The 71,323-nt window shown below is 44.7% G+C and overlaps 4 protein-coding genes across 8 annotated transcripts; 1 reads left to right on the forward strand and 3 right to left on the reverse strand.

The window, feature by feature from the left end:
• Nucleotides 1–21,971: 21,971 nt before the first annotated feature.
• On the reverse strand, nt 21,972–24,059 carry LOC127779374 (uncharacterized). The gene is made up of 3 exons (XM_052306107.1): nt 23,716–24,059; nt 22,239–22,316; nt 21,972–22,143 (listed from the first exon to the last, which is right to left on the reverse strand). Exons 1-3 carry the CDS (start codon nt 24,057–24,059, stop codon nt 21,972–21,974), a joined length of 594 nt encoding a protein of 197 aa, XP_052162067.1.
• Nucleotides 24,060–31,415: 7,356 nt separating this feature from the next.
• LOC127779039 (calreticulin) lies at nt 31,416–35,498 on the forward strand. Of its 2 annotated transcripts, XM_052305716.1 has the most exons (14): nt 31,418–31,600; nt 32,640–32,747; nt 32,822–33,014; nt 33,100–33,358; nt 33,438–33,494; nt 33,718–33,765; nt 33,857–33,943; nt 34,029–34,086; nt 34,176–34,243; nt 34,349–34,444; nt 34,527–34,574; nt 34,941–34,979; nt 35,065–35,151; nt 35,256–35,498. In XM_052305716.1, the coding sequence occupies exons 1-14, from the start codon at nt 31,486–31,488 to the stop codon at nt 35,265–35,267; spliced, it is 1,275 nt and encodes a 424-aa protein (XP_052161676.1). In that variant the 5' UTR covers nt 31,418–31,485; the 3' UTR covers nt 35,268–35,498. The 2 variants fall into 2 exon arrangements, with proteins under 2 accessions (XP_052161675.1, XP_052161676.1); XM_052305715.1 differs by lacking the exon at nt 35,256–35,498 and having other exon boundaries at nt 31,416–31,600; nt 35,065–35,193.
• A 2,456-nt stretch (nt 35,499–37,954) lies between these two features.
• LOC127779040 (protein transport protein SEC13 homolog B-like) lies at nt 37,955–40,313 on the reverse strand. Its single transcript, XM_052305717.1, has 2 exons — nt 40,169–40,313; nt 37,955–39,235 (listed from the first exon to the last, which is right to left on the reverse strand). Exon 2 carries the CDS (start codon nt 39,188–39,190, stop codon nt 38,246–38,248), a length of 945 nt encoding a protein of 314 aa, XP_052161677.1. The 5' UTR covers nt 39,191–39,235; nt 40,169–40,313; the 3' UTR covers nt 37,955–38,245.
• Nucleotides 40,314–65,793: 25,480 nt separating this feature from the next.
• On the reverse strand, nt 65,794–70,216 carry LOC127780681 (uncharacterized). Of its 4 annotated transcripts, XM_052307624.1 has the most exons (7): nt 69,658–70,216; nt 68,666–68,880; nt 67,304–67,505; nt 67,135–67,220; nt 66,492–66,589; nt 66,102–66,365; nt 65,794–66,009 (listed from the first exon to the last, which is right to left on the reverse strand). In XM_052307624.1, the coding sequence occupies exons 1-6, from the start codon at nt 70,165–70,167 to the stop codon at nt 66,106–66,108; spliced, it is 1,371 nt and encodes a 456-aa protein (XP_052163584.1). In that variant the 5' UTR covers nt 70,168–70,216; the 3' UTR covers nt 65,794–66,009; nt 66,102–66,105. The 4 variants fall into 4 exon arrangements, with proteins under 4 accessions (XP_052163584.1, XP_052163586.1, XP_052163585.1 ...); XM_052307626.1 differs by having other exon boundaries at nt 65,794–66,365; nt 67,304–67,460; XM_052307625.1 differs by having other exon boundaries at nt 65,794–66,365; nt 67,304–67,463.
• Nucleotides 70,217–71,323: the final 1,107 nt, after the last annotated feature.

Here is a 71,323-nt window from a genome sequence, read left to right on the forward strand (position 1 = left end):
TACTCTAGTGCTGATCAAACACTAAAGCAATCACTATAAATAAATGGACTATAGTGAACAATGATCCCGTATGTTAATTAGGAACTAACCAAGAAGTAATTCTCACTAAGCAAATCTTAATTACTCAAAATGATATTTCTATTAAAGCAGAGTAATTAACAAGATACAAAAGTATGAGGAGATTACCGACAACTCCGAGATTCCTCCAATTCCTTCTACCTTACTCTCTCACTATTCTAATATACAATAAAGTACACTAGAGCCTCTTGTAATCCAGCTCATGCTTTGGTGTGTGTGAATGAGGGAGAGGAGAGGGGTATTTACAGTGTGGAGGTGACTTGAGAGAGTGGAGATCCTCCAAGCATCCAATGAGCATCTTCATCCTCCTAGTGCCATGTGTCCAGCTGATGACAGTTATTCAGGAAAAGTCGGTAGAAATCGTCATAGCAAGTCGGTAACTGCCGGCCTGTGAAGTTTGGGGCCGAACGGCGCAGCTAGGGGTTCGGCCGAACCAAGTGGTTCGGCCAAACCCTTGCTGGCCCGATTTGCTCCGAATTTTCTCGTGGGCTTTGGTGGAGAACCCCTCAGCCCAAATGTACTTGCAATTGGCCCATTTGAATGTGTTTTATTATGTTTGTGGGTCCAAAACTCCATAGGCTTGAATATGGAAGTTTAATTCACCTCCTCCTCTATGTATCTTTTGTCTCAACTTTGGTGGTTATTGATGGCGTTAATTTGGTATTTAACAGCCGTCAACAAAGAGGAACCAATTTTGTGGACCATTCGATGCGTACGTCGTGCACGTGCGCCGCCTGCCTCCGAGGCGAGGCGAGCGAGCGTGCGCGTGTGTTCCCCCTCTTCTCTCCACCACACATGCTTCAAGTGGTTAGGAGGGCATCCTCCCTTTTAAAGAGGTCCCCCTCTCCTAGAATAAGCAAGGTGCTACTAAACTCCCCATGCATGCCATCCCATGAGGTAGGCTTTTGTGATTTTCCAAAGAATTAATCTTTGAGTGGGCTAAGGCTCATCTATTAATTCCAACATGTGTAAAATATGTTTACCGGTTGGTGAATTGTAGTTTGCACATTGAAAGTGTTTGGTTCAGCCCCAAAACTTTCCCCTTTCCTTCAGTTCTTCCCATTGATCTTGTGCAGCACGTCGATGTGTAGCCATGGTGCAGCATGGCTGCCGAAGCTACGAACAATGCGGCGGCGCGGCGCGACAGCCGGCTCTACGGTCAGCCCAATAGTTACAGCGCATGGTGTGGATGCACATGGCACAGTGCCCAAGACTGCAGCCGACGCTTCAGCTAGCGCGTGTAGCACGGTGGGACATTCAATGTGGCGGCTCGCCATGGTGGTCTTGTAGCTTCTCGGTAGCTTGTGGCATGCAGCCTCATCAGCCATTACTTCTATTGGCCACACATCATCCTTCTCCGCCCTCGCCGCCAAGGCATCGGCCACCACACCCACACCCACTTGCCATCGCCGTTCATCGGGATCGAGTCGAATCAAATAGCCGAGGAGCCCAATTTCATGTTTGGTTAGAATAAAGGGCAAATTTGTCTTATTAAGCCTCTAATCATGGCTAAACAATTGAACTTTGATGAAAAATTTGATGGGAGTGCTACGAATCTAGAAAAAAAAACAAGTGGCATGTGCTTCTAATCAAAATGTAAAAATGTTATACAATTTTTGGTACTATTTTCCTCTGTTATAGATCGAAATTTCTCGTGTGTGGATTACCACGCTCAAGTTCGTTCTACTATAGTGCCAACCCTTTTTGCGAGGTACATTAATTTAATGAGAGATAATTAAAATGTTAAAAGATATACATCAATAAAAAAATTGTACAATATTAGTCCCTCAATTTTATAATATAAGGCAAAAGTTGTTTCATAATATATGGCATACATGCATGTATGCCATTAACTAACACCTCTTCTCCACTAAAATATTATTATTTAAATTCTCCACTATCAAGATCTCTAATTTTATTAGATGCATACATTACATTTATTAGGTTAATCCAAACTATGTGATGATAATAATTATTTCTTGATCTTTGGGTTAAGAGTGGTTATCTCACATCCTAAAAATCCTAAAAATATAAATTGTTGTTTAATTGGAATTATTAGAATTGATTTTAAAAGCCTAGAAGAGAAGATCTAATTTAAATAATAAATTCCAATATAAAATGGGGCCAGATAAAATTTCATTAAATACTTTGCTTAATTCTATAATTCCTAGATTTTTCTGGGATTTATTTGAGCTAAGGAAGTATTTTTAATAAATGGAATTGCAATTCATGAATAATTTAAATTGAAAAAGGTTTTTTAAAGGCTCTTTTGGCTTTGGGCCGAAAGTCGGCCCAAAACCCTCTCTCTCTCTCTCTCCGGCCCAAGCCGGCCCAGTTCGCAGCCGAGCCACCGCTCGCGCGCGCGTCCGCCCGCTGACAGGTGGGGCCCACCTGTCAGTCTTCGTCTTCCTCGCGCCGCTGCCGCCGCCTGAACCCTAGCGCCGCGCCACCGCCGTCTCCTTCCAAATTCGGCCGCGTCTTTCCTTCTCCGGTGAAATCAATTGAGGGGAAATGATCCTCGGGATCTCCTCTACCTTTTCCCTTTTGGAAACTTCACCTAAATCGTTTGGAAAGCGGAGGATTCGATCTCGAATCGGATTCGTCTCTCTCTCCCGAATCCTAACCTTTCCTTCGCGTCGCCGGTCGCCGTGGGCCTTCGCCGCCGCCTCCTTGCCCCTTTAAAAGGATCCCCGGTGTCTCCGCTACCCGTCGCCACCCTCGCCTTCGTCTCTCATCGTCGGTAGAGCCCTAGCACCATGTAGCTTAGCGCCGCCGTCGCCGCCGTCGCTCCAGCCGTGCGCCGCCGTTGCTCTGGTCGTCGCCGTCGCTCGGGGAGGCCACCGTCGTGATCGCCAAGCCGTCGCCGACCTCGTCCGCCCCTCCATCGTCGCCGTAGACCGCCAGAACACCGTCGCCGTCGTCAAGCCGAAGGTCGCCGCCGCTTCTTCCTCGTCATCGTCGCCGTCCGTTGATCTTCCGCCGCCGTTTTGGTCACCGGTGAGTTCGCCGTGCCGTCCGCTACCCGTAGGTGCTCTCCATTCGCGCCGCCGTGCCGTCGTTCATCGGCGAGCATGCGCGCCCGAGCCGCCGCCGGTGGTGACGTCACCGCTGACGTCATCGGTGCCGACCGCCGTGGTCTGGCTGTGGACCGATCTATCTCGGCCGTCCATTTTGGATGGATCGATCTCGGCCGTCCAATCTTGTGAACCGTCGCCGTGCGCCCGGTCCACCGCAACCCTAGCCGCTGACGCAATAAACCCCTTTTTCTCTTCAAAAATAATTCATTATTGCGTCATAATTCAATTAAAATCCATATAAGTGTTTTAATCCGATTTAATCTTTAAAAATTCATAACTAATTCATCTTAGCTCGGATTTAGTTGGTTCAAGTCTCTAAATTTTTCTAAAATTGAGATCTACATGTTAAAAATATCCACATGTACTGTTCATGCTTGTTTATGTGCTTTTGCTGTTTTCTATTTAGATTCCGACGTTTCCGGAGAGTTCGTTTTCGCAGGAGAAGAATTTGAAGAGTTCCAAGGCCAGCAAGGCAAGTCACATAAATCCCAAACAACCCTTTGAGCATGTTGATCCCGTTTAAAGCTATTGTTTCTATTCAACTATTGCATTTATTTTCGAATGTCATTGGGTGGAATTAACCTATTGTTTGTTATAGCCCTTTTGTTCTTGATTACTTTATTCCTTGATACCTTGGGTTATTATAAATTGACTAGTTGAGCTTTATATAATGGTTCAGCTGGATATTAGATGTAATTGCTTAGCCATGCTTAGAAACTTCAGCACATTATTGGGATAACTTTTGACTCACTATTATTTAATGATGGCTTACTGATAGCTCATGATGGTTATTTATGATTGGTTAATTAATTAATTTGCCAACTAAAACCTGATAATGGTGGGTTGTGAGCACATGGTTTTGATGGTCGTGCTCATGACAATTAAGGACCGGTTCACGAGTTTCGGTTGTGAAACATTAACCGTGCCAACCACAAGCCAGCGTGGGCAACGACTTTACCTTTTGTATAGCATGGTTCATTGCGGGGCACCAGACTGAGAAGTGGCGGAGATAAGTCCACGGGGGTCGCTGGGGAGTCCATGCCTTGTTTATAAGGGGGTGATTATGATCTAGGAATGGTGCGCTGTGGTGGATTGTGTTGTGCGAGGGGTACTGTCACAGCTCCTTTCCGAGGTACCATGGTGGTATCAAGGCGCATGGTGACATGTCGTGGGGCTGTGTCTTGTGGGTATAGTGGTACACCTCTGGCCAGAGTAAAACTATTCGAATAGCCGTGCCCGCGGTTATGGGCGGGTCTAACAATGTCTTTCGTGATTAGTTTCATACCTCTCATCATAATGAAAGATGCTATAACTGGTAATAATTTGATTAGCTCCTAGTTTGGAATGGTATATTCCTGGTTTGGAAATAGAACTGTGCAGCCGGGATTGGTTGTTCAGAATGGTTGGGCCTATGCAACAGGGTATGTTGTATAGCGTTGGATTAATATTGTTTAATTCTTACTTAACCGTTTTATTAAATTCTAAAACGTTTATTAAATGCTGTTTATGCAAATGAAACCCTACTATGCCATCCTTTGTTATCCTGTGCACTTGCATATTTGTTGCGTGGCTTGCTGAGTATGTCATGTACTCACCTTGCAATCATTCATCAGAGGAGGAGCTCTACAGTGAAGCTGATGGTGTGGAGGATTAGGTGTAGTCCTGGTCAAGCTGCTTGTGGGGTGGAGTCGTCTGCGTCGTTTATTTTTTTTCCGCTGCTTAGGTCTTTATTGATTGAGAGGAACTATCTACCTCTGTAATGACATTTTATTCGCTTATCAATTAGAGTAATAATTGTACTCTATTATCAATTTGTTATTGTGTGCCTCGGCTGATTCCTGGACGAGGGTTCACACACATGTAAGCGTTTGGAATTTTGGATAGAAATTTCGGGCGTGACAGGTTATGCCTTATATTTTTTAATGTAGGAAGTACATGTTGTCAGGGTTACGGGTTAGGCATACCCTTTACCCTTCGATATACGTTACATATCGATATGGCATACCCACGCGCATGCGGATATTTCCTGTATATTCTAAGGAAACCTTTCACGAAATCTACAGATGCGAAGAATCCTACTCGGGCAGAATTGGGTCATTGGCGTATCGTATAGGGTCTGATACCTCCGAGTTCTATGTGGAGACCTCTAAATCTGCGATATAAAAGGGACCCCCCGGGGAGGGTTTTGGACATTGAATCTCAGAGCCAACACAACCTACACAGCCTACGAAGCCGGAGCCTACGAGGAGCCAAGTCGTCGAGGGCTAGTCGAAACAACTCGACTACAATCTCGCCGGATCCGACAAGTTCCCTTGTTCCCTTTGTAACCTGTGTTTTCTACCGTATAATCCCACATCAACTGGATTAGGGTTATTACCTATCAAGGGGCCTGAACCAGTATAATTCTTGTCTTTTGTTTGCTTGATGTCGTACTACGTAGATCCTTATACCAACGTACCCCAATACCCTCTATATATGGTCTACGGGTATCACCCGTCGACAGTGGCGCGCCAGGTAGGGGGCCTTGGTACTCAAGGTTCTACTACTATGTCATCCAGCTTCGTCGATAACTACGTCAGCACCAGCCTCAGCCAAGTACTCCCTGCTTCAACAATGCTGGTATGGACTCAAGTTGGCGAAATCGTCTTCCCGGTTTACACCACGACGCCGATCTCAACCGGTCCTCCAATGACCGGAGACGAGAACGCAGTGGCTACGAACCAAGGCGATTCCATGTCGAAAAATCCTCCCGTCGAGACGGAGAACGGAATATCGACGACATCCAATCTCGAGAAGGATTCTGATACGGCCAAACCTTGTCCTTCTGACATGAACCACGAGCCGATAAAGATGACTTCCGAAGCCACAAGGTCTTGGTGTCCTATCCACAAAACCAAGAAACACACTCTGCAAGATTGCTGGGTTTTCCTCAACGTCTGTGCTAAAATTCGCGCCTGCAAAGAACGTGGAATTCAGCGTACTTCTCCAACTCGGGATGTCTATTGTCCTATTCACAAGACAAAGAATCACGACCTCTCAAGCTGCAAAGTCTTTCTCGGCGCCATGAAAGCTCCGTCTCCTAAGTCATATGTCCCCATCAGGGATAACGGCAAGGAACAAGGAGCGACTCCATCTTCAGATCGATTCGTTGGGGTAATCGATATCGATCCTCACAAACCATCGGTCTTACATCTCCTCGAGGACTATGGGTCATCGACAACGAGCGCGCCGCGAGAGGCATTGGCTATCAATGACGTTGGCACGTCAGCGCACGCCAACGCAGAAGCGGGGAATCAATCGACTACTCCAGCCCAGCACATCAGGGCCGTTCAAGCGATACTGAGGGAAACTCCTTACGATCCCGTTCTGAACATTGACCTCGAGCGTTGGACAGAACGACTACGGGAATCGGTGACTAACCTCCGCAACGCGTTTGAAGAAGCCGCTACCGCAGCACACCATGGTGCCCCATACACAAGACAGATAGACATTCTCTAGAAGATTGCCTTGTTTTCAAAAAGTCGCTCGAGAAGCACATGGCATTTGAAAAAGGCAAGCGAGTACGCGTTGTCGAGACGAGCGAAGAGACGGCTCCTCACGAACCGGACTCAGCGTATCCAGACTCCGACCTCCACGTCTCACACATCTTCGGCGGTTCCACAACGTACTCCTCCAAGCGAGAATACAAGAAAGTGGAATGTGAAGTCTGCTCGACATGGCAAGGGGCTGCACCCAAGATGAAGTGGTCTGAGCAGAAGATAGAGTTCTCAGAAGAAGACCACCCCAAGACCGTCGTTATCCTAGGACAATATCCGATTGTGGTCGAACCCACTATTCGGAACATCAAGGTAGCGCGAGTTCTCATTGACGGTGGCAGCTCAATCAATCTTCTTTTCGCCAGCACTTTGGACGTGATGGGAATTCCGCAAAACGAGTTGACACCAACTGATCAACCCTTACATGGAATTACTCCCCAATCATCGTCCAGACCTTTGGGCAAGATTACGTTGCCCGTGACTTTTGGCCAAGCCAACAACTTCCGAACAGAACAGATCACCTATGATGTTGCTGAATTCAATACAGCTTACAATGCCATCATCGGGAGAACTGCACTTGCGAAGTTCATGGCCGCATCTCACTACGCATATCAAGTGCTTAAGATGCCGGGACCGAAGGGAACAATCACCATTCAGGGGAACGCAAAGCTGGCGGTGCAATGCAACAAGCGGAGCCTCGACATGGTCGAGCAAACGCCCAGCCCACCCGCCACGACTGAGCCACCCAAGAAAGTGACCAAGACAAACAAGACGCCGAAACTAGACGGCGCCATCAAGATTGTTCCACTCTCCAGTGTCAACCCCGACAAGACCGTCAAGATCGGGGCGACACTAAATGAGAAATAGGAACTCGCGCTCATCACCTTCCTCCGCGACAATGCCGACGTGTTCGCTTGGCAGCCGTTCGACATGCCGGGGGTCCCCAAGGAGGTGATTGAGCACAAACTCATGGTGCAACCCGATGTCAAGCCAGTAAAACAAAGACTGCGGAGATTTGCACCAGACCGAAAACAAGCCATACGAGAAGAGCTCGACAAACTTCTCAAAGCTGGCTTCATCAGAGAAGTACTTCATCCAGAGTGGCTAGCTAATCCAGCCATGGTGCGGAAGGCCAACGGAAAATGGAGAATGTGTGTCGACTTCACCGACCTCAACAAGGCGTGCCCCAAGGATCACTTTCCACTCCCTCGAATAGACCAACTGGTGGATTCAACAGCCGGTTGTGAGCTATTGAGCTTCCTCGATGCTTACTCTGGCTACCACCAAATCAGCATGGCAAAAGAGGACGAAGAGAAGACAGCATTCATCACGCCGTTCGGGGTATTTTGCTATGTTAAGATGCCGTTCGGACTGATAACAGCTGGGAATACTTTCCAGCGCACGGTCCAGGCGCACTTAGCAACCAGCTTGGCAACAATGTCGAGGCTTACGTCGACGACATCGTTGTCAAAACCAAGACAGGCGACTCATTGATTGACGATCTGCGGGAAACGTTCGACAACCTCCGACGATATCGCCTCATGCTCAATCCTGAGAAGTGCACGTTCGGAGTACCGTCGGGCAAGCTGCTCGGATTCCTTGTCTCTGGCAGAGGAATAGAAGCAAACCCTGAGAAGATCAAGGCAATCGAGAACATGAAGTCGCCTACAAGACTCAAGGAGGTAGAAAAGCTAATCGGATGCATGGTAGCACTAAGCAGATTCGTCGCTAGGATGGGAGAACGAGGACAACCTTTCTTCGCTCTGTTGAAGAAACAAGACAAATTTGTATGGACACAGGAAGCCGAGGAGGCATTCATTGTACTCGAGCGCTACCTATCTAACCCCCTGTACTTGTTGCTCCCCAACCTAATGAAGAATTATTCCTCTATATTGCCGCCACGCCATATTCCGTTAGCACTGTCATTGTTGTCGAGAGAGAGAAAGTACAGCGACCAGCTTATTACGTCAGCGAAGCTCTCCACGACGCAAAGACAAGATACCCACAGATCCAAAAGCTGCTTTACGCAGTCATCATGACATCAAGGAAGCTAAGCCACTACTTTCAAGCCCACAGAGTCACAGTTGTCTCCTCTTTCCCTCTTGGCGAAGTTGTGAGAAACAAAGACGTTGTCGGCCGCATTGCGAAATGGGTAGTCGAGCTGAGCCAGTTTGATATCCACTTTGTGCCATGAACAGCCATCAAGTCCTAGGTACTCGCCGACTTCGTTGCCGATTGGACTATGCCAGATAACAAATCAGACAACCAAGGCGACAATGAAACATGGACAATGTCATTCGATGGCGCACTCAATAGCCAAGGAGCAGGGGCAGGATTTATCTTGATGTCTCCCTCCGGAGACCAATTCAAGCACGCAATCCACCTCAACTTCAGGGCGACCAATAACACTGCAGAATACGAAGGACTACTCGCCGGGATACGAGCTGCAGTTACACTTGGGGCCAAGCGACTAATCGTCAAAGGGGACTCCGAGCTAGTCGCGAACCAGGTGCACAAAGATTATAAATGCTCTATCTCCGAGTTATCCAAGTATCTCGCAGAAGTCAGGAAGCTAGAGAAAATGTTCGATGGGATCGAGGTCCGACACATCTACCGCAAGGACAACGTCGAGCCAGACAACCTAGAACGACGTGCGTCCAGACGAGAATCGCTCGAGCCCAGCACTTTTCTCGACATCCTGACGAAGCCATCGGTGAAAGAGGTTAGCGGCGAAGTCAGCCCGAACACCCCCGACATTAGCTCGGAGGTCACCGAGGCAGAACGCGCCGTTGCCGACATCGAAACCACAGACGACTGGCGCATCCCACTAATCAAATTCATCAGCAGCGAGGAGTTGCCCGAGGATGATACAGAGGCCGAGAAAATAACCCGTAAAGCAAAGATCTACTGTATGGTCGGCAACGATCTATACAAGAAAGCGCCAAACGGGGTACTTCTCAAATGCGTCTCGACCGATGACGACAGAAACCTCCTCCTTGACATACATGAAGGCATATGTGGGTCACACGCCGCTGGTCGGATATTGGTCGGCAAAGCTTTTCGACAAGGCTTTTTCTGGCCAACCGCCCTTAAAGATGCATGCGACATGGTCCAGCGATGTGAAGCCTGTCAATTCCATAGTAAACACACAAAGCTACCCGCGCAGGCGCTCCAGAATATCCCTCTGACTTGGCCATTCTTGTGCTGGGGGCTAGATATACTTGGGCCATTCCCACGAGGACAGGGCGGCTACAGATTCCTATTCATGGTGATCGACAAATTCACCAAATGGATCGAAGCAGTACCCACGGGGGAAATCAAGGCCGACAACGCCATCAAATTCATCAAAGGGATATTTTGCAGATACGGACTACCACACCGCATCATAACTGATAACGGCTCCCAGTTCATCAGCGCCGATTTCCAGGACTACTGCATCGGGCTGGGGGTCAAAATATGCTTCGCCTCAGTCTCTCACCCTCAAAGCAACGGACAAGTCGAGAGGGCAAACGGCATAGTACTACAAGGGATGAAAACCCGCGTCTACGACACGCTCATGTCACATGACAAAAGGTGGGTTGAAGAACTCCCATCAGTACTATGGGCCGTACGCACCACACCAACAACGTCTAATAAGGAAACACCCTTCTTCCTCGTGTACGGCTCTGAGGCCATGCTCCCAGGCGAGCTACAACATCAGAGTACACGAGTACAGAAGTACTCCGACGAGAACCAGGAGGAGCAGCGAGATATCGATGTAAATCTTCTCGAGGAGCATCGGGAACGAGTTGCCGTCCGAGCAGCCAGCTATTAACAGACCCTCCGCCGTTATCACGAGAAGCGCATCCGTGCACGCATACTTTCGATCGGCGACTATGTCCTCCAACGAGTTCAAAGCCAAGCAGCGCGAGACAAACTCTCACCTAAATGGGAAGGACCTTACACGATCACACAAGTCTTGCGGCGACGGTCGTGAATTAGCAAATTCTTGGAACATCGACCAACTATGTAAATTCTATGTATGAGTCAATACCATCCATACCTGTAAGCACCCTTACAGTATCAATAAAGCCTATTTCTAGGCCCATATCACAATCAACGTGTTTCGCCCGATGATCCCTCACTCTGATGACACCTAGCGTTGCAACCTGTCCTTATGTCCCTTTACGCCGTCTCGACAAGGCCTCCGAGGAACCTAAGGGATCTTCGGCTGGGGACGCCCAGAGCCGATAAGGCCTTGTCAGATCCTGTAGAGACGAAAGACCATGTAAGATCTGGTCGTGTAAGAGTTCTCGCCGTGCGTATTAACCAAGCCATGAAATCGAAAATCAACTTTCCAACTTTACGGCTGGGGGCTAGGATCAGAGCTTATTCAACCAAGGCAGGTCAAAGGTCCAAGAGCCTTATCCTCCGAGAAAATTCCTCCGACGACAAGGCTGGGGGCTAGGGAGAGTGTACGACTCAAACGGCTGATTAAAGTCGTTAACTGAGAACACTTTCTAAGATATTTGTCAAAGATAGATTTCTTTATTCACAAAATACTCCTTACAGTTTTTTCACAAATCTTTCGCTACATTACATCTTTTCCTAAGATATTTGTCACAGGGTACGAGTACTACCAAGAAGGCCAACGCCAGTCCATAGACTAGAAGATTTTCTCGGCCAACGGCGACATTGACCTTGCCAGATGGTCTATCTCCGCCGGAGTCCTCCGAGAACGAGCAAAACCCTCACGAAGATATTCGAGGTCCAGGCGCAGGCGATGATCTCGTAGGCAAGCCAATACGTGCCCCCCGGCATATCGGCTCGATCGACGACACTCCTGCTTCAAGGCCTCATCGATACATTTGCCGATTCCATCAAGTTGGGCACAGGCCCCATTAAGCCACGAGATGTACCCGGCCGCCGACTCCTCGGGATCTCCGCGGACTACTCGAAGCTCCCTGCATACTCTGGCCATGGATGTGCAGCAACTCTTCAAGTACGAGTTAAACTACACCTCACGACCTCGGAGCGTTTCCACAGCCTGCTCTTTCTTCACGGCCAGCATGGTTCTCTAGAGCTCCGCCACTTCAAACTTCGTCTTCCAGTATTGGATATGACGATCTTGGCTAGCAAGGGCACCCTCGAGATTTGCTAAACGTGATAACCACTAAGTCAAGTTATACATCTCTTTCGGGAACATGGCTGACCTAGTCAGGAGGGCATTAAGGGGTGAAGGGACTACTAACCTGAGGAAGTCGTCGCCATCCTTCCCTCTATATCAAGGGGTTGATCCACATGGTCAGGCGAGACGTGTGGTTCAAACTCGAGTACCGGAATTACTGCCAGTGACTTGGGCTGCCCGCGCTGCTGGACATCCTCATCATTAGTATCTCTACAGAGGACAAAAGTTCCCGAGGTCAGCATACCAAAGTAAGCCGGGATAGTAATCGCACGCACGAAGGCGGTCAGAGTTCGAGTTTTACACATTATCTAGGAAATACAAGAAGTCCTACTCTTCAAAAAGGGGGAGAACAGACTCCCCCAGATCACCGACTTCTTCCATCACCTCCTTACGCGTGTCGCTGGCCGCCCCCTGGTCCAAGATCTCGCGCAGATCGAGTTCAGGACGCGACAGCCTTACACACGCGAGGACATGACACGCCCCGGTGTAGATCCCGTTTGACGTCTCCTCCGCAATCCTGGCCGCATGCTTGGAGGGGATCTCCCCCATCGCCGTCGCCAACTCCGTGAGAGAGGAGGTCAGCGAAAACTCATCGGGATTCACCGGGATCGTGGACGTGACGCCGCATTCCCCGGCGAGCTGGTGAAGGCCAGTGTAGGTGACCCTCAACGAGCCCCGGATCTCGGATAGGTTGTTCCTGAGTTCCGACATTCGGTCCTCGAGCCCCTTCCGTTGTCGCTCGTTGCCGGCCGCCAACTCCCTCATCTTCATGAGGTCTTCACGGGCTTCAGCCAACTCGCGCACCAGTCTGTCAGCACGCGCGTTCGCCATCACCGCTTCCGACCTCGCCTCCGCAATCTCGCGGCCGATGCCGCGAGCACCAGCTTCGAGGAGGCACCCCATCTCGACTTGGAGCTCTTCCCAGGTGAGGACAGTAGCTGGCAGATCACGACCTGCCGCGGGGTCGCTGACTGGGCCACTGGGCGTCTCCTCCCAGCTCCCGGCTGCGGGCACGACATCTGTCGAGGCCACGACGGGCGACGCACTGGAAGCTCCTCCGGACTTGGCTCGCGCAGCCTTTGCCCGCGCCTCCCTACAGGACGACCACGAGTCAGATAACAATCGAATAAGAAGCGCGGGGATTCAAGAATTCATCTACTTACTTCTCGCCGATCGTCACAATGCATTGTCGTCGTGGAGGTGGGGGAGACGCGTCCGAGGCCTAAAAGACAATCAACGCAAAGTAAGGAAAAATCCTTCTTGCTGCATGATTTAACGACAAAATAAATTACCGAGGGGGTCAACGCCTTGCGACGATGTCCGCTTACAGACGAGAATTTCCTCGGCTTTGTCGGAATATTGCCACCGCTAATGGTGGCAGCATCACACCTCCTTGACGACCTTCACTTTTAGAGATGACGCCACCTGATGGTCCGCAAGCGGTCCGATGATATCAGTCAAAGGAAGGGCCTACGCTCAATCAAATCATAAAGTGATTTCGAAAGGAGAATGCGGGATGCTTATCGAATATACTTACGTTGATGGCTTCATCACGTTCCGCCGCCCCCTTTTCACAAAGGGGCACAGGGATGTCACTCGCCGTGGTCGGGCCACTGATCATCACTTGGCCGACTCGGCGCTCCACGATTTCGCCGCTCAGACCTATTAATCGAGAACCAACCTTCAATAAGTCAAGAGGAATGCGAACACAAGCATGTCAAGATAAATGCGAGAAAGATACCCCGAGGAGAAACCCGGGTCGCGTCCTCTGGCCCGGAATAGTTATAAGCTGGATGGGCCGAGCCTGAAGCGGCTGGATCCGTCTACCAACGAAGTCTGCAACGACTTCATATCCCGACAAACCCCGTGCTCGGAAATCGTCGATGATGTCGATAAACGACTGAAGAGAGGGGGTCAAGGGGGGCTTTGCGGTCCAACACAGAATCTTGTCCGGTTGATCTTCGGGAACCACGAAGACAGGGTTCGAGTCCTTGATCTCAAGATAAAACCACCTATTCCGCCACTTGCTGCGAGATGAAGGGCACTGGAAGGGAATGTAACGTGACTTCAGGCTATCCCGAAGTCGGAACCCGACGCAACCAGATACCCTGTTGGATTCCATCCAACGCAGTTCGTAGTAAAAGCGAAAAAGATCAAGAAAAGGCTCTACCCCGATGTAGGCCTCGCAAAGATGCACAAAGATGCTAAGGAAGGCGATGGAATTGGGGTTCAAATGGAGAAGAGAAAGACCATAGAAATTCAAAACCAGGAGAAGAAATTCGGAAGGTGGAGGGAGAAAACCGCAGAGAACATAATCTTCGATCGCAACCATGAGACCCAAGATGGGCTGAGGATTAGTACCTCCTGCTTCCCTCTGCATGGTTCCACGACCAGGAAGAGCGCCATCCTCCTGGAGTTTCTTCAACGTTGCACTGGTGGAAGCCGATTTGCCGAGGTCCATTGCTGATCGAAGGTCGCCGGAAAACGAGCCTAGGTTGATGAACTAGGGTTTCTTGCGGCGGCGGAGAAGGCAAAGAGTGCATGCAGGTGGTGTGTGTTTAACAGGTTTGGCGGACTTCAAAATGGACTCCCAAAATTCCCTTTAAATAGGCGCACTACCGACGGTGCGAATTCCAGGGAACAGAGAGAGATGCCCGCCGGAAATTTCTGGTCCCATTACGCGCGGCGGTTTTCTGGACTTCAGTTTAAAATTCGCTCGTGACCATTGGCCTTCAAATGGCGTGCTCGACTACGGTCTATCTCCGCGGTCCTCGCACTGGGAATGACAACAGTCTCGACACCCGAAGTCGCAAATGGTTGCACGAGTTCATTTTAAGCAGAAGTCGGGGCTACTGTCAGGGTTACGGGTTAGGCATACCCTTTACCCTTCGATATACGTTACATATCGATATGGCATACCCACGCGCATGCGGATATTTCCTGTATATTCTAAGGAAACCTTTCACAGAATCTACAGTCGGGAAGAATCCTACTCGGGTAGAACTGGGTCGTTGGCGTATCGTATAGGGTCTGATACCTCCGAGTTCTACGTGGAGACCTCTAGATATGCGATATAAAAGGGACCCCCCGGGGAGGGTTTAGGACATCGAATCTCAGAGCCAACATAACCTACACAGCCTACGAAGCCGGAGCCTACGAGGAGCCAAGTCGTCGAGGGCTAGTCGAAACAACTCGACTACAATCTCGCCGGATCCGACAAGTTCCCTTGTTCCCTTTGTAACCTGTGTTTTCTACCGTATAATCCCACATCAACTGGATTAGGGTTATTACCTATCAAGGGGCAAGAACTAGTATAATTCTTGTCTTTTGTTTGCTTGATATCGTACTACGTAGGTCCTTGTACCAACGTACCCCAATACCCTCTATATCCGGTCTACGGGTATCACCCGTCGACACATGTGAGCTCATAAAATAGCGATTAAATTTATCATGTTTGTAGGTGGATATATATCATAATATGGGACAGACGGACGGATACAACTCTTCCCATATCCTAACCCATATTTTTTTGCGAATTTGGATCCGAACTCGGATATTACCAGATATATCACATTCTCTCTCGCATACTCTTCCTGGGCTGCGAGCCTCAAGTCGGTGTCGAAACATTGCGAACCACTAGGTCCAGTACCAGGGGATACTGCCCCGGGTGGACCATTCGGTCAGGATGGTCCGAGCGGTCGAACTTGATTGTTGTCTCTGACCACCGAAGGTATTGAGGCCTGCCGGGCTAGACGGCGTTGATCTCCATGTCAGTCAGCTTTTGCTTCCTTTTTGACTCATAAGCTTGCGGCCCACCAAAGATATGATTGAGCTCTTTGCGAGAATCTTGAAAACCAGTCGGACCGTCATCTTCATCATCCTTCTTCTTTGAGGTGCTCTGATCTCCATCTGTAGCCTTCTTTGTTTGCTTTGCGTATTGCTCCGCAAACTGCTTGTAGATGAAACAATCTTTGGCTGCATGGTTAGAGTTTGGATGATGCGAGCATTAGGCGTTCATGATCTTGTCGAAGGTGTTGATGCGCGAGCGCTGTCAGGAAGATGGCGATGCAAGTGCTACAAGGTCTTCAGGCTTACGCTTGTGATCCTTATGGTTGTTGCTTCCACTCCCCCCGGCGGCTGCCATATCTTTCTTGGACTTCCAATTGCTGCCCGGCTGCTTGGAGGCGGTGATGGCATCATCAGCTTTGGCATATTCGTTGGCTTTTTCGAACATCTGCTTGACCGTCCTGGGAGGCTTGCGTCCAAATTTTCCGACTAAGAGTTCGTGACGGACACCCTTAGTGAAAGCGGCTATGATGACGTCGTCGGTGATGTCGGAGATCTTTTTATGTTGCTTAGAAAAACATTGGATATAATCCCGAAGGGATTCACTGGGCTTCTGGATCACATTGTAGAGGTCGAAGTGGGTGTCGGGACGTTTGAAAGTGCCTTGAGAATTGGCAATGAAGTGCTCACGAAGCTCTGCCCAAGATCCAATTGTGCCACGGGGTAACCCATGAAGCTAGGACCGAGCAGAATCTGCTAGAGCTACCGACAAGTAGTTTGCCATAGCCTTGTTGTCTCCTCTTGCTGCGCAGATTGCGAGGCCGTAGACGGTGAGCCAAGACTCAGGATTTGTTTTGTCATCATACTTCTCGATTCCAGTCGGCTTGAAGCTAGCCGGCCAATCCACTCGACGCAGGTCACTTGTAAAAGCTGCAACTCCATCTTCATCGTCACTGTAGCGGTCTGGTGATCGGTGTGGGACATAACCTCTCTCTACACGGCGTCGATTGAGTGTGTCGCGAAGATTGATGGGCTGCCTGCGACGTGGAGAGCGAGGCTATTTAGCACGGCGCACTCTGTGTCTGTCGGCAGGCGAGTGAACAGAACGTTCAACATGATCTCTGCTCCTGCGATTAGATCCTGATGCGGCAACGCTGAGGCTTGGTTGGTGGTAATCTTGAGATCGAAGAGGCGGAACCCGACTGCCAGTCGGCGTGCGGACACTTGTTGAGTTAATTGGGACCGAGGCGGCGATCATGATCTTCGTTTGGTTAATGATGTTGAGGACGTGGTTGGGCGCATCTTCCTGAAGCAAGGTATCCAGAAGAGTGATTGCCGCGACTACGTTCTGCTGTGGGGTGCAAAAAACCGTCGTCTCCTCAACGTCTTGCTGTCCAATGAGTTCACGTGCTCGTCACCCGGCTTCCAGGGTGCACTGTCGTTGATCCTCAGCCTCCTTTGCGGCCCGCTCGTGTTCCCACTGCAACTGGTCTCGCTGTTGCGCTTGTCGTTCCTCTTTCAGTCGGCGACGCTCGGCTTCTTGTCGTGTGCGCTGTTCTTCTGCTTCACGGAGCTGACGTTGTTCTGCAGTCTCGTTATCGGCCATGAAAACGCCGAAAAAGAGAGGCGTGTAGTTGTCTTCATAGGCTTCATCAAAATCGTCGAAATCGTCGAGGTTGCTGAGGTCGTAGTTGTAGCTGAAGTCGTCGTAGTCGAGGATCTCCATTGGCCGTGAGTCGACACCAGGAAAGCTGAGGTAGCCATCCAATTCTTCTATTGAAACCGTCCCGAGGGGCCAACTTCCTTGAAGCTAGATTGGATCAGGGCCGATGCCAGATCCCGTCTTGACCTATAGGAAGAAGATGCCCTTGTGGTGAAAACAGCAGCCAAATCATCAGGAAGCTTCATTAGGATTGATGGATAGGTCGCATCGTCTTGATCTAGTCGTGTCGAAGTAGATGAGATCTCGTCCGAGTGGCTTGAGGCCGACTCGGACAAGATAATCTTGGGGTAGATCTCGGCCGAGTTCGGGAGACCGAACGGGGCGGAGACCGCATCTCTTTCCGACTGGATCGAATCTGAGTCGAGGAGAGAGATCTTGCCAAAGTTGTCGGTGATGAACTCGAGGCTGCTGAATCGGAACGCCTGCCCGGGAGGGAAGACGAAGTCATCGATGCCGGAAACGAATCCCATCGCACTAATCGGCGAAAAGCTTGACGCAACTCCTACCTGGCGCACCAATTGTCGAAACAAGATTTCGGCAATACAAAAAGGGGGTGGCTATCAAGCAGGAAAAGTGGATGGGTTTGGAGACAAGGAATTTTATACAGGTTCAGGCCTTCTCAATGTGAAGTAATACCATACTCCTGTCCGGAGATTGATTCGCCGAGTGTGTTATAGATAGTATGATCTGGGAGAAAAGTTATGCCCCAAGAGGCACCCGGACCCCTCCTTATATAGTGGGAGGAATCCGTATTACAAGGTACAGCCCATATTCCTAACAAAATAGGCAAATAAAGATAAAATACAATCGTAACCGACTAGAACCCCATGTATTTCCTTGATACACAAGTAAGGAATTTAACCCGAGTCCCTTAAAGGTATTATATCTGTATATAGTACCCCTATACCCAGTCGGATATACATGTTGTGTGGGTATGGGTATTTATAATCTCCACACTCGAGCACGTGCTTGGGAAATATCATCTCACTTTCACCCCTAGTGCTAACGAAAAATTTGAAGTTGAAGAAAAACGGGGCCTTGGTCATAGAAAAATTTAGCCCGACGGTTGGCCAAGATGACGTCTCTAACATAAACACTGAAGTATAAAGTGGGACATGGCTTTGGGCCAAGTGCACTTCTTGTGCTAGCTGAGCCAACCTAGTCAAGATAAAAGAAGGGACCGGGAGGGTATACATGTGAAAGGAATAAGTCTATTTTACCTCCCTCACCTCTTGCTCGTAATTGAAACGCTTCCTTCAAACGTCGATTTGTAGCCATTTCGAAAATAAGGGAGTTGTAGTTGAGGGATGTGATTTAATCCGAAGCAAGAAATGAGAGAGAAAATATAGACTTATTCCCACATGTGATGTGGAAGAAGAGAGAGTGAAATATGGGCTGGGTTGCTCCAAAGTTCAGCCCAACATTGATGTGTTTTTTTTCTAATAGGTTCACATCAGGTCCCTAAACCGAGTTGTCGCTGAGTCTAAAATTTGTCCTAAACCGCAATACCAAATATGACGCATCCCTCAGCTTTCAAAACTAGTGCAAATAAGGTGCCAAGGCGGTTTAGGTGGTAGTTTCAGCTGACATGGCACCTATGTGGCATTGATGTGGCACTTAAGTAAAAAAATGTGGGACCCGCATGTAAGTGACTGTTCGGTTAAAATAAATAAAATATTACAGTGGTACCCACTTCTCCTCCTGCTCCCCAATCTCCCTGTCTCCTCATCCTCCCCAATCTAGTGAAACAGCGGAGGGATCCATGCGGCCGGCGTCGGGGCTAGCGTTGCCGTTGAAAGTCCTTTCCGACATCGAGCACTCATCGATCCAACGAAGGTCCCCTCGCCGCCATCCTCCGAGCACTCATCAACCCTGGGGAAAACTCTGCATGGGATCCTTGTTTGCCCATGCCCACCGCCCACCTCGGTCCGCCGTAGCAACGAATGGGGCAACCTAGCTGTTGAGTGAAAACACGGCGGTCTAGGAGATCTGCTTAACTCCAATGCAGGTCCAACTCGAGTGTGTCAAGGGAAGGCCAGGCCGGCTAATTTGATCATGCAATAAGCAATAAAGATAAAAGCATAGTTAGTCAGCCGATAGGCCGATAGAGTATAGTTGGTGATCTCAGCCGATGTAGTAGACCAAATAGGCTATGGACTGGATTAGTGAATAACAAACCCTAAACATGCCTCACCGACGATAATACTGCCTATTAGGTTTGATAAAGAAGCATAAGACAATATTATGAAAATAGCCAATGGAACAATATTTAGAGCAGAATCTATAGATAACGATAAAGTACTAGCTAATACTTTAGTACGAACTTATATAAACAAATCAATCTATATAAACATATGAAATCATGATCAGTTACTAATTCAAATAGCCCAGCCGATACTGATCTAGCTTAATATGATTATATAGGATGATCTGTCTAAATAAGTGGCAAATATACATAAAACCAGTAAAGAAGCATGTATATTAGGGTGGCGATGCGCCGAAGTTGTATTGGATTCTCTCTCGTATTATAGTGGTATGGGGTTCATATTTATACTCCGAGTACAGATTTAGTCCATTATGGACACGATTCAAACCTTTCTAAAGACAAAATACAAACAAGACCATAGATGGCGGTCTCTTGCCAAATCTAACACAAACCGACTGAAATATCCTAATTAATAGATACAATTGTATTATTCGAGCTCTATCTCTAATTGACAATGACGGTTATCCCGATCTAGACCCAAACCGAGCTCAAGTTATACCATATCGGCTGTATCGGCCATCAACTTCATCAACCTTGATCAACCCATATTCTATTTTTAGCCGATACGATATCTAGCCGATGCGTAGTCTGACTCCAAATCCAACTCGATTCAACACCAAATCCGCTTCGATCTTCTTTCTTCTTCTCCGAATCTAATGCAAAATTCCGTTGTTAACACCAGCCACCGGCAGCATGTGTCGCTCGCTCACGCCTCCTAGGACTCGTATCACAGAAGCTGGAAGCTGGGAGCTTGGGACTCGTATTTCCCCTTCGCTCGGATCCAATAGCGGTTGGGAATTGCGGCAACGAGAGCGACGGGCTCAACTGGCCGGGCCCCTACCGTACCACCATTGTCCCCGCCTTGTTGTCTGGCAAGCGGATCACCAGGAAACCATCGATCGCCATCATGCATTAGCTGCCAAACCGCTGGTGAGCGGGTAGCTACAAAAAACGGGTAGCGAGCTTGGGATCCCTCTCCTTCTCCCCTCTCTTCCCCTCTCTCTTCCATATCCCATCTCTTCCCCTTTCTTCCCAATCCAGGGTGCTGGGATGGGCGGCGGGGGCCAAGATCCGAGTCCTGCTTTGTTTGTATCGGCAACGCGAAGCTGGACTCCACCGAGGCAACGGGGCTCTCGCTCTCCACCTCCATGGCGGCGGTGGATTCTTCCTCCCCCTTAGGTGCATCGGCGCTAGGAGGGAATCAACGCTTGTGAAGCTGCGCCAAGTCCTCATCGCCAGAACAGTGGTTTGCGGTTTTTACTGTAGCAACAGTAATAAACAGTGGAGTACACTGTGCAAGAGTAGTGTTACTGTGGTATACTGTAGCGATCGATCTCGTTCGTTCGCTATAAATCGGACGGCTAAGAATACTCTAAAGTCACAACACTATGCTTCTCTGACTTGATCTCGTTCCAATCGCGTCCCGCTCGTACATGCGCTACTGGAGTTTGACGATTTCTTGTGCGAGTCCTTCCCTGGCAGAGGGGAGAGACAGAGAGTAGAAGGGGATAGAGAGGAGGAAGAAGTGGTAGTCACTAACATGTGGGATCCGCGTGGGTCTCATGTTGACTCAGCTTGTCACGTCAGCTAAAACCAGATGTAATACTATCTAGGATCTCACATGATCTGGTTTTGTAAATTAAGGGACCTATTATATATAGTATTTCGGTTTATGAAGGAATTTTAGACTCGGCGACAAATTGAGGGACCTAAAAAGTGAACTTATTCCTTTTTTTTCTAGTGATGAGTCCAGCATTGATGTTGTTGGATAAATGAATTTGGATTCAATAAACCTAGTCCTTTTGCGTGGATTAGTAAAATTATATTAGTTAGAGGTAATAAAGGGACAAACATAGAATCCAACAATATTATTTTGAACAATTTTACTCTTTTCAGAGTTTTAAAATTTCTGAAATCTCCTCTAAATTTTAGAAAAAGGAACTTTATAGGTTTGAGAGAATCCAATACAATTCAAGAAGGCGAGATGGCTTAGATCAGCAATGCTATGCTTACCTCGTTCAGTTTCGTTGTTACATTGCTCGTGAGTAGGTTTCAAGAACGGAGTATTGTTTTTTTTTTTTTGAACTTCATCAATGTCTTTTTATTCACCCAGCAGGTTCAGTGATATCACGAACCACAAAGGCATTTATAAATTCTGGGAGGGGGTCGACCCAAACGATGGATTGACCCGGGTCCCAACTAGCGCCCATTTTAGCAAGATCATGGCAACACTATTATAGCAATGGGGAACATAAGAGATATCGACATGGATAAAATTCAGCTGAATAAGGAGCTTCACTTCACCGAAGATGGCAGTACCTGGGGCCTGATCATACTCTCAGGATTTCAAGGCCGACACCAGGATAAGAGAATCAGTCTCGATCTCCACCTCAGTGATGCCCTGCACCGAAGCGGCAAGCAAGGCAGCCTGGCAAGCCCTAGCTTCCGCAGAGTCAGCATCATGAACGAACGCCAGCCGTCCAGCACCCGCAAGCAGCCCCTGGCCTTCACTGTTGCGTAAGATAAATCCCCAACCGCCAGTTTTTTGCGTCTCCTGAAAAGCACCATCAATATTGAGCTTAAGCTGACCAGCCCGGGAGGCGACCATTTCTTCCGCACCACATTCCTGGTTATCTGCTGCTCCCCTTCCGTTACAGCCATCTCATTCATCATGCTACTCGCCCTGTAAAGGAGTATTGTTGGTTGAGCAGCTTACGAGCTTTTTCTTTGCATGAGCGTGTTCGCTCCAGCTTATCGATATAAAAGAAATCTTTCCCACCAATCCTAGTAACTATATTATTTTCTGAAGGGGGCTTGCTTAACTCTTACTTCGATGAACTTGTGGTAGCCCATTTTTTTCTCCTACCTTGAGTGTCTTGTAAGTGTCATGATTTGAAGACATCATCTTGTCCTATCTCATATATTAATTTAGAAATTGATTGTAGTTTATGTAATTAAATTCCAACAAAATTTTTAAGGTAATAAAAAAGCTCATACAATTACAACAACACAATAGAATTGTACCGAGAACACTCTCAGTAGCTCTGTTTGGATCTATGGGTTATTTTTTAGCCCTCTCTCAAATAGCCCCTAAATAGCCTAAAAGTTTCAAACATATGAGCTATTTCAGGGCTCTTTGGAAATAACACACCCAAAAATCTGTAAAGGAGTGCTAATTGGGGCTATTTCGGGTGGGGCCCACCGAAAAATGTCTTCTCTCTCCATGGGAAAGTGCATTAAAGGCCAAATAGCTCTTAAAATAACCCTGGATCCAAATAATTTAGGGCTATTTCTTTGTGCTAAAAATAACACTCAAAATAATTCTTAGCTACTTCTTCAAACAGGGCCAATATATATACATGTAACCAAAACACACGCCTGTAGACAAAATTTTATAATCAAAGTACATATAATGCTAAGTCCTATCATTCCATAGATTAGATCGTCACTCGTGTCCAATAGTTTTTATTTTTGCTAGCATAAACATGTAAAAGTACTCGTGTCAAGATATTTAGGTGATATTTATTACTCCATAGTAATATCACATGGAAAATATGTAGCATATCAATTTAATAAAAGCAAATATCATAAATCCCAATTTAATATGATCAAAGTTGCACAAAAACTATAGGGATTTTGGAATGTCGCATATAACCCTAGATATTATAATACCAAAGTTTCACAAAATCACACTATTGATCATTTTATTTTTGATCTACTATACTTTCAAGTTCTACAATCACATCTTAAATTTATGAGGATTTTACTATCATATAGATGTTGCATATTTTTTTATTTTTTTTATATAGGAGTATGTCAAAATGGTCAACAATATAGTTTTATGAAACTTTAGGACTATATTGGTTACGTGCCACGTACCAAAATCCCTATAGTTTTTACAATTTGGACCACAATAGGTGTGGTTTTATGAAGTTTACTCATCTATATCTATACTAATATAAAAAGGAGTAGTTGCCCTCCTCCAATCCTACAGGCCAAATCACTCGAATCGATCTCTACCGTCCATCTGCGTGCTTGATTTCGCCACCGCACGATCCATCCATCCACGCCACGCCGAATACTTCGCTCCTCCTCTTCCACCCGCGAAGACATCGCTCCACACGCGAAGACTTCGCTTCTCCTCCTCCTTGCTAGCTCCTTCTCCTCCCCGGATGTTCTGCCGCGGCGCCGCCGCATCCTCGCTGGATATCCTCCCCGCATGGACTGCCGCCGCCGGAGCCTCTGATTCTTCCCCGCCACCGGAGCCGGTGCTTCTTCCCCGCGTGGACTGCCGCCGCATCCCCGCCGCTGGAGCCGCTGCTTCTTCCCCGCCGCCGGAGCCGCCGTGGCTGCTCCGACCTCGGCCCCATCCGCCGGCACCGGCGCCGAGGTCCACCGCCACGACCGGAGCCGACCTCGGCCCCATCCCCCGCGCAATGACTCCGCGACGCTCCTCCTTCCCTTGATCCGCAACTCCTCACTCCAGCGTGCTCCGCGCCTCCCCGCTGCTGACACACTCCACCGCGGCCTGCTCCCAACGGAGCTGACTTCGTCGCGCGCTCCTCGCTCCGCTCCTCCCCACCACTACCACACACCACCACGCCATGCCCTCGCCGGCGCCGTGGATCTGTATGTCATGAAGCCTATCTCCGCTGCCGCACATAGTCGACTCCCCCGTGAATATGCCTTTCGGCTGGTATCACCATCCCGTCACGCCCCTGTGGTCCTGCCTTCCAACGGCACTCTGCCGCGCCTCCAGTGGTGCCGCCGTTGTAAGGGTCATAGTCTGCCCACACCACGCACTCGGTTCTCACGGACGTGTGCCATCCTCTCTTTTGCAGGTGAGAGTGCAGAGTGCTTCAGCTGAAAGTGAGTCTTCCGATTCCCCTCTTCAGCCCAATAGTCCTCTATGTGGATTACCTGAATCTGAATGTACATCATTTTCTTTCACTATGGCTTGATTTACACTATTTGATCTAGCTATCAGTTCAAGTGGATACAATCCTGTTGACGTAAAACACGAGGCCTAGGCGATCTGCTTAACTCCAGTGCAGGTCCAAAACTCGCCTTTGGGTATGCTAGCGTGCCAGTTGATTTGATCCTGCAATCAACAAGAAATAAAGACAAAGAAACCGTGGTTAAATCCATAAATGATAGCCGATCGGCTAAGTGCCGATGACATATCATTTATCCTCGAGCCAATGTCATATGTAAATCGATCGGCGGTCGTAAATAGATAATGAAAAATAAATCTACTCGATCGGCTGTAGATATTAACAATATATAATTCTTATATCAATATATACTTAAATCAAGTGATTGGGATAGATCGGTTGCCATGCGGAGACAGTATAAATCACTTAGATCGAAATATATATTAATGACAGGACTATATATGTTTATAGCATAGCCGATCAGATAGATCTAGCATGTATCGGCTAATACTCCGATACTACTCTATATCAAGATATTAAAACAAGTACAATATATCAAACAAAAGCCTAATATACTTAAGTGTAATAGGATCTTGACATAAATGGCGGACTTAACATGTCAATGAAGCATATAGAGCAAATATAGTTAAATCAGATAAGATCGGCTGAAACTCCGATACTACCCTAATCGGCAACCAGAAGGCAGGCTAGAGATTGATATTCTAAGCACGACTTAATAGATCAAACTCAACTGATGCAGCATTAAGTATGAAAAGAAGAACAATATCTAAACAATCAAGCCGCTGAAAGTTTCATAGGGTGGTAGATATCTCATATAATCCAAGCCAACGTCGGTGTCTAACCTAATCGGCTACCCTCTACTGATAGATATTAGCCGATTGTAGGTTAGATAAAGATATTGCCAGAGATTATGCAAGATATATGATGTCACACCCTAAAAATTCTAAATTTTATAAATTGTTGTTTAAATGGAATTATAAGAAATGATTTTAAAAGCCTAGAAGAAAAGATCCAATTTTAAATAATAAATTCCAATATAAAAATGGGCTAGATAAAATTTTATTAAATACTTCTCTTGATTCTATAGTTCCTAGATTTTTCTAGGATTTATTTGAGCCAAGGAAGTATTTTTAATAAATGGAATTGCATTTCATGAATAATTTAAAAAGAAAAAGGTTTTAAAAGTCCTCTTTTGGCTTTGGGCCGAAAGTCGTCCCAAGTCTCTCTCTCTCCTTCGGCCTGCTCGCGTTCGGCCCAAGTCGGCCCGGCCAAGCCGAGCCGCTCGCTCTCCCTCCTCTCACCCGCTGACAGGTGGAGCCCACCTGTCAGGGTCGTCGTCTACCTCTCGCCGCAGCCGCGCCCTAGCCGCGCGCAAGCTGCCGCCACCCCTTCCAAATTCGGTTGCATCTTTCCCGATCCGATCAAATTGGTAGAGGGGAAATGATCCCCTTGATCTCCTCTATCTTTTCCCCTATAGAAACTTCATCTAATTTTGTTTTGAAATCATCGGATTCGAGCTCGATTCGGATTTGATTTCTCTCCTCTAACCCTAAACCTTCCATCACCGCCGCGGGACGCTGAAGGTGTGGAGGATTAGGCGTAGCCCTGGTCAAGCTGCTTATGGGATGGAGTCGCCTGCGCTGTTTATTTTATTTTCCGCTGCTTAGATCTTTATTGTTTGAGAGGAACTATCTACCTCTGTAATGACTTTATATTCGCCTATTAATTAGATTAATAATTGCACTCTATTATCAATTTGTTATTGTGTGCCTCGGCTGATTCCTGGACGAGGGTTTTACACACATGTAAGCGTTTGGAGTTTTGGATAGAAATTCCGGGCATGACATATGATAACTCGACGAATTACAGAAACAAGATTAGAGTGTCATAAAGATGGAAGCACTAATCCCGAAAACACAAGCCGTTATAACAAGTTTTACCTCTTGTTGAAGATCGAAACTGATGCAGCTCAACCCGAAAGCAAGAACTCGTCGAAATAAAACTAAAGCAAAAGGGTGGTGATGCGCCAAAATTGTATTGAATGTGTGTGTTAATTTATTACATGGGGTTCGGGGTCTATTTATACCCGAAAATTACAAACTATGTCCATGTCGGACACGACTCTTATCCCTAACAAACTCTAAGATACCATAAGTCTTTGCGGCAGACTTTTGCCCTAAACATATCTCTAAGGAAATTACATAAAACATCCTAATTAATAGATACAATTGCCTTCTCAGGACTCTATCTATGTGCGGCAATCATCTTGAAACATATCAACTCAACCTGATGTTGTACACCAAGTCATATTCTCGGAATCGGCTGTATCACTTAACCCAGTCTGACTCGGACTTAGCCGATCCAATTGTAGCCGATCCGGACTCCAGCCGATTCTTGCTCTGTTCTCGAATCGATCTCCGTCTTCGACTCCACTTCAATCTAATCCTCCTTTCCGATGCTGATATTACCAAATTTGGTCGTTAACAAATCCTATTGTCATCCTTTCACCACAATCAGTAGTTTTTTGAGAAGTTAATTTCTTTGCATACACTGATGAACTCTGTAGTAGATTCTCTGCAGGCTCTTTCTTGCTCAATTAATTATTGCTCACTCTATAACAGATCAACTCTGGATTTAGACTTCTTTGGCCAAGCGCTATGGCTAAAATGGCATGCCAAGCTTGGAACAGAAAGGTCAAGCAATTTTTGCAACCACGGTGCAGCACGTGGCTATGGCACTAACACTAATTTCTATCATATGTAGGCAGATCCAATTGATGCTGGCACAGGCTTTGGTGAATCACTGATGGGTGAGAGACCTGCAGAGTTCCTTGTCCAACAGAGCAATGGCTGAGTTCTTTCAGTTGTGGGATGAAATTCAGATGGTGCAGCTTCAACCAGGAATAGCCCCGACTCCATTCGGTGGTAGCTAACAGGTGATGGCCAGTTTACTTTCTCATCGGCTTACAACCTCTTCTTCATGGCAAAGACCAAATGTTCATATGGTGAACTGCATAATTTCGATTCTTGCTGTTCATGATGATCTGTTAGTTGATTTGGAAAGAGGGAACACTTGGGTATTTGAGCAGAGGTCTAGACCTACAGAGCAATTATTTGGAGACATCAAGGAGATCATGATTTGGAAGTCGGCTAGCATTTTTTATCCTGCAGTGATTATTTATTAGTGTTAGTTGTTTATTGTGGTCTGATGCTTTGCCTCATACCTTTGTTCGACAGCATAGTACTTTGTACTTTGTTTCTCCCTAAATCTTAATAAATTTGGTGGGCCTAATCCTTTGGCCAACCTAGTAAATCATTTCAGTAGTAAAAAAATGTGTTTTCCTGGTCAGATTGATATATATATATATGATTTCTGCTAGGCTGAAACTCTTGGCTTAGAGAAACTTTGTTGCATACTGTAGCAGGAACTGCAACGGATTGAAAATTGATGGTATCAAAGGTTCTTAATAATACAAGCAATAAGTTGTCAAAGAATCATTGTTTGATTTTGTAGTGCCAAAATTCCAATCACACTTAGTGGCTAATCTTTTTATTTTGACTAAACTAATGCCACATGTTAGCAGCAGTAGCAGAATTTTTTTATTTTGGTTTCAGGTTTTAGAACTGATGTTATTTGTTGCTCCAAATAATCCACCGATATTGTCAGGTGGGAGCTATTTGACTTGTGTGGCTAGAAGTATTCGAGTCAATCATCTGCTTGCCGTGTTTCAAAAAAAAATCATCTGCTTGCCTCGGCCTACTTCAATAAACAACGGAGGATGCTCTACATCATAATCGTATGCAAATACAGGTAATACACACCATATTTCCCTTCATTTGCAAAGTCGTAATAAACTGAATAAGAACAGGTACCACATTCATATTTGTCTGATAGATCTCAAATCCATATATTGCTAATGGTCTAATTCTCAAATTGGTTTTTACACCTCAATGCTTGTTTTGTATTCCGTTTGTCACATATTTTATCAATCAATTACAGTTCTTTGAAATTGGATCATGACTTCCAACTTGTAGCAGGTAATTGCATTGTATCACATGTTCATTACATGATACTCAAAGCAAAAACAGCAATATGTTGGTTAGCTGCTTGCACTTGCAATGAGAGCATAGAGGTTCTGGACTTACAATCTGAGGTCAGGATCATGTTCCATATATTTTTACATAGAACACTATTGCATGAATTGCACTATTTGTAGATGTTCTATAGTTAATCAACTATGTTACCTTAAATATACATGGTGTGTTCTAGATTCTGAAATGTTTAGCAAACTTAGTCAACATGTAGATTAACTATCACAATTCATGTCACTTTTTCATATCTAGCGAACTTATCTAACTTTTCTTTTCAGGTTAAAAAAATGCAGGAAAAACGTTTAGGATGTCGAAGCAAATCCATCAGGAGGACACCATGGCATCTGATGTTGTCTACTATGCATCAAAGAGATTATTGGTTGTTTCTATTCCTTCTTTTTGGTTGAGATAATTTACGTTAATATAATGTTTTCATAGAAATGAGCCAATCTTGATTTGTTTGGTTAACACGGGTTATGTGTTGAACGTGTGATCCAATAGTATGGCTTTGTCATGTTCTCTTATCAGCTAATTGTAAGTCCCTAGCAGCTGGAATGCTGGATCATGACTAACAAGTGAAAAGGATCAATGATAGTTTTATACTGGTGCAGACATGCAATGCCAAATAAAACATGGATAATTCCTTCTTGTTTGTGCAGGCTTCTTAGCACTCAGTAATTTATCTTTTCGAAGTTTCTATAGTTGTTGCTCATATACAAGGGATAATTTTGTTGCTCAGTCTTACAAGGACAGCTCACTACCTATCCATCTAAAATCTGATTACACATTTGCCCATTAAATGCTACTATGCACAACAAGAAGCCACGAATTCTACTATACACGACAAGAAGCCACGATTGTGCTCTTAATTCAAATCTAAATTTGTTAGGACATATTATTGACATATAACCAGATAAATAAATCCAAAGTATATATAATATTTTTGTTTCCCCATTTCAAGGTCTATATGATTTTACTTATTTGGTTTTGGTCCGCATACTGGTAGTATGCCTGAGAGTGGTTATGTTGATGACTGTTAAGAGAATGACAAGTCAATATCTTGCTTTGATACCTTTTTTTTTTTGCATTTTTGATTTAGCTAAAAATAACCATGTACTGATAATGGTTATTTTTATTGTTACAAAATTCCAATTACATGAGGATATGTTTTATAAATTTTGGGTAAATAGGTTGTGCTTCAGAAGGTGTAGTTTCTAAAATTTTTAGTGTAATTATGTACTCGGGTGATATATTTTGTCAAAAACATGCATTGCACGTGCACGATTACTAGTTTAGTAACAAAAGCAACAGAAAAGGATGCTTTTAACATATAGAAGTTGAATCTATAGGATGAAGATTAAGGGTGCACGTAAAACGATACAAGTCATTAGCATATGGTTAATGAAGTTTTAATTATTAAAAAAATAAAAAATAGATTTATTTGATTTTTTTATAGCAACTTCTATATAGAAAGTTTTTGCACGAAATATACTTGTTAGTAGTTTGAAACGTGCTAACGGAAACCGAGAAAAAATCTGTATGTTGTTGGAGGTTAGAACGGGACCATAATAAAGTGAATTAACTACACCAACCATTGTTTTAGAGTTGAAAACTTCTCTTCACCGGTTTGCCAAAAATGGATAATCTCCCATGACTTTCGATGTTATAGGAAAACCAGCTCAAATCGATAGGTTTATACAAATCAACCACCGGTGGACTGAAAAAACTGATCAAGTTTGTTAGACATGAACTTCACATAATAAACTAAATAATACAACCGATATAGATCACTACTACAACCGATATTGGGGAGCTTATAATTCTGAGAAGCAGCTGGTGAAAAACTAGCTAGTGAGAATCTAGATAAGCTGACAAACCTTGTTTCTAGCTTCTAATTCATTTGCTAGATTCTACAACTACAACATTTCAAAATCTAGGTGAATATATGTACTATTTGGAGGAGCTTCTGACAACAGGAGATCATAGGAGAAGCTACAACGGTCAAAAGCTCCCCAAACATGCCCATTAATTAGCTGAACAATTTATGATGCCACATTTTTATTAAAAGAATATTCAAAACATTTTAGCTGCAAATAAAATTTTTGTTAGACACACTATATAAGAGAGTATGATAAAATAGTTGATTATCTACTTAAAAGAGAAGATAGAATAGATTTTAGAAAGATGTTCATTAAACAGATTAATTTGGGCTATAAACACCGTAAAACAGAGTGCAGAGTGTACACTACGACAGGAAGGGAAAGGTGCGAATATTAGATCAGCATCTCTCCGGCTTCACCGAACTGGCAAGTGGGCCCATCCCTCCAATCTCGGCGGATCACTCTCACCTACCCCATCGGTCCATCCGCCCCCCCCCCCCCCCCCCCCCCCCCATGCACACGCATCATCCAACCAAACCCTCCCCCCCAAAATTTTTACTATTCCTCTCGACGGCCGTTGCCACGCACCGGCGACCTACCCGCGCGCCTCCGCACCCCCCCAACACGTCGAAATTTCCACGTGGCGCGATCCCACTGGCCGACCCCCTCACCCCGCGCTCCCCATTGGCCGCAGCCCCTGGCCCACCCGCGCCACCGTGGACGCCGCGCTTACCGTCACCTCCTCCGGGCCCACCCGTCAGTGACTCGGGTACGGCCGCGGTGAGCCCACCGGGTCGGTGACCGGAACCCCACCCACCCCTAAAACCCACCCCGATCCGCGGCCGCTATTAAGCCAAAGCCGCGCTTCCGCCGCTGCAGCCGATACGGGAGATTGGATCGGAAGCTTCTAGAAGTTTCCGTGGGCGATGGCGATCCGCGCGAGGTCCTCCTCCTACGCCGCCGCGGCGGTCGCGCTGGCGCTCGCGCTGGCGTCCGTCGCCGCCGTCGCCGGCGAGGTCTTCTTCCAGGAGAAGTTCGAAGGTGAATGGCTGACCTGCTCCCGATCCCGTCTCGATCGATCTGATCCGGTTCGCTGCGCGTTGCGGGTCTCGGCTTTGGATGTAGTGGAGGCGTCGCGTGGGGGTGTTTGGTGGTGGGTTTGTTTGGATCTGTGGGGTTTTCGGGATTTCTCTGGGGTTTATACGAATAGGAGGCGTGCTGGTTGTTAGGGATCTGGAGTGTTAGGCGCTGAATTGGGTGCTGATCGTGGTTTGTCTCGCCATTTTTGGATGGTTGCTGCTGCGGTATGGTGGGATCTGATTGATCTGACGTGCATTTGCTCGTGGGAATGGGATCTAGTTGCGTCGTCTAGTAAGCGTGCGCTGTGACGCTGTGTCGATCTGCTTTATGTGAATTGGTTATGGTTTTTTGTTAGATTGTGGGAAAAAAAACGTGGTTGGGTTGATTCGGATCGAAAAATGTTAGGTTTGTTTCGTATATGATCCGCAGGTTTGGATACTTCATTGTAGGGAGTAGTTGGTATTCTGCTGTATAATGTGGTGAATTTTACTTTACTTTATACTGCGAAATGGGAAAATTTAGAGCCCAGACTTGGTGATGTTTTGTGATTGAACCTTATGCTTTATGTATGTTGTTTAATTCTGATGTTTCATATGTTTAACCTGAATATGAATAAATGTTTAAGATCTGCCTATGCTAGTGCTACATTTGAAGCATACTAGTGAGAATTGGCAGCTTATGATGGTTGTCACCTGTCCGTGTCCATTAGAATGTGATTTGCCACTTATCTGCATATGGGATATGGCATTATGAACCAGGTGCATTTTACACTTCAGGTTTTGGCGTATAGTTTATTAGTTCTATACGGTATGTCTGGAGATCCATAATTCGAATGTGTTGATCTGTATTGCTAATGTCGCCTGTTAAAATTTTGTCTGTACTACTATTTAAGGAAATCTCTGGGCAGATAATGAATTTGCGTGATCATTTGCTGGTTCTGCACATGATGCACTGAACATGGAGTTCTGTGTTATCTAAATGTATTCTATTGTGTGCACAGATGGATGGGAAAGTCGGTGGGTCAAGTCAGAATGGAAGAAGGATGAGAACATGGCTGGTGAATGGAACCACACATCTGGGAAGTGGAATGGAGATCCTGAGGACAAAGGTAAATTGGAAGATCAATACACCTCATTCAGACGCTAACAGATGATTTTTACTGAATTATTTTTCTTGTTGCAGGTATCCAAACCTCTGAGGACTACAGGTTCTACGCTATTTCAGCGGAGTACCCAGAATTCAGCAACAAGGATAAAACCCTGGTGCTGCAGTTCTCTGTAAAGCATGAGCAAAAGCTTGACTGTGGTGGTGGATATGTCAAGTTGCTTGGTGGTGATGTTGACCAGAAGAAATTTGGTGGGGACACACCGTACAGGTAATGATTTTCTTCTATTGTAGCTCTGATTCTCACTTTTCTCAAGATTAGTACTAGTTATCTAACTTGGTACTTTTGAATGCAGCATTATGTTTGGACCAGACATCTGTGGGTACAGCACCAAGAAGGTCCATACTATCTTTACTAAGAATGACAAGAACCATTTGATCAAGAAGGATGTCCCCTGCGAGACTGATCAGCTGTCCCATGTGTACACTTTGATCATCCGTCCTGATGCTACATACACCATACTCATTGACAATGTTGAGAAGCAATCTGGCAGCATCTACGAGCACTGGGATATTCTGCCTCCGAAGCAAATCAAGGACCCAGAAGCTAAGAAGGTATTTTGCATATTCCTAGCTTTCTTGGAATGCCTTGCTTTTGTCTCTTGAATGTCAAGATATTACCTTATGATTACAGCCAGAGGACTGGGATGACAAGGAGTACATTCCTGACCCCGAGGACAAGAAGCCTGAGGTACTTTTCCTTTGTTCTGACTTCCGATATATCTTGTAAAAATGACTAACTTCGTATCTTGCATGAATGAGAAACGGGAACCTTAGCTGACCTGAATTAGAAAAGTTCACACTATATTGTACTCTTGTAATACTATGTCTTAATAGATTTAAACGTGATGCTAGAAACTAGGAAGAAGCTACATGTTTTTGTTGTGTAATGACTTGTGGTATGCTGTTTCCAGGGATACGATGATATTCCCAAGGAAATCCCTGACCCTGATGCTAAGAAGGTACTTAATTGTTTTACCATTTTATGGTTTTATGTTATATATGATGAGCGTCATTCTAGGTTTTAAAATTTCTTTGATGTGATTTCTGTAGCCTGAGGACTGGGATGATGAGGAAGATGGTGAGTGGACTGCACCAACCATTCCTAACCCTGAGTACAAGGGACCATGGAAGCAAAAGGTGTGAATATCTGTTTACTGATGCAGATGCACTTGAAACACTTGCATATTTCTGGTTTCTGACATAAACATGTTTCTTTTTCCAGAAAATCAAGAACCCTAACTACCAAGGCAAATGGAAGGCACCGATGATCGACAACCCAGGTATAATTGCCTTTAATTGAACAACTTGGTATTACACATTTTCAGATGTTGAACTCTGCATTCTGAACTGTTTCCTTTGTGGTTCACAGACTTCAAGGATGATCCATACATCTATGCTTTTGACAGCCTGAAGTACATTGGCATTGAGTTGTGGCAGGTTAGTTAAGCAAAGTACAGTACGCCTTTAGTTCTGATTTATTTTGCTGGGTCAGGAAGACAGACATAAATAGTTATGAACTTATCCCTTCTCTTCTATCAACAGGTCAAATCAGGTACTCTGTTTGACAACTTCCTTATTACTGACGACCCTGAGTTGGCCAAGACATTCGCAGAGGAGACATGGGGCAAGCACAAGGATGTATGTCGTTCTTCACCTAGCTTTTACTGTGTAATAGTTTCGTTATCGACCCAACATGCTCTAACATTAGTGAATCTTGTAGGCTGAGAAGGCTGCTTTTGACGAGGCAGAGAAAAAGAAGGAAGAGGAGGTAAATTCCTTCACCTTACAATGTTCTAATATGAGGATGATGGATGTACAACTGTCCTTGTCATTGCATTTCAGTCTGTGCTCCATTTCACTGTCTTTGCTATACGTTTTGATTTTTGTTGGCATGAACACCAGTTCCTTGATGATCAATGGGCCATTGCTTCCACTTAATTATACTATGGTGTGATCAAAACCTTTTAACTCACTGGCATGGTTCTGTTATTTGTAGTTTTACGTATTATCTTCTGATTGTTACACCAGCATAGCTTTAAGCAACTGAAATATTCTCCTTTGCTGAACTGCCATCACTCGTGGTTATTGTGGATGTAATTTGCTTACCATTGATTATCAATGTCCTTGTTAACAGGAAGCTGCCAAGGCCGGTGAGGACGATGATGATTTGGATGTAAGATTTGCATCCGTTCTTCCTCCATGTTCTATATTTTCCTCTTGGGCTTGATCTAAACCTCAACAACATTTATATTTCACAGGACGAGGATGCTGAGGATGAGGACAAGGCCGATGAGAAGGCTGACTCTGATGCAGAGGATGGCAAGGATTCTGATGATGAGAAGCATGTATGTAACACTCCTGCGTTTTCTTGATACCTTCTGGATTCTGGTGATGCATTTCCTGTTAACCTCCATGTGTCCTGATCTCTTGTACCGTCCTTCCTTTCCAGGATGAGCTCTAAGATGGTGAGGATGAAGAATGGAGGCCGCCTTCGCGACGATGCCAGGATTTGCTAGTTCTCCCATTGTTATGAAGTTTTTTCGTGATCAGAAACTTGACAAGAAAGTACTCTGTAGATGAGCATTGCTGAGGAACTTTAATTTGGTCTTTGTAGCTCTCTCTGTAGTGTCATTTTTCCCACCACAAGAAAAAGAACTGATAGCTTATTGAACAAGAGAAATCTTTTGCACAATCGCTCTGCATCCTGCTGTGATTGTATATGTGCTTGTGCCATTTCCCATTGTTTTGCCATAGGGAAAGCGTCTTCAGTCGTTACTCGTTAGGCACCTGGTCACCTATGGCATGGAGTCGAATCGATGAGAAGGCCGAGATAGAAATGCTGGGCAAGTTTGCGTTCCAAACTTCCAATGCCAAGTCTTTCTGGTTAATCAAAGAAATCCCTCACATTGCCTGTTTATTGATACCATCAGAAATAGTTTGTTTGCATCCCGCTATTGTGGCAATATTCTCCCACGACCGCAAATAACTAAATATGGGTTGATCAATTGAGCAAGATCCAAAGCAATGGTGGAATATGCTTGTCCGAAGAGTGGTATTGCTTTTTTTGAAAACCAAGGGGGTTAACCACAAAATTAGCCAAAACAACCTAATGGGGGTATAAAGTTAACTGATACTTATCTGTTTCACAATGTAAGTCATTCTAGTATTTTTTACATTTATATATTGATGCTAATGAATCTAGACCTTCACAATATAAGTCATTCTAGTATTTCTCACATTCATATTGATGCTAATGAATCTAGGTCTAGAATGATTTACATTTGTAAAACGGAGGGAGGAGATAAGATTAGGGCAGACAGCACTTGGATCGGGCTCGTAGTTCGTCGGTACATGATATCGCTATATCCGCATATATTTAGTCATTAACTAGTGCATAGTATTTTAATTATATCAAAATTATTCATATTTACTGAGTTTTTTATTTAGTGTTTCTTATTATACTAATATATGATTAAATAGTAAATTTAAAATTATTAATATGATATAAATGAGATATAACAACTAGTGCTTAGTATTTTAATTATATCAAAATTATTAGTATTTAATGAGTTTTTTTTGGTTATTTAGTGTTTATTATTTATACTAATATATGATAAAATAGTAGATTTAAAATTATTAATATGATATGAGATATAGCTTGTTGACGAGATTACTATCTCATTAAGATAATGAGCTCAAACGAGTCTTAGCCTTAATGACCCGAGCTAGCTCATTATCCATCTCGGATAAGATACCTACTAGTTAGGTCATAACCTCACTGGCTTAGAGTAAGTGTTAGTAGCTATACCTTTTTGACTGATAATACTTATCATTTTGTATTATGATGAGGTTAACTTTAAAATCTTTGACTATAAATATTTTCTAAAGTATTTATCCTAAAAATATAGAGACCATATTAATAAATTGGTCTTAAAAGGTACTTCAATAAAATCATATATTTGTTGATATTTCTATATATTATAAATAAAAAGTGGTCAATGTTGCTTTTGAGACCGTGTAATTGTTCAAAACGATAAGTATTATCATTCTGAAGAGAGTAAGGGTTTAACTTTTCGATTTGGAAGTGAAAACGCTTATCACCGGTTTACCAAAATTTGACCGAAAACCATTAAAGACCGATGACTTTCGGTCAAAGCCGTACGAAAACCGGCTAAGGCTGTGTTCGGCAGCCCCTCTTCCCAACCCATCTCCCTCGTTTTCCGCGCGCACGCTTTTCAAACTGCTAAACGGTGTATTTTTTTGCAAAAAGTTTCTATACGAAAGTTGCTTAAAAAATCAAATTAATCCATTTTTCAAAAAAAAGCAAATAATTAATCACCCGCTAATCGCTGCTCCGTTTTCCGTGCGGGCACTTACTGTTGGGAACCAGGGGTTCCGAACACACCCTAATACCGACCGGTTTTCATAAACCGAGATCTAGTAGTTTCACCACAGCCGACCAATTTTTGCGAAATTCCATCAGTTACGTGATCCCTGAAGAGAGTACTAAGTAGAGCATAAATAATGATGTGATGTCAGCATCTCATAGTAAATGCCACGTTAGGTTTTATAATGGGTTCAGGAGAGAGAAATAGGTTAGAATGACCGTTGTTTGAGTAAATGCCACATTGGATTTACAATGTGTCAAATTTTACAACTTTTTACTTCCTACTCCCTCCGTCTCAATAAAAAAGTGAATCTAGAGTGTAGGTTGGTTTTTTATAGAACGGAGGGAGTATGTTTTATTTTGGATCACCATTTAACCAAGCCGAGCCGACCCATCAGCTGGCCTAGCAGGCCGAGGCAAACTAACCTCGCCCCGCGCTCTGCAACTGCAAAGGATTATTTTCTGCTTTCGTGTTCACTGAATTTCTGCTGGTCTAATGACCACCACTTTATGCACATCTCAAATGAAAATTGAAGCTCCTTCCAAATCAGCATCACCATCGTATACCCTTTTTATAAAAAAGAAAAATCATAAATGTTTCAGAACTACGCTTATGCACTGCCTCGAGATTTCGCCTTGACCTCCTCGTGCTCGGCAACACAAGAACAAAACACCCCACACTGCACAGCAGCTCTTGAGCCATCAAGGTTGACAAAAACACGCATGCTGCATACTAACCACATCACGATGAAAATCAGAGGAACACCAAATCGTTTTCCAGTACATGATAACACTTGTAATAGCTGTGATGTTCGACAATGATCAAAACAAAGCCCAAAGATATACAGAAACAAATAGGTACACCAATCAGAAAAGCGTTGCATTCTAAATCACAACCCATCCAAAGTAGAAATGCAGCTGATGTAAAGATACTAAGTACTAAACAATAGGTGATTGAATGTTCTGTTGGTTTGCTTGCAAAAAAAAGAATAGGGGCAGAATCTTATCAAAATGTGAATATGCCAGAAAACTGAAGCCGTCACACAATCTTCCTACTGCTCAGCCTTCACCTCTTCCGATGACTCGGGTTTTGTTGGCTCAACCTTCATCACCTCTTCCCATTGCCCATCTGATGCTTGCTTCCACAGAGTTATGTTGTTCTCACCAGCAGCTACAGATAATATGTTTCCAGTCAAGGACCAGGAAACCCTCCAAACAGGGGACCCAAAGTCGTGCATGACCTTTCCCTCCCACTTATCACCAACTTTCCCTCTACTCCAAATGATAACCTTCCCATCTTGAGAAGCGCTGGCGATGGTCGCCTTAGCTAAGCCCAACACTGGTGCCCATGCAACATCTCTCACACAGTCTGTGTGAACATCTGAAGGAAGAGCACTCTCCAGTTTCCAGCCACCATTGACAAATCCCCAGACCTTAACAACTGAGTCAAAACCACCAGAGACAAGCTTATAAACAAGCTCTCCTGAACCAGCCAGAGAACCAAGTGCTGTTGCTGGAGCCCAGGAGATTGCTGTCACACCAACAGGGTGAGCTCGCTCAATCCTTGCAGTGTCCCATCCCCCATCAGCTCGCATAGTCATGACAGAAATGGTTCCATCAGAAGACCCACAGGCGAGACAAAGACCAACCTCATATGGGGCCCAAGCAATGGAGTTGACAGAGGACTTGTGGTCAGTAAATACATGGGCTTGAGACCAGTGGCCTCCAGCACCCTCCTTCCAAATGATCACACGCCCATCATAGCTGCAGGATGCGAGGATAGTACCATACTTAGGATGGGCCCATGCGACACGCCACACAGGGCCATAGTGCCCGCTGAGTGTTGCAAGGAGCTGGGATGGGGCAGATTTGCCGCCTATGCTGGAGATCTTGACAGTGGAGTCTGAGGAGGCAGTTGCAAGGCGCTTGCCATAGTAGTCGATAGCTGAATCATGGACCATGTCCTTGTGGTCCAACTCTATTTTCTTCGATGACATGGTTCAAAGCTGTAGTGTGCCACAACCTCTAAGTTCTCCACAATTCTGCACATGATTAAATAAAAGTTTCAGCACCAATTCATGGGCATAGCAGCCTAAATTTGCCAAACTAGATAATAGAATCCCACCCGAAGTGCCCTAAACGGTTAACAAGGACCAAGAAATAGTCACCTCACAAACTTAATATTAACAATCTAAACACCATTTTTTGTCATACTCCTAAAGAGACAGAAGGGGGATGCAATAGAACAATGCTGGTGTATCATCGCCTCATAAAATCAACCATGGAATTAAACACAACGAGACTGTAAATAAGTATGTAGACGAGGCTCAAGGGTCACCATTGGCAAATGGTACTAATTCACAAACTTTGTTAGACTTGTGGCAAACCACTATAGTAAATGTTGGTGGCTTCAAAATAATAACAGAACCACTTACATGCTAACCTCATGAATGAGTATAACAAGGCATTGGATTAATTCGATGAATTGACTTAACAGGATGTAACAATTTCACAGCTCAAAACACGTTCAAACATGGATTTGAATTCCTCAGGCATGAGAAGAACAGAAGTTTCGATAGACTATAATCTAAAAAATGAAAACAAAATTAATTATACCCCTCATTATTTCACAGCTCCCAAATCTATACAATTCTGATTCTTCTCTATCATGCCAAAAAAGAAAAGAAAGATAGCTGATCTGGTGTGACCTACACCCATTCCCTCATTCCACGAGATCTTGCGCACCCCAGAGGGCGGATCCAACTTGGGACATGGGGGTTCAGTTGAACCCCCAAACTTTTGGGTGAACAAAGAAACTGTTACTTGTATTAAGGTTAAGGCTCTGAAATTAAGAGAAGAGCTCCTTCCAGATCTAGAAGAGAAGCTAGGGTTAACGAACGGAACGCAAGCGAATTCCAGACAAAAGTAGTCCCGGTGGGAGAGAGATGAATCAGAAAGAGGATGTGGATGCTCACCAGGATCCCCTCCCCTGCCCTGCTCTGCTCGCCGGATGGAGATCGGCGCCCCTCCCCTGTTCAGCCGCGACTCGTCTTGGCGCAAGGAGCGGAGGAGACGGGAGATTTTCTTTTTTGACGCCTACGGGAAGGGGAAGATACTCGAGTTAAGACGTGGCAGTTACTGGGAATATTTAACTATTAGCCACTTTTAGACGTGGCAATTAAGGATTTGACAATTAAGAATACTAAGTATGTGTTTAGTTTAGCGTAAATTTTGTATTTTAGTTAAAATTAGAGATGATGTAACTGAAAAGTTGTGTGTGTATGATATATTGATGTGATGGAAAAGGACTGAAGTTTGGATCTAAACACAGCATAAACCCATATATCACATAGAGAAGGGTCCATATGGTATAGACTATGAGGGGTAAATAAGTGGTAAATAGTTAAATGCTATATTTTAAAATTTAAAAGTGACGAATAGTCAAATATCCTTAATTAGATGGATGAAAACAGTTCGGAAATGGAAAGCGTCCGTCCGAATTTTTTCGAAAATGAATTCGGAATTTTTTTCTCAGAAACATAAACAAATATGATGATGATGCTACTATCCGTCGAAAACGAATTTGTGGACTTTTCGAAAACAAATTCAGAATTTTCTTTTCTCGGAATCGAAAACGAAATATTTCTCATATACAGCTGATTATCTTCAGACTTTTCTACTCCAAATATTTAGATTTATACTATGTGCCATAGTACTTATAATTGGAGTTATGGATGAATATAGTTATTTTTCTCCAAGAATTAAACTGTATAACGTGTGTTATTATTAATTGATAAAACTTAGAAATATCGATTTATTGTTTTACAAAAGATATTGAGCTATATCTCTTCATCGATTTGAGAAGTTTAGCTTAAGGGGTTTTTATATTCTAATAAATATCATTACCGTATTAGCTTCGATTCGTATTCGCTCCATTTTTATATTCAATAATATTCGATTCCTTTTTTATCCGTGGTTTTCGATTTCGAAAAGAATATGGAAGCGGAAACGATAAAAGTGGTTTCCGAACCGTTTCCATCCAATCTAGTACTCTACCTTTATATCTTTTTCTTACTACTTTAAAACTAGCTTTATCTTTATGATGACTAGTGGCCCACAGATCAGCAGTACTCAGAGAAAAAAGTACAACAAACTCCGTTGGGGATTGTGTTGACAGCAACCTCATCAGACCACCAGCAACCACTAGCTGATGCTTCACGCATGTCACACCCTGAAGTTCTTCCCCTAAGCCTAAATGGAATTAATAATTGGTCTCGAGAAAATACCGGTGTAAAAGCAAGAGTGAAACCCTAATTAATTAATGTAAATAATAATCAGAATTGGCATGTGGAAATTTTCTTGAGTTCTACATGTCGAAATATGCTAACAAGATTTTTAGTGAAATTTTCAGAACTCTAGGAATAATTTTAACCAATTAAAAATGAGCATAAGAATTATTTAAATCCCTGGAAATTCTTTTCCCTTTTTCCCCTCCTTTTTCCCTAATGGGCCGCCGGCCCATTTCCTCCTCCCTCCCGTACCTTGCTGGGCCGGCCGAAGGCCACGGCCCAGCTGAGCCGCGCCTCCTCCCTCCTCCCGTCGGGTCGCCGATAGGTGGGGCCCACCTGTCGGGCCCGTCCCCAACCTCCGGCCGCCTGCCGTCCGCAGCTACCACCTCGCAACCGCCCGGGCCAGCCTTCCCCGCGCCACGTTGGCCACGCCCGCGTGTGCGCCCGCCTTTCTCGCGCCTCTCAACCCCCTCTCCCGCTCGCCCGCGCCTCAGAGATGGCTAGGATTCAAATTTCGAATCCCGCCTCTCTCTCCACCTCCACCTCCCCATGTCGGCCGGCGAAATCGGGCCGCTCCCGGCCACGTCCGAGCCCCCTCTCCCCTATTTAAGCATCACCGCTCTCCTCTCTCTCTTTTTCTCCATTTCGCCGAGCTCCCTCGTGCCCTCCACCGCCTTAGCGCCGTTGCCCTCCTCTCCGCCGCTGCCGCGGCCGCTCCGGTCGCCGCTAGCCGCCGCGCCGAGCCGCGCCATCGCCGCCGTTGGGTTCGCGAGCCCGGGGGCCACGCCGTCCACCCCTCCGCCGCCGATTTCCGCCACAGGAGCCCCGTTCGCACCACGCGCCGGTGAGCATCGCCATGGCCGCCGCCTTCGGCCGGTGTCCTCGCTCTCTTCCAACTTCCTCTCTCCCTCTAACCCCTCTCATCTTGTTCGCTAGGTGATTCCGGAGACTGTCCATCGTTCGCCATCGCCTCTCGGCCAGTCCTCGTCGCCGTTCACCGTCGCCCCTCCGTGCCGGCTGAACCCTCGGTGAGAACCCCCCCACCCCCGTCGTCCTTCCCCTCTCCCTCTTAGCGTCGCCGCCCTTGTCGCTCGGGGCCGTGCCGCCGTCGCCCGCCGTGCGCCACCGCTCGCTGTCGGTCGCCGCCGGTTGCCGCCGCCGCCTCGCGGTAGCGCTGCCGTGCGCCATGGCCGTCGGGTCGGCTTGAGCCGTGCATGTGCACGCCCGGCCGTGAGCCGCCTCCGTCGTCCGATCTACCGAGAGGTAGATCGGGGCCGCTCATTCCGTCGCCCGCGTGGTCGCCTGCATGGCTACCACGTTGGTGCCGCGTCGGCACCACGTGTGCGCCACGTGGTGCGCCGCCCCCTTCCCAGTCCGTGGACCCGGTCCACCGCGGACCGCCACCCTGAGTCACTGCCATGTGGGGCCCGCATGTCGGCGCCGCCCCCTCTCTCCAGGGTTTTAATTATTGCGCAATAAATCATTTAGGCCTTTTCTATTTATAGTAAAATCGCAGTGAATCTTCTAAAATTCATAGAAAATTCATCTGTACTCCGTTTAAGCCCATTCAAGTCTCAGTAAATCAAAAAAAATGCATAGAATCCATTAAAAATGGTTTTGTTCTCTGTTTTAGTAGTTTTATGGCCTGTTTGTATTGTTTGCTTTGTATGTCGCTTAGATTCTGGTTCTCCCGACGCTCCGGTGTACTTTGAAATAGTCGCCGAGGTCCCTCCAGCAGCAGAGCAAGGCAAGTCATGCTTGTCTCTTGAACATATTGATCCTATATTGCAAATGCTCTATTGTTTTCCTTTAAACGTTGCATTGCTTTATAATGTTACTATGGGATGTTTACCTACTGTCTCAGCCATACTATTTACTACCTTGTTCCTTTGTTAGCTTGGGGTTGTAACATGATTAGCTGTTGGACTAGGAAGTGTTTAGCCATGCTTAGGTCAACTAGCACACAATGGGGAAGTACATTAATGCATAGATATCAGATTCTAGTAGTGATGTTGGTTTAGTGCCCCCGCTTCGGTGTTGGTTAATTAAAATATACCATATGGTGGGCTGTGGGTGCATGGTTTTGATGGTCGCGCCCATGGCAATTAAGGACCGGTTCGCGGGACTGCTCGTTGCCCTCTGGGGACGGGGGTGAAACCTGAGGTGTGGTGTGCTTGGCTAGAGGGGGTTATGCGAAGGGTCCTGTCACGGCCTCTTTCCGGTATGTCGTGGTGGCATGTCGGCGCACGGTAACGTGTCGTGGCGCCGTGTCTTGTGGGTACAGTTGTGCATCTCTGATCAGAGTAGAACTATTCGAATAGCCGTGCCCGCGGTTATGGGCGGTCAACCAGATTCACCGTGATTAGTCTCACCCTAGTTTAGTCTAATGGAATTGATTAGTTCAGGTGGATGGTTGGGCCTATTGCAACGTGGAGTAGCGTTGGACAGTGGATGGTTAACATTGATTAATTATTACAACTGTTTTACTACTTTCAACTATTGTTTATAACTGCTCGCTTTATGCAAATGTACCGCTCTACCTATCCTTTGGTTATATCCTGTATCATACCCCCTGTTCCGGTATGACTTGCTGAGTACGGTGGTTGTACTCAGTCTTGCTCTACTTTTCCCCAACACCAGAGTTTGAGTATGTGTCAGATGGTGGCTTTTCCGAGGAGTAGGCTTCGTCCGTGCTGTTGAGGATGCCTATGGAGTGGTGTTCCCACTGCCGTCCCAGTCAAGGATTAGCTCCAGTTATCTTTTATTGTCCGCTGCATTTATGTAAGACTTTTGTAATGTTTATAAGACGTAGATCTGTATGTCAACTTTGTCACTTGTGTACCCCGGCCGGTCCTAGACGGGGGTTTTAATGCACGTTCTGCTTGGAATTCTATTCGGGAATTTCTGGGCGTGACAAGTTGGTACCAAAGCCGACCTTGACCGTAGGATAAGACAAATGGAAAACCTAAGAGCCCTCTGAATCCTTTTCAGTGCATATGTTCTTTGCAATTGGATTTTCTCTTTTTTCCGGGAAAATTGGGATTTGTTCCTTTGGTTTATGGGAAAAATCTTGATCGCTCGTTCAAGTGAGATTTGGCAAATCAGGTCGGTCTATGGTTTTAGTAAAATTATTTGAGACTTATTTGTTAGTCAGTCGGGATTTGATGGGAGGAATGCATTAGGTCCTAAGTAAGGAATATGGGTTGCAAGTTATTTATGTTCCTATTGTTATTGTTATTATTAGTATGTATCTAATTTTTCATTATTTTATCGCAATGTAAGTCAGTCTTATTTGTTCACTCTCATGCAAAAATAATCTATGCACAAAATTCTGCTCTCATTCGCTTATTTTATTTGAGTCCGTTACCGTTTATTTTATAATTGGATTTGAGCATGCATTGATTCTCCGTCCTTTGTCTTCTATAGATGGCCGACTGTCCCCTCACGCACCAAGGTCAGACTATGGGAGTCTTCGTTGCAGAGTTGTCCCGCATGGCGTTTGTGATCGGTTTTCCAAGGGAGCCGCAGTACACCAGCATCCACCCCCTCAGTAGTGAGTTCCCACATCAGGTCCGCTTGGAGATTCATGGCATACCCACCTACCTGCCCAACATGGAGGTGACAGCTTGTGGTGGCACATTTGAGCATGCTTGTGAGGAGGCCGCCCTCAGGATGATGGCCCATCTGAGGGAGCTGCATGACAGCGTCCTGAACACCACCGCCTACCGCTTCCACCCTCGCCGCGGTTCCAGCTCCAACAGCAGCACCTTCAAGTCAGCGTGGGGAGAGAACGACATCACCTTCGGCCACATGAGTGACATGATGGGGAGCTACGACAAGTTGCATGCCATGCTCCACAAGGCGACCAAGAGTCTCAACGACCAGAAGCTTGTGAGGATCGCTGATCTGCAGGATGAGAACGCTCGACTCAAGAAGGAGGTCGCCCGGCTTCAGGGACGTCCACCGCCAGGAGGAGCCCGCATCCGCACCATGCCGAGGAAGTCGACCACAGCTCCAGTGCGCATCCAGCTTGCGCCCAGGAACCCGCCGCCGCCTCCACCTCCAGCACCGCCCGCAGCTCCGGCGCCAGCTCCAGTTCCAGCTCCAGCTCCATCTCCCGCAGCATCTTCAGTTCCCGCGCCAGAGTTCGTCTTCACTTCCGTGCCAGCTTCGGCCTATAGGGGTCCAGCAGGTGGCAGTGGAGGATGGCTGCCAGCTTCTCCTAGTGGTGGTCGTGTGGTCATCAGCAGTTCCAGCTCGGAGGCAGGCAGCGGCGGCACCTATCAGCCTGAGTACTCCAGGAGTCGCTCAGAGGGACCTAGTGATGAGCAGGAGGACGCCTTCGACTCCACCGACCGCAGGAGCCATTCCGAGCATTAGGCTCATTTTACCTTAGCTTATCGTCTTGCTTAGTAATTGTCTATTAGTTTGTGTGTTTAGGTCTGTTCGCTTGTGGGTCAGTCGACGGTCGATATCATGTGCCTATGATGCGGCTGTCTTAATAAGGATTTGTTTGCTGTTTTAAGTGTTTTAATTTAGATCAGAACAATTGCAGTTTAAATTCCTATATAATAAAGCTTAGTTCCTGAGCATCTGTTTTTCTTCTTTTCCATCCCCTCCATCTGCTCTTCCTTCAGATGGTCAACACTAGGTGTGGCAGCTGTGTAGCAGGTGAGGGCAGCAGCGGCGAAGAACGCACCGACGGTGGATACCCCAACAATGTCTCTGGCAATGGTCCGCCGCTGCTCCCTGAGAACCCGACGCTTGCATAAGTAATGGCACATCAGACCCAGATGATGGCGGCCATGATACAGCAGATGCAGCAGCAGCAGCACAAGCAGATGCACCAGAGGATGCAGCAGCAGGCTGAGCAGCAGCAGCAGCAGTTTGGTCCCCCTCCCCCTCAGTCCAAGCTGCCAGAGTTTCTACGCGTCAGGCCACCCACCTTCTCTAGCACCACCAATCCCATGGAGGCAAATGACTGGCTCCATGCCATAGAGAAGAAGGTCAATCTTCTGCAGTGCAATGATCAGGAGAAGGTCGCCATCGCCACACACCAGCTCCAGGGTCCCGCGTCAGCTTGGTGGGACAACCACATGGCTACCCGTCCGCCAGGCACAAAAGTCACTTGGGCGGAGTTCTGTCGCAGCTTCAGGAAGGCGCAGGTGCCAGACGGGGTTGTGGCACAGAAGAAGAGAGAATTCCGGGCACTCCACCAGGGCAACAGGACAGTGACTGAGTACCTGCATGAGTTCAATCGCCTAGCGCGATATACACCAGAGGATGTTTGCACCGACGCAGAAAAGCAGGAGAAGTTCCTAGCAGGCCTGGATGACGAGCTGACCAACCAGCTGATCTCTGGAGACTACGCCGACTTTGAGAAGCTGGTTGACAAGTCAATCCGTCAGGAAGATCAGCGAAACAAAATGGACAGGAAGAGGAAGGCAGCTCAGTTCCGGTCCAACCAAGGAAGTCACCAACGACCGCGCTTCACTCCCGGACAGCAGGGTGGGCCTACCACCATGATTGTTTGACAGCATCACCCTTACAACCCAAGCAGCTTCCACCCCGGCAGCAGTGGCAGCCAGCATAGTCAAGGTCAGCACAACCGCGGCGCAGCCCCACCCCCGCCAATGGTGCCAGTTCAGCAAGCTGCACCCGCTCCCCAAAGAAGGACACCGGAGGCAAGCCAGGAGCCTGCTTCAACTGTGGTGAGTCCGGTCACTTCGCCGACAAGTGCCCGAAGCCCAGGCGCGCTGGACCCAAGTTTGTCCAGGCTCGAGTTAACCATGCGTCAGCTGAAGAGGCGCAGGCAGCACCAGAGGTCGTACTAGGTACGTTTCCTGTCAACTCAGTCCCCGCTACAGTACTTTTTGATTCTGGTGCAACGCATTCATTTATTTCAAAGAAGTTTGTTGGGGTACATGGGTTAATAAGAGAAGAACTTAGTACACCAATGCGGGTTCATACCCCCGGGAATAGCTCCACCTCGGTTCAATTCAGCCCTTCTGTAACAATAGAAATCCAAAGATCACCATTTCTAGCCAACCTCATCCTTCTCGAATCCAAAGACCTAGATGTCATTCTTGGGATGGATTGGTTGACCAAGTTCAAGGGCGTCATTGATTGTGCGAACCGCACGGTCACCTTGATCAATGAGAAGGGAGAAACAGTGGTGTACAAATCTCCAGCCCCACCAAAGCTGGGGGTTTCCTTGAATCAGATTGAGGTGGAAATTCCGGTGGTCACCGAGGAGAAGAGTTCGAGGAAATTGGAAGATATTCCCATTGTCTGCGAGTATCCAGAAGTGTTCCCCGAAGACCTCACTACCATGCCACCCAAGAGAGAGATCGAATTCCGCATTGATTTGGCACCGGGAACTGTTCCAATTTACAAGAGACCGTACAGGATGGTAGCCAACGAGCTAGCAGAGGTCAAGAAGCAGGTTGATGAGCAGCTGCAGAAAGGGTACATTCGACCGAGTACTTCACCTTGGGATGCTCCAGTCATTTTTGTGGAGAAGAAGGACAAGACGAAGAGAATATGTGTCGATTATCGCGCACTCAATGAGGTCATCATCAAAAACAAATATCCTTTGCCACAGATTGATGATCTGTTTGATCAGCTAAAAGGAACCAAGGTGTTTTCCAAAATAGACCTGCGATCAGGCTATCACCAGTTGAGAATTCGGGAAGAGGATATTCCCAAGACAGCCTTCACCACTCGATATGGGTTGTATGAGTGCACGGTTATGTCTTTTGGACTCACCAATGCACCTGCATTCTTCATGAACCTGATGAACAAAGTGTTGATGGAATTTTTGTATAAGTTTGTCATGGTATTCATTGACGACATTCTTATCTATTCCAAGTCGGAAGAAGAGCATGAACGACATCTTCGTCTGGTACTCGAGAAGTTGCAAGAGCACCAGCTTTATGCCAAGTTTAGCAAATGCGACTTTTGGTTATCAAAGGTTAAATTCTTGGGCCACGTCATTACAGCTCAGGGTGTGGCAGTTGATCCATCGAATGTGGAGTCGGTTACCAAGTGGACCCCACCTAAGACAGTGTCACAGATTCGGAGTTTCCTTGGACTTGCGGGTTATTACCGTCGGTTCATTGAAAATTTCTCCAGGATCGCCAGACCTATGACTCAGTTGCTTAAGAAAGATGAGAAATTCAAATGGACAGCCGAGTGTGATAAGAGTTTTGAGGAGCTCAAGAAGAAATTGGTGTCTGCTCCAGTTCTGATTCTGCCCGATCAGACGAAAGACTTCCAGGTTTATTGTGATGCATCCCGTCATGGGCTTGGATGTGTCTTAATGCAAGAAGGCAGAGTGGTTGCTTATGCCTCACGACAGTTGTGTCCACATGAAGGAAACTATCCAACACATGACCTGGAATTGGCAGCGGTGGTTCACGCTTTGAAAATCTGGAGGCACTATCTGATTGGCAACCGCTGCGAAGTCTATACGGATCACAAGAGTTTGAAATATATCTTCACCCAACCTGATCTAAATCTCCGTCAGCGAAGATGGTTGGAGCTAATCAAAGATTATGATATGAGCATTCACTACCATCTAAGCAAAGCCAATGTGGTGGCAGATGCCTTAAGCAGGAAAAGCTACTGCAACGCTTCGTGCACCAAAGACATGTGTAAAGAATTGCAGCAGGAGCTTGAACATCTCAACTTGGGAATTGTAGAACACGGGTACATGGCTGCCCTAGAGGCACGGCCTACGCTCGTGGACCAAGTCCGAGTAGCTTAGGTAAATGATCCTGAAATAGCAGAGCTGAAAAAGAATATGAGGGTTGGAAAATCCCGGGATTTCCTTGAAGATGAGCACGGCACAATCTGGTTGGGAGAAAGATTGTGCGTACCTGATGACAAAGAGCTGAAAGATCTGATACTCACCGAGGCTCATCAGACTCAGTACTCCATTCATCCAGGCAGTACCAAGATGTACCAAGATCTCAAAGAAAAATTTTGGTGGGCCAGCATGAGAAGAGAAATCGCTGACTTCGTTGCACTCTGCGATGTTTGTCAGCGAGTTAAGGCAGAACATCAGAGACCCGTAGGATTGTTACAACCTCTTCAGATCCCGGAATGGAAATGGAAAGAAATCAGAATGGACTTCATCACAGGTTTGCCCAGGACATCATCAGGGCACGTTTCCATATGGGTAGTGGTGGATCGTCTAACCAAGGTTGCTCACTTCATCCCGGTCCACACCACATATACGGGAAAGAAATTGGCAGAGCTGTACTTAGCAAGGATCATGTGCCTACATGGGGTACCTAAGAAGATTGTATCTGATCGAGGAAGTTAGTTTACCTTAAAATTTTGGCAGAAATTGCAAGAAGAATTAGGGACCCGTTTGAATTTCATCACAGCCTACCTTCCGCAGACAGATGGCCAAACCGAGAGGGTCAATCAGATCTTGAAGGATATGCTGCGAGCTTGTGCACTCGATTTTGGCGGAGCTTGGGATAAAAGTCTGCCTTATGCTAAATTCTCTTACAACAACAGCTATCAGGCCAGTCTACAAATGGCACCGTTCGAAGCATTGTATGGCCGGAAGTGCCGCACACCTCTCTTCTGGGAGCGGGGCGGGCCCTGCGACGGCCTCTGTCGCTTCCGGATTCACGTAGGCACGAGAGGGGACTGCCCGCTGCCTGCTGGGACGGGGGTGAAACCTGAGGTGTGGTGTGCTTGGCTAGAAGGGGTTATGCAAAGGGTCCTGTCACGGCCTCTTTCCGGTATGTCGTGGTGGCATGTCAGCGCACGGTAACGTATCGTGGGGCTGTGTCTTGTGGGTACAGTTGTACATCTCTGATCAGAGTAGAACTATTCGAATAGCCGTGCCCGCGGTTATGGGCGGTCAACCAGATTCACCGTGATTAGTCTCACCCTAGTTTAGTCTAATGGAACTGATTAGTTCAGGTAGATGGTTTGGCCTATTGCAACGTGGAGTAGCGTTGGACAGTGGATGGTTAACATTGATTAATTATTACAACTGTTTTATTGCTTTCAACTATTGTTTATAACTGCTCGCTTTATGCAAATGTACCGCTCTACCTATCCTTTGGTTATATCCTGCATCATACCTCCTGTTCCGGTATGACTTGCTGAGTACGATGGTTGTACTCCTGATTTGTCACATCCTGATTTTCGTTTCAGGATTTATAAATTATTTAATAAATTATTATTAGAATTTATATTAAATGTTCATTAATTTACAAGTGAAGTTAAATGTGGGAAATAAAATTTCCTAAATATAAAGCATGGATGGATTTAATTTTTATTAAATTCTCCATGGTTAATTATACTCTCTTGAATTTTCTCGAATTTTTCGGAGCTCAACTCTTAATTTTAATCATACAAAGAACATTTCAGTAATTATCCACATATTAAATTAATCATTAAATGGTCTGATTATAATTTTTTTAAATACTTATGGTGTTCTAGTATTTTCAGGATTTTTCTTGAAATTATTCGAGCATGGAAAGTATTTTTAATAATTCAAAGATCATTTCAGTGATTATTTTAATTGGAAAAAGTTTTTAAATCCTCTCCTAAGCCGTTGGGCTGATTTCAGCCCAACATCTCTCTCCCTCGCGCGCGTGCTGTGCAGCCCAAGTCGGCCCAGCCGAGCTCCCTCTTCTCTTTCTTTCTTTCCTTTGTTTTTCAGCCAGCCCAAGACGAAAGTCTAATTCACCTCCCTGCTATAGTGTCGTCTTCAAGCTTGGACAGAGCCTGAGCCAGCCGTCCTGTACCTGTGCAGCCGCCGCTTCCTCCACCAAATCCGCCGCATCCTGTGCTCCGTTTGCAAAATTAGTTAAGGGGAAATATTCCTCTTATCCTCCTCTATTCTTTCCCCCAAGAATCGGACTTTATCCCGAAGAAAACAATGCGGAATCGAATTCGTTTTCGAGTTTATCTCTCCAACTAACCCTCGGTTTTTCCGGCTCAAATCCTCTCATTTGGAGTCCGATCTCTCTAGCCCAAGCCTATATAAAGCATCCCCTTGACGTCCTCTTCCGTTTGCCCCAAGTCCCAAGCCGAGCCGTCGCCCGTAGAGCCGCCGCCGCCTTGCTCTAGCCACCACCGACGCCGGCGATCCTCCGGCCGTGTTGCGCTGCCGCGGTAGCCGTCGCCGTTGCCATCCGTCGCCGCCGTCGGGTGCGCATGGAGGAGAGGAACCTCGGCCGCCCCTTCGCAGCCGCCGAAGACCACCGGAACGCCATCGCCGCCGACGACCCGAGCCGTGCCGCCGCTAGAGCTCGCCGCCGGCCACCATTCATCGTCGTCCTCTACGTGTAGATGTCTTTAGATAGCCCTGCCGACCTCTCTATCGCCGGCGAGGTCGTCGTCCGTGTTATGCCGGCGATGATGACGTCAGCATGACGTCATATTTCCTTTTTCCAGTTTTTTTCTAGATGCAAATAGATTAAAACTTCAGAAATTCATAACTAATTCATCGTAACTCGGATTCGAGTGGTTCAAGTTGCTAAATTTTTCTAAAATCAAGATCTACATGTTAAAAATATCTACATGTTAAAAATATCCACTCGGATTCGTGAGTGCGTCGGAAGTGTTCAAGAAGATTAATTGAAGACCGATTATTGCAAGGCAAGTCACACAGATCCTAAACACAATCCTTTGAGCATGTTGATCCTATATTTAAATTCTCTATTTATTTCAACTGTGCATTTATTTTTGAATGTCACCGGGTGGTGTGAACCTATTCCTTTGTTATGGCCAATTTGCATTGAATGGCCTATTCCTTGATACCTTGGGTAATAAATTGATTAGCTTGAACCTTATGTACTGGTTTGGTTCAGCTAAATGTTATATATATAATTGCTTAGCCATGCTTAGAAACATTAGCTCACTAATGGGATGAATCATATATACTACATTATTATTTATGGTTATATTTAATGGTAGCTCACGATGGTTAATCGTGTTATGATAATTAATTGATAACTAAAACTTGACAATGGTGGGTTGTGAGCACATGGTTTTGAAGGTCGTGCTCATGGCAATTAAGGACCGGTTCGCGAGCTACTGTTGTGAAACATTAACCGTACCAACCACAAGCCAACGTGGGCAACGGCTTTATCTTTTGTATAGCATGATTCATTACGGGGTGCCAGACTGAGAAGCGGCGAGAAGTCCGTGGGGGTCGCTGGGGAGTCCATTGCCTCTGGTTTTGAGGGGGAGATTATGATCCAGGAATGGTGCACTGTGGTGAGTTGTGTTGTGCGAAGGGTATTGTCATGATTTCCCCCTTTGCAGTGCCGTGGTGGTACTTCGGGGCATGGCAACATGTGTGGAATCGTGTCTTGTGGGTACAGTGGTACACCTCTGGCCAGAGTAAAACTATTCGAATAGCCGTGCCCGCGGTTATGGGCGGGTTGAGCAATGTTTTTCATGATTAGTCTCACACCTCTCACAAATAATTATTGATGCAATAACTGGTAATAATTTGTTTAGCTCCTGGTTTGGAGTTAGATCTGTACAGCCGGGTATGGTTGTTCAGGATGGTTGGGCCTGTGCAGCATTGGGGTGTTGTTTAGTGTTGATTAAAATTAATGATTAAAGTACTCTACTGTTTTATTACTCTTAAATCTTTGCTAAATGCTGGTTTTGCAAATGAGCCTATATTATGCCATTCTTTGGTATCCTTGTGCACTTGCATATTTGCTGTGTGGCTTGTTGAGTATGTCATATGCTCATTCTTGCAATAATCAATCAACCTCAATTGAAGAAAAAGGATCCAGAAGGAGAAGACGTTTGGCTTATACCCTAGTTGAGTTGCTTGTGGGAGTGGAGCTGAAGCCATCGCTAGACCGTTATTCCGCTGTTGTTGTTTTTCTTTTCTTTTGTAAGTATGTAACGTTATTATTATGATGGATTTGTATATTAAATTGTCAGTTTGTGTACCTCGACTGATTCCTGGACGAGGATTTTATGCACAAATTAGTTTGGAAATTATTAGTGAATTTCCGGGCGTGACAATAGAATAGGGTGGTCTAAATTGAAATGTAAAGTTTGATGTTGTGTAAATGAAAAGAATGGTTAATTGATGATATAATATGAAAACTTTTAAAAATACATAGTACAAACTACCCGATAGTCTCGTGATATGCTAAGCCCAGTACAGTTTTATCGTCTCTGCATATTATGGTTGGGTTGGTGTATTTAGCTATTACTAATAATCTCATAATATATTGATACATGACGATACGAACTTCTACTAACATGAGTTGATTAATTATGGTTAGATAGATCTGGCTAAAAAATGATAAAAATAATACCAACAATTTTGCCCAATAGTAAAGCATTCGATTGTGGTCTTCTTTTCTCATTGCATGATTGTTGACGGTCGTTAGCGACCAGTTTCGACCGTCAATACTACCCAAATAAAGGAGAACTAGTCATGCTTGCAATGCATATTTATGTTCAATAATAAAATATTCCACTAGCACTAGGATTACTAACCTCTTGCAGAGAATGGCCATAAAATAGAGGAGAATCGACATCAAAACAGGCGATCAATCAATCGGACGATGTTGAAAATCAGACTTATCAATGAATGGGCCAAGAAAGCAAAAATGACACGACCAATTGGACCAAAATTTACAAGTTTGCATTTGGGAGCAAAAGAGGAGGCCACCTGCCGAAATTGGGCCAGGCCGGACCAGCCCATGGTTCGGCCGAATCCACCGCAGCTCCGTTCAATCCAGGTTTTGGTTGGACGGCTGGGATTGATCCCCAATGATGGTTGGAGGGTTCTACCGACCTTTCCAACCGTCATTACCAGCCTATATAAACCCTTCACTCTCTCCATTTCAAGACACACCTCAAGCAAGAATCTTTATACATTTCTCAAGTTTAGTATAGTCTCTAGAGTATAGTGGAATAGAAATAGAATATAATCTTCAGTCCTCGGAGTCTTCGGAAGAATTCGGGTATGGCTCTAGTAGCTTTTCCTTCTTTTGTAAGACTTGTACTTTTATTAAAATATTCTTCTTTATACTATTTTGGTATTGTATTACTTTCCAAGTATATGAATACCAACTTTATTATAGGTCCAAGTTATATTTATTATGATGCTAGCTTATCTGAGAAATGCAATGGTGTGGGTATAATGATCGTATTAACGATGACTCTATGTCATGACGATGATATTAGAGTAGTATATGGTAATTTAAGCGTGGTGTTTGGATTGCTGGATATCATTATTTGGGGTTATATGCTGCAGAAGCGATGTGGGCCGCTGATGGTGACAGCTCAGTGCGGGTATTCCTCCGCGCGTTTATATAGTCCTAAGTTAATTTCCTGGGGAGGGTACTCCTCCGTATTTATCCCCAGTTGGATGGTCATGACGGGTTGTCGTAAGAAACTCGGTAGTCAGGGATGGCTTCTCGAAGCACCAGGAGGGCATTGAAAAGAGGGTATTAGTAAGTAAGTATATAACTAGGATGCATGTATAACATGAAGTATAGGAATAGGATCTTTCTATATTCTTTCCACTTAGCCTAGATAATTGTGAATGAAAGTATGAATGCTTCTGCTTAGTGTCACTCTACCCTCTGAATTAGATTAACCCCTGCTTAGACTTTGGTTGTTACAAGTAATATATAAATTATTAGTACGGTTCTCTCTATTATAATCTTTCCACGGGATTAAACAAATGCGATACCCTTGGAATACTCTCGGGTGAAATGCTACAATGGTATATCCGTGCACTTGCGGATGAACTCTGTAACCATAATATACTAAAAGTATTTCTGCGTCATTGCTGGGAATTATATTTCTAGTAATGTGTAACTATATTTGTATTTTCCTAATTCTTTCATATTGTTTTTTGTTTTTTTCATACATGTTAATTTGGACTAATATTTTTTCTCATAATTAAACAGATGATAAATCATTTTTCATATTTCTCCTACAAAATGTGAATAGTGCATTGTATAATTTGAAAATTGCATTATAAGTGTATGTAATTTAATGTGTAAGATATGGATTTATAGTATAAGATTTGATTTTTTTTCTAAAAATACCGCACTATAGAAGATAGGTGGTTAATTAGTGAACAACCATAAAATATAGTGAGAATCTATTGCAAGTCACTGATTTTGTCTCTATTTTATGATATGCCACTGGGTTTGTCAAGTTCTAATATGCCATAGTGTTTTGCATAACTTCTACTACGTATAATATACCATCGCCGCCTAGTTAGCCGTTGTCAATATTGTACAATTTTGTCCTAATGACCAAACTAGTACTCCTAGACGAAAACTTCCAGATTTTGGTCAAAAATTCTGAAATATCATATTGTAGAACTTCCAAAGTTTGAGATGGGTAACTATAAGTTCAAGTGCCCTATTTTGGTTTTGGTGATTAATGGCAAATCTAATTATATGAGACTAATGTTTTTATGAGCTTTTTTTTACTAGTCTCATTTGGATATGAAAATAAAAATGATAATATGTATGCATTAAACTTCATATATTCTAACTTGGTCTCTCCTGTGGATCCAAGATATAGTGTAAGCTCCCTCGTTGATCTTAATTGATTATGTGCATATGTGTTCCTTTATATCCATATATATGCACATCTTGAGGGGGAGCTTATTGTATATATTTTTATTATAAGATCTCTACCTTGATTTGAAATATATTTCATCTCATCTCTCTATATTGTTTATATCGGGTTATTATTCAATACCAAAGAGAGAAAAGATTGAAAGATCTTGGATTAAACAATTTGTGTAATTGTTGCTTTGGTGATAGTTGATAAATTGATGTTTATGGGTTAACATCTCTTTTACATAAGTTCTCAACTTAAATAATTCCTGATAATGAGATGTGGTAGGTAAGCATTTTTTGGTGATGGACCTTAATCATGATAAATGAAATTCATGTAGATAAAGTGATATTCTCCTTTACATTGAGAACATAGAGATCATGAAGGAATAGGTCCCTTCCCACCGTGATGAGGCTAATGGATGACACCATGTGTTGATGGTCACCAATCCAAGGACATCGCCATGTTGATAATAATGAAGTCAAGCTTGTGATAAGAACAAAGTCTTGACAAAGGATGGTTAAGACCTCGGCATAAACATGGTTCAACCGAATGATCACAAGTGTTGATCATGGCTCAATCATTGACCCCAAATTGGATAGCGCAAGGCAAAGGTATAATGGAGCTAAGAATGTTTTCTTAGTATTTTGGTGTAGAACGAATTTGCTAGATAGGCGTCGTACTATCAAGAGGGGTCTATGAAGCAAGCATGTGGATGATCTTGGGCCATATTAGTTCATATGCATGTAGGTGCATTTGGTGGGCTTGTCTAGCCAAGTGTAGTGAGTTTTCTCAAGTCTCAAACAAAGAGAGAAGTGGACACATTTTGGGTAGCCTTAAGTGGTTTTGTCCGGTGGAGTATCCTTGGGAGTGTGAGCCGAAGTCGGTCTGACTGGAAGGTGCTCGATCTGACGCAGCCGAAGGAGGTATGACCGTGTTGACGAAAAATCCACGCTTGGCCAATGGTGCCAGAATTGTGTTGGCACGAACTAAGTCGACGAACACAACGGCATGGGAGATCTTCTTAGCTCCAGTGGCGGTCCAAATCTTGGTGAGATGTGGGCGTGCCAGTCAGTTTGATCCTGCAACTGACAAGATATGTAAACAATAGATCAAATAGCCGATCGGCTAATAAGCTAATGGAGTAATTCCAGCCGATGCCGACACTAGCCGATGTCGATAGGGTTTTGAGCAATCGACTATATGTCCAATGTAGATAATGATATAAAGACAATCGGTTGATGATAATGTAATATAACAATAGTATACTCCAGTAGAAACCAATCGGCTAACAATGATATGATAGAATAAACACTGATCCGAAGGTTAAAGCATACATCGGCTGGAGGTCTGATGTCATAAAATCCATAGGATTAGATAAACAGCAAAATCTTTGTTGCGATCAGCTAAAACTAACTTGTATGTAATCCTTGTAAGCCGATGCAACGTCCATATAACTCATCGGCTAAAACTCCGATGAAACCCTTATTATAATCAAAGACATAAATTCCTTATCGGACACTAAACACACATTCCTAAAGATAAAAGGAAACTAACAGACTATTCCTAATTAATAGATAAACTTGCCATGCCTCATCCTCCTTGAACTCGGTCTCTTCTGGATAACCTTCCTTGAATAGATTAATTTCATTAACTGAATCCTCCAAGAATCCAACTAGTGGTGACTTGATAATTCACATTGGGCGATACCAGGACTCTGAAGCCGATACTTTCTCTAGGCTGATGATGACTTCGGGGTTTGCCAAATTTCACCGTTAACAAACCGGGCGACCTTTGATGATCATACCAGCTAGCCATCGCTCGTGCATTAAATGCACTATAACAAACTAGTTTTCTAGCCATTACAATGAAGGTCGGTCTGACCGGCCACTCCATGGCGGTCTGACCGGCCGACACCTGTGAGTTGGGATTTCGCCCCCATCGACTAGTTTTGGTTGTTGTAGGTATATATACCCACTCCCTAGTAGCAATGGTAAGGTTTTAGCACTCCATTGCATTATATTGAATCCTTGCAAGAGCTCTCATGCCCTTGTGCACTTTATCTAGTGAGTTAAGATAACCCAAGTGGGCAAGTAGTTACTTTGCATGAGCATAAAGCCTCTCTTTTCTACTAGAGCTTCAAAAGCAGAATGGGAGTGTCATCCTTTCCCACAATGGTTTCAAAAAAGACATCTCATGAGACAGTGAATGATTTCAAACCCATTTCTCTCATGGGGATCAGTTTAAAGGTTATAACAAAGTTATTGGATGATAGATTGCAGTGTGTGATTCTGAAGTTAATAAGTGAAAATCAGTATGGTTTCATCAAAGGAAGGACAATCCAGGATTGTCTTGCTTGGTCCTTTGAATATATTCATCAGCGCCAGCCGTCCAAAAGGGAGATCATTATATTGAAGTTGGACTTTGAGAAAGCATTTAATACAATAGAGCATTCTGCTATCTTCTCTGTCATGCAACTCATGGATTTCCCAGTGAAATGGCTTGAATGGGTTAAGATGGTTTTTTCTTCAACTCAATCTACAGTGCTCCTGAATGGAGTTCCTGGTAAGCCCTTCAGTTGCAAAAGAGGGGTCAGACAAGGACATCCTTTGTCTCCTTTGTTGTTTGTTTTGGGTGCTAAGCTGCTTAAAGAGTGGTGAATAAAGCTTTTAATCTGGGGTTGTTGTCAAAACCAATTAATGAAGCTGATGGTACATGCTTCCCAATAATTCAGTATGCTGATGACACCCTTGTTCTGCTCAAGGCTTCACAGAAAGAAATCTTTTGCTTCAAAGCTTTGCTCAATTCTTTTGCTCAGTCAACTGGTCTCAAGGTCAATTTCAGTAAATCCAGCATATATCCTCTTAATCTTTCTTCTAAAAAAGCTGAACTTCTGGCTGGATTGTTGGGATGTCCTATTGGTACTTTACCTTTTCACATATTTAGGACTGCCCATGGGCACTACCAGACCTAGAGTGGTTGATTTTGCCCCTTTGGTTGATAGAGTGGAAATAAGACTCACATCTTCCTCAGGGGGCGGGGTAGGCCGACCTTGATTAATTCAGTGTTGTCCTCAATACCAACATATTATATGTGTTCCTTGCAGTTGCCTGTTACTGTGGTTAAGGCCATTGATACTGCAAGAAAAAACTGCCTTTGGAAGGGTAATAACCAAGGTTCTACAAGAAAATCACTAGCATCCTGGGATATGGTTTGCAGGCCAAAGGACAAAGGAGGACTGGGCATAGTTAACCTGAGAGTACAGAACACAACTCTCCTAATGAAGCACTCGGTGAAGTTATATAAAAGTGCCAATCTGCCTTGGGTGAACCTAGTTTAGAATTCATATTACGCAGCAAAGGTCCCATACTCAATAAAGGTTCTTTTTGGCTGAGAGACATCTTGGTTTTGTTAGACATTTTCAGAGGCATTGCTATCACATCCTGATTTTCGTTTTAGGATTTATAAATTATTTAATAAATTATTATTAGAATTTATATTAAATTTTCATTAATTTACAGGTGAAGTTAAATGTGGGAAATAAAATTTCCTAAATATAAAGCATGGATGGATTTAATTTTTATTAAATTCTCCATGGTTAATTATACTCTCTGGAATATTCTCGGATTTTTCGGAGCTCAATTCCTAATTTTAATCTTACAAAGAACATTTTAGTAATTATCCACATATTAAATTAATCATCAAATGGTCTAATTATAATTTTGTTAAGTACTTTGAGTGTCCAAGTATTTTCAGGATTTTTCTTGAAATTATTTGAGCATTGGAAGTATTTTTAACAATTCAGATTATTTTAATTGGAAAAGTAATAATAATCCTCTTCCTAGTCTTGGGCCCTTTCCAGCCCATCTCCCTCTTTTGTGTGCACGGCTGTGCAGCCAAGTCGGCCCAGCCGAGCTCCCTCTTCTCTTTCTTTCTTTCCTTTGTTTTTCAACCAGCCTAAGACGAAAGTCTAATTGCCTCCCCATTTACTGTTCATCTTCCAGCTCAGGCAGAGCCCGAGCCAGCCGTGCCGTGCATAGTGCCGCCGCCTCCTCCTTCCAAATCTCGCCTCCCCGTTGCTCCTTTTTCCAAATTAGTTGAGGGGAAATATTCGTCTTATCTTCCTCTATCTTTACCCTCAAAAATCGGAGCTAATCGTTGAGTATCTTATCCGAATCGAACTCGTTTTGAGTTTATCTCCAAAACCGAGTTTTTGATTTCCCGGAGCGATTTCTTGCGGGAGGAGTCCGATCTCTTCGATCCAAGGCTATAAATAGGACCCCCTAGTCCTCCTCTTTCGTTTGCCCCCTCTCCCATGATCTCCCGTGCCTCGTAGCGCCGCCGCCACGTGCTCCACCCCGCCATCATCGCCGGCCGAGCTCCATCCGCGTCGCGCCGCCGCCTCCGTCGTCGCCGCCGGTCACCGTCACCACCGTTAGGTGCGTGGGAGGGTGGAGAAGCCCGGCCGCCTGTCCCCCGAAGCCGCCGACCACCGCAGCTCCGGCGCCACCGCCGACCGAAGCCGCCGTCCACCTCGCCGCCGGCCGTCGTCGTTCGTCGTTTGGTTCAAGGGTGAGTGCCGTTGGGTTCGTCTCGTCGTCCTCTACGTGTACTTGTCCTCCAAAGTCGCAGCCGACCATCCAATCTCCGGCGAGGTCGCCATCTTGGTCCGGCCATTGATGAGGTCATCATGACGTCATCATCGTTTTTCTTTTTCCTGTTTTTTCTAATAGATTAAATCTTCGGAAATTCATAACTAAATCATCGTAACTTGGATTCGAGTGGTTCAAGTTGCTAAATTCATCTAAAATCCAGATCTACATGTTAAAAATATCCACATGTACTGTTTATGCTTGTTTTTGTACTGTTTTGTTGATTTTGTTCTTTTGCTTTAGTTTCCGACGTTCCGGAGGGGAGCGTTTTCGTTGAGGAAGGTTCAGAAGTGTTTGCGGAAGATCAAGGCAAGTCACACAGATCCCAAACAATCCTTTGAGCATGTTGAACCCGTTTAAAGCTATTATTTTATTTCAACTTATGCATTATTTTCGAATGTCATCGGGTGGTGAGCCTTTCCCAATTAATTAATGGCCGAAGATAACTTTATTTTCCTATGGGTTATAATTTGATTAGCTAGAACCTTATATATTGGTTTGGTTCAGCTAAATGCTATATATATATAATTGCTTAGCCATGCTTAGAAACATTAGCATCATTAATGGGGTGAATTATACTATATTATTATTTATGATTATATTTAATGGTAGCTCACGATGGTTAATCGTGTTATGATAATTAATTGGTAATTAAAATATGATTAATGGTGGGTTGTGAGCACATGGTTTTGAAGGTCGTGCTCATGGCAATTAAGGACTGGTTCGCGAGCTACTGTTGTGAGACATTAACCGTGCCAACCACAAGCCAGCATGGGTAACAGCTTTACCTTTTGTATAGCATGGTTCATTGCGGGGCACCAGACTGAGAAGCGGCGAGAAGTCCGTGGGGGTCGCTGTGGAGTCCATGCCTCTGGTTTTTGAGGGGGTGATTATGATCTAGGAATGGTGCACTGTGGTGAGTTATGTTGTGCAGGGGGTATTGTCACAGCCTCTATTCGGGTACTTTCCAGTATCGCGACGCATGGTAGACATGATGTTGAGGCTATGTCTTGTGGGTACAGTGCTACACCTCTGGCCAGAGTAAAACTATTCGAATAGCCGTGGCCGCGGTTATGGGCGAGTTGAGCAATGTTTTTCGTGATTAGTCTCACACCTCTCACAATAATTATTGATGCTATAACTGGTAATAATTTGCTTAGCTCCTGGTTTGGAGTTAGATCTGTACAGCCGGGTATGGTTGTTCAAGATGGTTGGGCCTGTGCAGCATGGGTGTGCTGTTCAGTGTTGATTAAAATTTCTGATTAATTACTCCACTATTTTACTTCTCTTAAATGTTTGCTAAATGTTGCTTTTGCAAATGAGCCTATTTTATGCCATCCTTTGGTATCCTTGTGAACTTGCATATTTGCTGTGTGGCTTGTTGAGTATGTCATATGCTCATTCTTGCAATAATCAATCAACCTCAGTTGAAGAAAAAGGATCCAGAAGGAGAAGACGTTTGGCTTATACCCCAATTGAGTTGCCTGTGGGAGTGGACCTGAAGCCATCGCTAGACCGTTAATTCCGCTGCTGTTGTTTTTCTTTTTTTTTTAAGTATGTAACGTTATTATTAAGATGGATTTGTATATTAAATTGTCAGTTTGTGTACCTCGGCTGATTCCTGGACGAGGATTTTATGCACAAATTAGTTCGGAAATTACTAGTGAATTTCCGGGCGTGACAATTGCTTAGTGCACCATTCAGTCTGGTAATTCAGCCCTCTTCTGGGAATATCTATGGAATGATGAACTCCTAAGTGATAAATATCCAAATTTATGTCATCTAGCTTTGCAGAAGGAGGAATCAGTAAGTAATATGTGTTCAAGGTCTTTGGAGGACTCTTTTCTTCTGCCTCTGTCTACATAGGCCTATGTGGAGTTTTTGCAGCTGGAGGAGCAGCTCAATTCTCTGAACTTGAATGAGGTGCAGGGGTATAGCTGGAGTTTTATTTGGATTTCAGATGTCTACACTGCAAAGCACTTTTACAAGCTTAATTTCTTGGCTTTGAATCCTCCAAGACCTTTTGTATGGCTATGGAAAACGAAGTGTGTTATGAAAGTAAAGGTCTTTGCTTGGCTGCTTTTTAGGGATAGGCTTAATACAAGAGGCATGCTGAACCGAAGACATTACGCAAAGGAAGATGATGATCTCACATGTGTCTTATGTGATGGAGGACATAGGGAAACTCGGTTGCATGTCCCTTCAGTGCTAGGTGCTGGCAATACTTGGGCATTATTTGGAATCTGAATTTGGAGTTCTTTCAAATGGTCACTTTTGCAAGGTGGAGATTTGGTTCTCTGGGTGGGAAGGGCTTCCTGGAAATCTTTTTCATAGTTGCTTGGCACATATGGAAGCAGAGGAATGGACTTGTATTTGAAAATGTGGCCCCCTCCTTTCAGTCCTGGAAGTCTCTTTTTACGAAAGAAATTCTTCTACATATGTGTAGAATGAAGGAACCACTGAAGCAATCTGTTTTTGATTGGTTACAAACATTATAGATTTCAAGGTTTTGTTGTAATTAAACTCTTGTAAAAATTCTCTTTTAATGAAATCACACTGCTAGGCAAAGCCTTGGCAGTATTCAAGGTCAAAAAAAAGAAAACCCAAGTGCATTGCTTCTTTTTTTTTTACCAGAAGTGCATTGCTTCATTGTTAGAGCTAGTGTGGCACTTGATCATACTTGGCAAACATTTTAGACTTGTTACTTTTGGAGGTTGCCACCTTCTAGACGGTTTGAAGGAGCTGTCCAGTGACCTCTCGAAAGAGTTGTAGAGGAGGCCTGGTGTTGATTGTGAGTGGCTCGGTGTTCGCCATCTCCGCAGTGGAGTAAGAACAACCATAGTGATAGAGGCTTGGGAGACCACTTCGGTACCGGCTCCCACCTTGCCCACCCCTTGACAAAGAGGACTTGTGGTGGCTTCGTGGTTTGAGCGGTGAAGTTGGGCTCGCCCCAATGGTGATGTAGGAAGTTGGCAAGCTTCCGAACATCGATAGAAAAATCCTGTCATTTGTCTCTTTTATTTTGTGCAAGTTTACTTTGAGCAACTTTACATAGTAGATTTTATTTGTGCCAATATCAACATAGGCTAGCTTCTTTGTGCACTTAGTTGACACTAGTTGTTTAGGTTTTGAATTGTGCAAAACCATTTTGATTTACGCCTCCACATATAAAACTTGGTTTTAGCCAAAAGTTTTAAAACCGCCCATTCACCCCCCTCTGGTCGGTCTCCTTATCTCATTTTGCGTATTTCTTATCTTTTTTTTTCTTTATCTCAAACATACCCTAAGGCAATTCGGATCCTCTGCTGTGGAGGAGAAAATTCAGAGGTAGCTATAGTGCCTGGCATTAGGAGTACTGTGAAGCGTCCGATAGAAGATGGATGGATCAGATGAGACGCTACAGCAATTCGGATCCTCTGCTGTAGAGGAGAAAATTAAAACACTGTTCCCCTCACATATTACTGTAGCTACAGTGACCCTCTGCAGTAATGCAGAGGATCCGAATCCGAGGATAAGGAAGAGCTAATTACGATGAATGGAGAAAATTAGGCACCAACTAAATATTATTCTCACTACTAGAAAAACCATTTTTCCAGATGATGGCATTTTTTTAGGCGGGTAAGCCTCTCGGAGCTAAATGGCCACCTAAGAAAATGACAACCATGGGATAGGGATGAAAACGGAGCGGATACGGACGGATAATACTCATACCATATTCGTTTTAGTATTTTTTTACCGGATATGAAAACGAATACGGATAGCTCGAATACGGAAACAAATACGGATTATCTCGAATACGAATAAAGAATCGAATATGATCGGACACGAATACGGAAACAATTTTTTCTCGGAACACGAAAATCAACTCAACTTCTAATAGAAACAAATATCAACATATATAATTAGCTCATTTTATATAAAATGAAGTATAATTTATAAATATTTTTTAAAATTTAAATAATATTAATAGTATGGACTAGTGTTAAGAGATAAACTACTATTAAAATATATAAATCTATATTGAAGGTTCTAGAATTAGAAAGAAATAGGGTATGTCTCATGGCTTCTGCGAATATCTGAATAGCACTGTTCACCGGATATCTGAATTATTATCCGTATCCGACGGAAACCCTGATACCATATCTGTATTCGTATCCGTATCCGAACTATCCGAGAATTATCCGATTCGAAAGGTATCCGTATCCGTTTTTGTTCGAAGCGGACGGAAACTATTCGCTCTGTTTTCATCCCTACCATAGGACAAGATCGTTGTCCGCCTATGAAAATAGATTTTCGCATTACGAAAATAGATTTTCGCAGGCCGAAATTTAGGTCCTCCACCTGCAAAAATCCAGTCGGCCTCGTATATCCGCCACCCACCCCTTATCTCTATCCACTCCCTTCCCCTCCTTTCCCCTCTTCACTCTCTCACTCCTCCCTCCCAGATCCACTCTCTTCCCCTCCCCTCCCCTCCCCTCCCCCTTCACTCCTTCACTACTTCGGCACGGAGGCCACTCCCCTCCCTCCCTCTCCCAGATCCGACCGGTGGCGCAGAGGGCGGAGGCAGCGGCCACGGCTGACAACGCGCGGCGACTAGAAGGAGAGACAGCGCCACCGACTCTCCCGTCCCTCTCAGATCCGGCCAGCGGTGGAGGTGCGCGGCGACTGGGAGGAGAGCCGGCGGCACTCCCCTCCCTCCCTCCCTCCTAGATCCGGCCGGAGGAGGGGAGCCGGCTGCCGCCGCCGGCGGCAATGGACAGAGGGGCTAGAGGGGGAGGTGGAGGAGAGCCAGCGGCCAAGGGAGGGTAGCAGCAGGTCGGGGGGATGTTTTTAATTCAGTGAGGTAGTTTTTGTAGGCGGGTGGATGTTGCGTTTGCTAATGAAGTACAGACAAGATGGAGATCACCTAGAAAATTTTTTTTGGTCCGTTTGCAAAAACCCCGTTTTTCTAGTAATGTCTCTCAAGTTAGACCCATTAAAAGATCAATTGATTTAGCCGAAATAAGAAGCATAGCTCCAAAAAGAACTGGTACAACACACCATACGTCAAAACAGTCAACATACACAAGTTCTTTTTTTTTTCTTTTCAAATCTAAACAACAAAAATTTGCAGAAGCTAGTTTCCTTTGTTCTACATTTCTCCACTATGATATTTATTCTTCCTCACAAAAGTTTACCTACAACACAAGGTTTACTGGAGAAGTTACAAATTAGCTGTCTGGCGATAAGCCGATGACTGATACAGAAGTTCAGTAGTGCAATCGTTACGTCACACGGCTGTACGTCAAACATATAGTGTTACAGGTAGCCCGGCTCAGCCGACAACAGAAAAAACGCTCACAACCATTTACAAAGAAAGGGGTAAGCACCTTGTTATCTCCATACGGTGTTGTAGTGTGTAAGGAAGAAACGGAAGTCTGGATGATGCACTTGACGGTCCCGGAGCCAGTCGTCCGCTGCCTGCATCAGTGAGGCTGCGAGCTGCTGCTCATGAGGCCCATTTGACGACCAAACAGAACTCCGCAACTTGTACGGTGCCAGTCCAAAGACGGGCAATGTTAGCTTACCAGCTGCATTCATGCAGCTGTTAAAGCCCCCAGAAGGGGGGCAGGCTGGTGTACTGGGGTCAGCATCTGCATGAGACACATGAATTATTATTGAGAAGAAAAGATGAAGCTACAAAGAAATGAACTGAGACCACAAGAAATGACATTGTATTAATGTATTCGGTATGCCGACTGGCATAAGATGGTACTTACCCCTGGAACGTGTCACTGTTGATAGGTAGTGAAATGTCAAGAAACATGCATCGAGATCCTTGAGCGTTGGTCCAGTAGGGATTCGATATATAGGGTACCTGCAATTGTAAGGCCCAGGATGAAACCAACATGTAGAATCATAGCAATACTTCATTTCCAGTATTGCTCTTCTACACAAGTTTATTAACTGATATTTAGGCCCTGCTCGGCTTAGCTAGCTGCGGTAGTGCAGCCACAGCTAGCACCACCGAGCAAGGCCTTAGCTTAGTGAGTGCCCTTTTGTATCAGCTGATACACCAGCACAAAAGCGGGGTATGCATCCTCTGTTTGGGCCAGCACAGAAAGTGTTATGAATCTGGCTATTGCAAAATCAGCATTCTATTTCATTCAAATATATAGGAGAAGTAGATCGAGCACTAATATGGGGCTAAATCTTGTGAAAATATTGATGGTGCTAATAAAACAAAAAGGTCAGCTTGGTGCAGTTTACACAAGGTATATGATTGTCTGCACATACTATAATGATATAATGTGGAAATTATCCTTCAAAAGAATACAAAATCTCTAAAGCATACCAAGACCACAGATGCTACTGATAAAATGACGCTGTAAATTACATGAATCTGAAGTATAAGAGATATACCATGCAACAGACATCCAGCTAGTTGGCAGAAGATCACAGCTTCTGATTGACATTAACTCCGGAAATTTACTTGCAAGAATTGATACCTGATGGGACATTTATAATAAGCATAAAAGCAGTACATACATATGGCAAATTTTCTTTTGTCAAATGAGGGAGGGGCCCTTGCCTTGTCTGTCAAAGGTTCTCTACCATAAGGAGGATCCTTCTCAAGATACTCGAATAATGGACGAGTAGATGGAAAATGCGATTCACTGTCCTCCCTTTGAAAGCCACCATTCTCCAAACCTCTTAATTGGTCAGCATCAGTCCCACTGCTACTTTCGCTGCTAGTATCCATAGATTCCTCATCACTTTCCTCCCAAGGATGCCTTAAGTAAGCGAGAAAATTAACTAAGAGAAGTTCTGGACTATGAAAATCGCAGAAGAAAAAAAATGATAAATCCACACTGGAATGTGTACCAATGCTCTCTTCGTCATTTTTTTCATCTCCATATAACTCTTTGATAGTGTCTTTATTTGGAACAATGTTATACAGCAGTTATCACCACCAACGTTTCTTTTGTTTTTTTCCTTGAATGCAGGTTTACAGTTCTACAAGTTGTAGTAAGATTCAGATTTTGTACTGGTTCTAACAAATACTACGCAAATCAATCAATAATACTGACAGTGTGGTAGCTATAGTTCCCCCACAATCCAACAAGAAAACTGGCAAACAACTGGAACTTCAGATACTAATCAATAGACATAATTGAAAATAATGTATTGTTGATAGAGTATACACCAATGACAGCTCAAAATCACACAGGTAAATAAAAACTAAGTTTCTTGGAATAACTACGGTAGCCTACAAACATATGACTGTCAACTCAATGCTGATTGTAGTCAAACATATAATCCTGTAGAGAGAATTACAAATTAACAAGCCACTGGTGATTATTAGGCAATGACGAAAGTCCTTAACTAGTTTATTTCTATTCTAGCAGATGTAATAAGATAAGATCCTGATGACCACAATTACCTCAATGAGGAAAACAATCTCTAAACAAAAGACAAAATTGTGTGAACTCAAGAGGAAATATTTTGGTTGAGCAATTCAAATAATGAACAGAAAAGGTGGCAGCAAGCAGCCATGCCTACAGGCTACAGCTAGCAATCACATTTCTCTACAAGGATATTCACAAGCACTAGCTTTCTGTACGCAAATGAGTTGTGACTTGCATCCCCAACACAAAAGAAGAACCAATAGACTTGCATAGTCAAAGGAAGGCAAAATAATAATAATGAATCCATAAGTACATCCTCTCAACTCTCAGTTCTATTGGTTGTTTAACCAAATCAAAACCTTTTTTTTCTTTAGCAGTCCCATATTAAATAACCAGAGACAGAAGAATGATAAAAAAAAAAAAGAACCTCCAGTGCTTACTGCACTAGCTTACTTTGCAGCTTTTATAATTCCTGGCAATGCACAAAGCAGAATGGAGAAAAATAAGTAATCTAAGGGCCAAGAGAAACTAGAATAAATTTCTACCTGATTCTTGTTGAATGCTTTGATGGGTCTGCATAGAGTTGTATGGCAGAGAGATACGGCACATAATACTGTATGACGGAATCTTTGCCATTTAACACAAGGGGGACGCCGGCCCCATAAAAACTCCACTCATTGAAAGCTTCCCAGAGATCTCCAAGGCAGAAATATGGTGATGAATTCATAGCATCACCACTCCTCCACCCTCTCATGCTTGTCTGCACAACAGTACATAATCCTTCAGTATGACCAAACTAAGGCAGAAATTGACAACCATCATTGATGTGTTTTTCTTTTTCATATTTTTTATAGCAATGTAACAGCATTTTGTCCTCATAACACCAACTATGCCTCTCCCAAAACCATAAGTGGCAAACTGAATACAACAAATAGGCTGGTTATTTTGGTAACATGAATCACCACAATTGAGAGCTCAATCTGATCCCTTAGAATCTGATTCAGAAGGGTTGCCCATCTTTTGTATAATATGACAAAAACTGAAATTTTGCCCTTACAGTTGTTACCGGTTTCCAGCAAATTTGTTCTACAAAAAGTCACCCAAGACAAGCACATTTCTACAGTGTTGAAAGCTCCAGAAATGATGTATCATCAATAAATAATGTGGGGTTACAATGCACCACCGATTTACCATTATGATAACAGTACAAGAACCTTACATATCTGAAGCAGGTGAATAACATAACCAAACTATCTTAAATTAACCGTACGTTCTCTCAACTTTACTTGAAACTAGGTAAAGATAGTCGAGAACTATCTTTGTAACCACGATTCACAAACTTTCCCCAATCATAACGAAATAAAATACAGCCGAACCGATGGGCGAAAATTTAACAATCCGAACCTACTCTGCTAGAACTGATTATCGAAACATCTCCTAGTGCAGTAAAATTAAACGGGCATCGCACTGTTCCAGTCCGCGACCATTTTTTTCGCCAATGACTGAGAAAAAAAAAAGTCAGAGGAGAGCCTCTCACCTTGGGCAAGTACTGGACGGGCACGGATGGCGTAGTGGAGCTGAGGAACCTCTCCAGATTCCCCGCCGCCTCCTCCTCCGCCGCCCGCGCTGGCTCCGGCGCCGATTCCGCCGCCGGCGGCCTCTTCACGTCCGCGGAGGACGGCAACGGCGACACCGACGGCTTTGACTGAACAACCGCGTCCACCCGCCTCTCTACCTCCTTCTGCCTCGCCGCCTCCGCCGGTGCGGGAGGCGGCGGCGGCGGCGACGGCGACGGCAGCGGCTTCTGCCTCGCCGCCCTGGGCGCCGTCGCCGGCGAGGGGGAGGGCGAAGGCGGCCGTTGCCCCTGCAGCAGCTGCTGCTGTTGCAGCAGCAGCATCTGCTGGCGGCGGACGTGAGGCGGGCTGTAGAACCGGTCGCTCAGCATGTAGCCTCCACGAGTCGACGACGACTGCGACGAGGACGACGTCGTCGAGGAGGTGGACGACGATGACGAGGACGCCGCGGCGGCGCCAGACGGGCCGACCATGGCGGCGGCGGGTGGGGGGGCTAGGGTTTTGGGGGGATCTGAAGCGGGAGGTGGGGGGGAGGCGGCGGCGAGGCGGCGCGGGGGCGGAGGAATTAGGAAAGGGAGGGAGGGGAGGTGAGGCGAGGTTTGTTTTGCCGTTGGGTTAATTAATTAATTAATTAATTAATCACTCGCTTAATTACTCCGGGGCTTGGGGTTTCTTTCCTTTGCTAGTCTTGACCTCACGACACTCTGCTAGAATGCTAGATGCACCAAACACCACTCGAGTGATAAAAAAAAAATCTTCCTCTCTATGACGGATCACGTTGGAGTTCTTTTCTTTTTTGCCTTTTTTGGTACGATATATTCCTGGCAGAAATGATGTCTTGTTTTACTGATATCCTCTTTGCTTCGTCCCACAGCTATTCCTTTGTCTTTCTGTTTTCGGCTAGGCTTTTTCCCTAGCATTCACTTCCTTTTAGATTATAAGATATTTTGACTTTAGTCAAAGTTAAACTACTTCAAGTTTGATCAAACTTATAGAAAAAATATAATATTTTCGATCCAAGATAAATTTATTATAAAAATATATTTAATTATTAATTTAATAAAACTAATTTGGTAATATAGATATTATTATATTTATCTATAAACTTAGTTAAACTTGAAACAGTTTGACTTTGATCAAAATCAAAACATCTTATAACCTGAAACGGAGAGAGTAACTTCTTTAACGCATACTCCCTCTATTACACTTCTGAAAATAAATCTATATGTATGTCGAGATTTATCTTCATAAATTCTTTTTGATACAGAGAGAGTATTTTTTTTAAAAAAAAATAGACAGAGAGTTTTTTTAAAAAAAATAAGGAACACAGGAGGGGAGAATAAAAAAACAAAACAATCCGAGATTACACCAACATAATTCAATTCTTGACTACATCTTATCTCTCTCATTCAATCTAAACAACGAAGAACGAAGTCTCCCTTAAGAAGCACAAATTGCACATGTAGATTTGTCTTGAAAAGTACCATAAAAAAATCATAGGCTTACTAGGTACTATAATTTTATTCGATGTAAACTGGTAGTCAGAGTTTCAATCCTAAACATAAGTCTAAGTATATACCGAGGATGAAGTTTCTCATGTTTACCATGCATAGTTCTACCACCTACTAA

This window comes from Oryza glaberrima, chromosome 7 (assembly GCF_000147395.1).
Source record: "Oryza glaberrima chromosome 7, OglaRS2, whole genome shotgun sequence".
NCBI classification, from domain to species: Eukaryota; Viridiplantae; Streptophyta; class Magnoliopsida; order Poales; family Poaceae; genus Oryza; species Oryza glaberrima.

Coding starts and splice junctions, on each gene's coding strand:
- LOC127779039 (XM_052305715.1), top strand. CDS start 31,486: ATGGCGATCCGCGCGAGGTCCTCCTCCTACGCCGCCGCGGCGGTCGCG. Junction 33,495..33,717: donor CCGAGGACAAGAAGCCTGAG/GTACTTTTCCTT, acceptor TGCTGTTTCCAG/GGATACGATGATATTCCCAA. Junction 34,244..34,348: donor TTGGCATTGAGTTGTGGCAG/GTTAGTTAAGCA, acceptor TTCTATCAACAG/GTCAAATCAGGTACTCTGTT.
- LOC127780681 (XM_052307624.1), bottom strand. CDS start 70,167: ATGGTCGGCCCGTCTGGCGCCGCCGCGGCGTCCTCGTCATCGTCGTCC. Junction 68,881..69,657: donor CCGTCCAGTACTTGCCCAAG/GTGAGAGGCTCT, acceptor ACTGTTGTGCAG/ACAAGCATGAGAGGGTGGAG. Junction 66,366..66,491: donor AACAGTGACACGTTCCAGGG/GTAAGTACCATC, acceptor TGTCTCATGCAG/ATGCTGACCCCAGTACACCA.
- LOC127779374 (XM_052306107.1), bottom strand. CDS start 24,059: ATGGGGCCGAGGTCGGCTCCGGTCGTGGCGGTGGACCTCGGCGCCGGT. Junction 22,317..23,715: donor GGTGGAAGAGGAGGAGCGAA/GTATTCGGCGTG, acceptor ACTCCTTTACAG/GGCGAGTAGCATGATGAATG. Junction 22,144..22,238: donor AATGTGGTGCGGAAGAAATG/GTCGCCTCCCGG, acceptor CTTACGCAACAG/TGAAGGCCAGGGGCTGCTTG.
- LOC127779040 (XM_052305717.1), bottom strand. CDS start 39,190: ATGTCATCGAAGAAAATAGAGTTGGACCACAAGGACATGGTCCATGAT.